Source organism: Trichoplusia ni, chromosome 6 (genome assembly GCF_003590095.1).
Source record: "Trichoplusia ni isolate ovarian cell line Hi5 chromosome 6, tn1, whole genome shotgun sequence".
Classification (NCBI taxonomy): Eukaryota; Metazoa; Arthropoda; class Insecta; order Lepidoptera; family Noctuidae; genus Trichoplusia; species Trichoplusia ni.
In genome coordinates this window covers 9,214,995-9,270,723 of record NC_039483.1, presented here as the reverse complement: position 1 = coordinate 9,270,723, position 55,729 = coordinate 9,214,995, and the positions used below count along the sequence as shown (strand labels likewise).

General features: G+C 35.1%; 3 protein-coding genes across 3 annotated transcripts; 1 reads left to right on the top strand and 2 right to left on the bottom strand.

Annotated features, from left to right (window-relative positions):
* The first annotated feature begins 3,639 nt into the window (after positions 1-3,639).
* Positions 3,640-8,508, top strand: LOC113495181 (pancreatic triacylglycerol lipase-like). Its single transcript, XM_026873790.1, has 2 exons — positions 3,640-3,806; positions 7,337-8,508. The coding sequence occupies exons 1-2, from the start codon at positions 3,710-3,712 to the stop codon at positions 8,242-8,244; spliced, it is 1,005 nt and encodes a 334-aa protein (XP_026729591.1). The 5' UTR covers positions 3,640-3,709; the 3' UTR covers positions 8,245-8,508.
* An 18,971-nt stretch (positions 8,509-27,479) lies between these two features.
* LOC113495377 (inactive pancreatic lipase-related protein 1-like) lies at positions 27,480-30,126 on the bottom strand. Its single transcript, XM_026874067.1, has 2 exons — positions 29,718-30,126; positions 27,480-28,979 (listed from the first exon to the last, which is right to left on the bottom strand). The coding sequence occupies exons 1-2, from the start codon at positions 29,827-29,829 to the stop codon at positions 28,069-28,071; spliced, it is 1,023 nt and encodes a 340-aa protein (XP_026729868.1). The 5' UTR covers positions 29,830-30,126; the 3' UTR covers positions 27,480-28,068.
* Positions 30,127-44,375: 14,249 nt separating this feature from the next.
* Positions 44,376-47,026, bottom strand: LOC113495225. The gene is made up of 3 exons (XM_026873847.1): positions 46,744-47,026; positions 45,784-45,933; positions 44,376-44,992 (listed from the first exon to the last, which is right to left on the bottom strand). The coding sequence occupies exons 1-3, from the start codon at positions 46,795-46,797 to the stop codon at positions 44,504-44,506; spliced, it is 693 nt and encodes a 230-aa protein (XP_026729648.1). The 5' UTR covers positions 46,798-47,026; the 3' UTR covers positions 44,376-44,503.
* Positions 47,027-55,729: the final 8,703 nt, after the last annotated feature.

Here is a 55,729-nt window from a genome sequence, read left to right as displayed (position 1 = left end):
AGAAACTGGCCATGTCCATGTCCATTTACAATACCAAGGCTGGAAATATCAGTCAACCAATTCTTATAGTTAGACAATAATAATTGCTTTTTGTGTACACTGAATTGTTACTTTCATAAAAATTTGAATAATAATACATAGAATAAAAGGGAATTGAGCTAAAAATACAATAGCATGCCCTTGTATAGCTGAGGCTCTCATTGTGAACATGTTAACTCAGTAATCCGTCACGTATAATATGCCACTGTCACTACAGAAGTGACATTCATATATTTGATTTTAAGCTTTAAATGCAGGTTATAAGAACCATTTTACACATTGTTAAAACAGTAACCTTAGGTTGACGGGCGAAATATATTATATGAAAAATGCCCTTTTTAAATAAATGGCTTGTTGTACTACTTTTCTGTGCCTAGAATTGCTGTCCCTGGTAAATTTGTCTTCCGGTAGAAAAATAAGTTATATATTATTATTCGTTCATTAAATGTGAAATTTGGACGTGAGTTAAACTTAGTTAAATATGGTAAGGTATGTCTTATGTATGGCATTAAGTTATACCTATCTGGAAATTGAGCGATGATGAGGATTTTGAGTGATTGAGGAGAAAACTTAATCCTGAATAAAGTTTCAGGAGACGTACGTATAAAATTCTATTAAAACCCTAGTTATTGGTACCTTAATAACATTCAAGAAATTCATGATGGCTGAAAGACTAAAAACGGAACTCTAATACTAAGGCTCTGCTGTCTGTCTGTCTGATGAACGATAATTAGACAGTTGATATTTTTTATTTTCCGTTCTGTTCCATTAACAAATAGTGAAAGTCAAGGTTAAGCAACGTTTAGTAGGTATGTACTAACTAGGGTGACTAATTTATTTTCGCTTATTTAATTTTATTTCGCCTAATTATACTGAATACTCAGTATCGCGGAAGTAACTCTCACCTGACCGGTTTAAGACCTCATTAAAATACATTTTACCTTAGTATATCAAAGTTATGTTCGCCCAACCTAATGTTCTCCCAAACGTCTCAAGAATGCACACCGTAACACGGTAATAATTACATTCATTACAGAAATCCGAATGGACAAATGTTCGGCCATTACACCCTAATGTCTTGCAGGAAATAAAGCGTGCGACATAATCTTCTGAAATATGACGTCACGGATTTAGCTGGCAATTAGTGTGGCGACATCAGAAAATGTACGAATGTTAGAAAAAACGGTGTAAGGGGAGAAGTGCCTGATGTGTCAAGATATGTGCTACAAAATAAGGTGGTAGAAAATATTTTTTTTAGACCACTTCTACTTACTGTACCTAAGCTTTCTTTTTTTCAAAAACCTGGAATAAAAAAAGCGGCTAAGATGAGATCGCATCTCTATACTCTTCATTATTAGAAAATATGCGCTGAAAGTGGGGGTTAATTAGGTACCTTATAAAAAGGAAGGAAATAACCAAGTAGACTGATACTCCTTTTGTTTAGGCACTTAAAATAAGGTAGATCGATATTTTCAATATTCATTTAATATTAGATGACTTATTCATATTCATTATGACATATTCCCCTTCTTCAAAACTATAATTTCATCAACATAGCACCTAATTAGGGGAAGGTGGGGTAAGACGGGGACCTTAAGGTATTTCATAAATAAAACCCATCTTTTTTAATTGCACAACGTAGGAACTTTTATTAATTAAATAATCAGTCTTTCTTCTTTTAATAACAATCAGTCAAAACAAAAAAAAATAAGTTCTTCTCATAAAAATATAAACTTTTAAAAAATAACTGAATCACCCCATCTTACCCCACCTATAGGGTAAGATGGGGTATACCCCTGGGGTAAGATGGGGTATAGACTATTTAAGCGCCGTCATCTTCACAAACCGGGCAGATATGTTCAGCTTCGTCATCGCTGTCTTCCACTCCTGCACAGACACAATGCGCTCACTTGCCTCAAGTACGATAAGTGATACAAGTATGATAATCGGAATACAAGCCGCGACAGTATAGACATTCTGTATCTTCTTCTTCTGTGCCTTTTCGCTTTTTCGGTTTTTCAAGTTCTCTTTATTGTTATTTTTGTCATTTACTTTTTGTTTGTTACATGTGGTTTTAGTTTCTACCTATTTTAGTTTTCCTCTCATTCTTTTTTATATAGAAAAGCAGTAATAATAGCTGCTTTTCCCCTTCTTCGAACTTGTCTTGGTCTTTTTTCGGCGAATCGCGAATAAGGCATTAACTTTTTCGGGCTAACCAGATGGAATGCATCATTATCTATATAATCATTTACTGTTGCCTGCTTGAGACATGAGGTTGAAGCAGTTGGTGGAGGTGGAGAGTTTGCTAAATGATTTACGGCGGTGTAGCCATTTAAGCATCAGGAAATGACAACATTACTGTTTTTGGAACTGTACTATAAAAAAATAGTTAATGTTGAATGCAATCTCAATACAAACTGAATAACAACTCAGCGGATAAGATCGGGTACCTACCCCGTCTTGCCCCACATAAGTGTCCCATCTTTCCCAAACTGGACTTAAAAGTTGTATTGAATTTTTAGAGGTTATAAATCAAAAGAAACCGGCATGAATTAATGAGTTTACAATAGTAAAATAAATACAAATTAACAAAAAAAATATGTCACACATTATGTTTATCATACATTATAACAGTCATGCACTTTATATGCTTCAATAATTAGATAAAACCACTTCAAATTTTAAAAATGTACTTACCATGAAGAATCGTGCGCTCCTTCGAACAAACTTTTTGCGACTCTAACAAGTACTGATAAATACGACTAGATGGCGTCAAAATAACTTTTCAATTAATACTGTATTATATATTTTTGGAGGGTCCCCATCTTACCTCGCTACCCCGTCTTACCCCACCTTCCCATACCTAACTTGGTGCATAAGCCTACATGCCGTAAGCATACATCCAACCAGCCAATTAAAAACTGAATAAAAACCTCAAATAAATAACCAAATTCCATTTAACACCAGCCTTACTCAATTCTTAAGTTAGAGATCGACAAGTCAATTAAACAGCGCTGGCCAGCCGAGGTAAGATAATTAATGCTTCACAAAGATTGGCGTCTTTTTGTTCAGAAAGCTGCGGTAATAGAATTCTCTCGCAGAAAAGTTTTCAAACCAATTTATTCCGAAGCTGTTGTTTAGGAATAATTTATTTGGTTTTGGCTTTGGTGTTAAAGAAAACTATTGGATAATTAAGACAAAGAAAACTAAGTAGATGAATCACAAAAAGTGTGTGCCCGGAATCGAATCTGGTGCATTTTGTGGTAGTTTTTTAAATCGATTTATGTTTTCACTTACTCTTTCTTGTTTTTTACTCTTGTTAATATTTATTTCACTTATATCATGTTCGTCATTAATAACGTAAACAAAAAAATAAATATCTACCATTCATATCATAACAAATTGATATTGACTCAAGCCAGCAAGATGCTAAAAATGTGTGAATCATAATTCACACTCACTTATCAGATATTACTAACACAACGATAACTGTAATGATAATCAGAATACCAGTTTTTCCCATTCATGACAAGTTTAGGTAAACTAATAGATCAATCATCTTCCCTTTAAAAAGGCCAGCGGCGCACGCGCATGTGTTTATTCCGTTTTGCGCACGTGTGTGTCATTTGACGTGCGACCGTGAACGGCGACGGACGTAAGGTTATCAGTCATGAATAAATATATATATTGTTTTGTTTTGAGTGCTGTGTTAGCAAGTGTGCGAGCTGGACCGTTCAAGACCATTTTGTATTCAGATTTGATCACATGTAAGTGACGTCACTTTGTTTTTTTTTAAGGTCTCGTGTGCCATTAAACAGAATAAGGTTGATAACCTTCGGTAGTTATCTATCAACAAGGCTTATAATATTTATTACTGATTTAATTACATCTAAAATTATACATAGTGCTTCATCTTAAATCATACATTATACTTAGTGCTTTTGGTCGTAGATTTTAAATAATTAATTGTCCATTTTTCAACTTATAAACAATGAGCAGAATAAATCTTATAGTAAGTACTCCTATTATTTCAAAAGAAGCGTATCAGATATTAAGGTCAAAGCAACACCCGTATTTACTGTCTGTTTAATAGAGGCCACAAACATAAGCATTACCTGATAAATGTTCTGTGTTTATTCACTCTAGATTTCATACTAATCAATGTATTTATTTTATCCTGCCTCAGAAGTAAGACAAGCCCTAAAAACGTCTTCTTTTTTCGTATCCTTGTATCCCGGGGGGGTTCCACAAACATTCTAAGTCAGATGTACAAAACACCCAGTCTTAATTATGTCTCATTGGGCAACCCTCATTAAACGAAGTCCTTTTTCGCCATAACTTTGATTAGCAGTTCCTATGAGTTAGATACTTGGAGTCTCAGAGTTACTGCCTTTTTCGCAGAGCCAACGCTGGCCACAACAAGACAGATTCAAGACAGGCAACTGTCTTTCAACTAATACGAAACCTTTTTTCGCTTGCTCTAACTTAACTTCGTTGCCCTATACGTGACAGGACATTATTTTTGTAACCTTACGAAAATAATCTATACTAATATATAAAGCTGAAGTGTTTGTTTGTTTGTTTGAACGCGCTAATCTCAGGAACTACTGGTCCAAATTGAAAAATTGTTTTTGTGTTGAATAGACCATTCATCGAGGAAGGCTTTAGGCTATAAACCATGACGCTGCGACTAATAGGAGCGAAGATAGGTACAATGGAAAATGTGAAAAAACAGGGCAGGGATAAATCATTACTTATAACTTCTACCCACGGGAACGCAGTCGCGGGCAACAGCTAGTGTACTATATTCACGGACAGCAGTATTCCGAAATACCATATTTAAGTTGCCATGCTGCTCCTACTAATATTAAAATGTGAAGGTTTGTACGTGTGGATGGATGCTTAGTACTTTTTGACACAAAAACCACTGAAAGGATTTGGATAAAATTTGGTAGACCGATAGTTGATAACAGGGACCCAATTCTGCTATTATACCATGGCAAATTCAATGAATTTTAAATTATTCCAAATCTCTTAAGCATTTTGCCAATACAATAATTGGAAGTTAATTGTATTGACCTTGAGTGTACCGTCCCTTACTGAATTTACAATTATTTTGTAGAAAAATGCTTAATAAAATACGAAAATTGACATTTTAAGCCGAATTTCATTCATTCAATGGCCATTGCAAATAGCAGAATTGGGGCCCTGGAGTAACGCATTACATTTTTATCCGATTTTATGTTCCCGCCTTCGAATCGTAGCTACCGGAGTCGCCGACAACAGCTAGTTAAATACATTAAATTTATAAATAAAAATTAATTCACTAAACAATGAATAGCATACCTAACAAGAGTTTCCTGTCTATTTAAAAAAACTACAATGACAATACTATGCTCATTGTATCGCACCGTACCAGACACAAATCAGCTGACTGCTTAGTCATTCGTATGTTTTGTTACATACCATCTAAATTACTTGTAATATTTATTGATTATGATCCATAAGAAAGTACGAGTACTGTACCTCCTCTCGTTTGTTTTCCGTTTTCGTATAAACTACTGTATCGAATGTGATGAATCGTCATTCTTCTTAATCACCTTAATTGAAATTTCCTGCTATTGGTTCCGTTTGGTTTTGTTGTAGTTGAGGTGGATTCTGGGTTTAATCTTAACACTTGTCAACTTTTTTTTTGTGATTTCTTGTGGAAGCAATTATTGTAATTTTGAACGTGAGACGGGGCACATCTCTCTTTCACGATACTTAGAAATGTTTTGTCGTCTTCTTGACGAAATATTATGTCCTTGAGGTATATTGAGTATCGTCACGTTTAGCAACGTATTTCAATTAGTTGCTTTCCTTGTCATAATCTAATTTGTAATCAATGAATGATTTTGAATGATTTTTAAAATAACATCTTAAGATCCTATTTTATTATCTTGTCTAGACCTAAATAGTTTAAACCGGAAATAAATACCTAAGTAAACGGTGTAATTTCTAATTGTTATTCATTAAATGACCTTGTTAGAAGATCGATCGTGATTTTATTTAAAACAGGACAGGTAATACAATGTCGATAATATAATTAACATTCAAGACTACAGTGAACACTACAAAATAAGTCTTAATAAATTTCAAATCAGTTCAAATTGAGTTTCTCCATTATCAAGTTATTGGAGATCCAAATTATAGGCAGAAAGGTTAAAAATCTTATCCTCATATTTGTAATTTCTAAGTTCCCTGTACCTCTTAAATATCTGCCATTTTTTTGTATGAGCAATTTATGGCAAAAGTATTATTTTTTATTTTTGTTTCATCAGTTACCCAAAATCACAGGAATCCAATTAACATACTCGATCGTTCTTTAATATTTACAACATGATAAAACGACATCGTTACGGAAAGGAACTTCATTAGGAAACAATGTATTTTTAATTATGTTGGTACATTGTTCTAATTACTCGTAATATGACAGGTGCATTAGACTGATTTACGTAATATTTTACTTATTAATGATGTTAAATTGTGTGCTATTTACCATTAACAAAATGTGAAGGAAAGCTTTGTGAGAAAACACGGATTCTAAATGTCGAATCTCCGATCGTCAATCTACAGGGAGAAAGTGTGCATTAATGCCTTCTAAAATCTTAAAATCCAACTTTTGATACAGGTACAGGAACCTATTAGAAATATCAAAAGTTTTATCTTAAAGACCTTATGAGACCTTAAAAGCCATTGCTCACCATATTTGCTTTCTGCCTATTGGCGACATGAAAAACATATTTAAAAAAAATTAATTATAAGTTATTTTAAATTTAATTTGGACCTTGTCCCGAATCCTATGTCTGCTTTCAGGTCATCAAAGCAGACATTATATGTAATTAAGTAATTTTAAAATTCGAAAAATTGTTCATACAAATTCTGTTACCTGTCCGTTTTTTGTATTGTTTAATTCAGCTACGGATATTGTAACTGATTATCTAGACAATTATTGTGCTTTAAATTACAGTAATTTCTTGTCTCAGATTTGCGTCTTATCTGGCTGAAGATTCTGACTAGTTACCTACGTGTCAAATTAACGCATCATGTCTATGTGACTAATTATCAGTTCCACTGGACTCTAGCATAGAATATATTCCTTTAAAGTTAGAACTGCGTTACGGCCTTGCGTATATTTTTGTTTTGGGCCTGCATTTCTCTTACTGCTTGGTGAAGGTTACCAAAACAAAAGGTTTCAGACCACATTATTTTTTTAAGTGATGAAAGTTTTTCTCATCAATCTCGTTTTGATTTCCAGGTGATCATGACAAAACCCTGGACCTCGGCGTCAGCGAAACGCAAATCTTCTTCTACGACTTCCAGAACAACTTCAACTTGAGTTTCCCCATCGACAGCGCCGCTGAAGGTATCACCACCCGGTACAACTTGGACGTGACAAGGAAACTTGTATTCTTTGTCCCTGGATATAAGTCTCATATTAGCAAAAACACCGAAGATCTATTCCGTCAAGCGTTTAGTACTCTTCCGAACATCTATTTAATCATCGTCGACCATTCAGCTTACACTTCCAGTCGGGGAGGAAAGATTGCCAGTTATGAACGTTCCGTCAAATTCGCGTATTACATCGGACAGGCTCTTGGAAAATTCTTAGCTGATCTCCACAAAAATGGATACCCCTCCAACAAAATTCACTGCATAGGACACAGTTTGGGAAGCCAGATCTTAGGGTTTGCTGGTACGGCTTACCACGATATTACAAACGAAAAGGTTTGGAGAGTCACTGGCTTAGACCCGGCTGGACCTTGCTTCTCAAACAGTCTTATTGACAATCAAATAAGGTCTGGAGTTGGACAGTACGTAGAAGTGTACCACTGTAACGCAGGAGGTTTGGGAACTACTGCGGTATTGGCCGATATAGATTTCTTCTTCAACAAAAAGGGGCACAAGCAGCCATCCTGCCACGAAGGCATCATCCCGGCGAAAGGAGAGAGTGACGCAGCTAAATGCAGTCACAAAGCATGTGTGAGGTACTACACGATGTCTGTTCATTTACCGAACGGGTATTTGGCTTGGGCTTGCGATACCTATGACCATTATTCTGGTGGAAAATGCGCGGGTAATGAGGTAACCATAGCAGGGTACAACAACCCTGGAAATGCTACTGGTGTGTTCTACGTATCAACAGAGTTGTACGGTATTGAGTGATCGATGTTTGGGGAAGTCTGTAACTAGTTAAAAAGTTACAGAGTGATGGACGTAGTGTTGTGGAAATAGTGGTGTGAAATTGTATAATGTGTTGCTGAGTTCGAATCGTAAGACGTAGAAAAATTGTACAATAGTTTTTTAGACGATTGAGGAAGATTTATTGATCTTTGTTTGCATCTGAGTTAATCCGTTTAGGGTTTATCCGCCTCTGCAAAGTAAATAAGAAAATAATGAACAATTAAAGTATTTTCTGAAATCATCAAATATTGTTTTATATTCATCTCTTTCTCAGATCTGACATCGCACATCACATGACATTTCGAGATTCGAATATTTATTAACGCCACGTGCAACGCACTACACACGACACTAACAGTTGTTGCTAAACGATAAAAAAAAAATAAAGAATCTTATTTATGGACTCATGAAATAACAAAGTAATGACTAGTTCTCATTATTAGAGCCTAGAATAAAAATCAAGATACTTTATAAAGAAAGCCTTCGCATTGTTTTGCGTTACAAGACAATCATTTCCGATGTTATTGTTTCGCATGACATCATATCACTTTGTATACACACTATGCATAGACTGCTAATATGTATGTTTATGTAATTCACTCCTCTGTGTGAACTATACTTATTTCTAGTTCATGCTCTATACTTAATTTCTTGTTTATAAAACAAGACAGTTTTACACATTATCGTGTCTTTGGAGCTATGCTTTATGTCTACTTATAGCATTGCAAAAACTGGACTTTTCGTAAATTCTGACAAAAAGGTTTTTTTTTTCGGTCAAATAGTTACCCTGAGCCAAGTTAGAGCAGCTATAGAACTCCTTAAACACTGCAATAATACTGTGTGTCTCGTTGGCATTATTTAGGCAACCTCAACAATTACGTAGCAAGTAGACAGTTGTCTTAAAATAACAACTTCTATTCCAAAGCACTAAGATTCGATTTCGTGATATTTTTCCCGTTGAGTTCATTTAACTTTGTAATTTTGTAATGTCATATTATCTTAGGAAACATATTAGCCCGAAAAGACAGGCGCAGAAGTTTGAGTAGACCCTTTCTTAAATATTGGCAAAAGGGTACAACTATGAAGAAGAAGAAGAGTATTGGAATTGTAATCTTTGCTGACTAATTTTCACGGTAACATGACATTAAAAAACCATTGGTTATCGGTTCATGTGGCTATGTGACGAACTGTAATTTGATGAGTTAAAACTAATTGGGATTGCAATAACATATTATAGATGAGTCATTCTGCCTTATTTAATTGTTATAGCAAATACCTGTAACAGCTTAAGGTACCTGCGCTAATATAGCTACGTAACCTAAAGGGTAAGTTAGAAACATATTTTTTTCTATAATTTCATTAATATGAGTTAATACTCATAGGAATTATTTAAAACAGTTATACTTTTAGTTAAGTATGAACAAAAAGAACTGTAAAACGAAAAGCTTTTTCACATGAGGCCTACTTACATAGTCGAACACAGTAGTTTATTAATTCTCATTATAAAAATAGACTTAATACCCGCAATTATCTATATTTAATTACTAATGGGTAATTACGTTTAAGGTAATTTGAGGGCTTATTACCTTATGTGTGACTATTATATAAGAATTAGTACTCACAACCTGTTTTTTGTACTTTTTCCTCAATACTTAAGAGACGCATGTTTATTACATTCAAGACACGGGTAAACTTGATCAATATTCTCATGTTTTTTAAAACGCAAGCGGGAATTTGACTGGCCTGTTGGTCTAGTGGCTAGTGACCCTGACTGCTATATCGGAGGTCGTAGGTTCGATTCCCACCCAGGGCAAATGTTTGTGTGATGAGCACGATCATTTGTTCTGTGTCTGGGTGTAATTTATCTATATTATGTATGTATTTAGAAATATATATGTATGTTTATCAGTTGTCTAGTACTCATAATACAAGCTACGCTTAGTTTGAGGCTAGATGGCGTTGTGTGTAAGTTGTGGAGTATTATTATAATATTTATGGAATATTATTATAATATTTAAAATCTATGAGTTTGTTTAAATTTTGTTTCTATTATGGAACCTTCTATAGGTTACAAAATGAAGATAATGGAATGGATGGTGATTTGAACGTAAGACCCGAATGGACCTTGACACTTGATAGTCCTAAAAATCTAGGTTTTTACCGTTATCGATACCTACTTCATTACCTATTTATTCTCCACTGCTTCACTAAGTAAATAAACGAGAATGACAATTTTGGCAATGGTACTTACTTTGATTTGGTTATTTTTATTGTTTTTTTTTGTCTTAATGGAGTGGTTAACATTGGTTTTTAGATTAGGTTATTCTTTCAGAACGCAAATAGTGTGCAATAGTGTGCATGTAATTAAAACCTCTCTAATAAGTTAAAAAACTTTTTTTAATTATTGCGGGCAATCTTGGACATCTGCTCTCTCGGGTTAGGAAGTTGTTCAGATGATGCCAAGAGATGTTTGTAATTCAAGAAACAGTCAAAAGACCTTTTGAGGCATTCAAAGTACAGTTAAGCCCAATTCCATCTCTTCATTAAGTCTTTCAACATCTTATAGGTATTACAAAACGTACTAACATACATATGTACGTACAATGCGCCCTTCGCTCCCTCAACTTTGACATATACCATGCAATTTATACATATCCATAAAGACATTTAGAAAGAAGAAATGATAGCGCCCATAACTCAAGGGGTCCTCATGGTGTGAGCGAAATATATGTTGCTATGGGACTCGCGTGTTATCCGCGTGAATAATGTTCATCACCCCTTATTTGTTTTCTGGAGACATTTTAGAAGGAATTGGATTTCTCAAGAGTTATGTCCCAAAAGGCATGTGTGCAAAGCCATATTGTTGCTGAAGTAGGTCTTTGATAGAGGCTCGTCCTTTGACTACTATTGGGACCCTAACAATGTGCGATTAAAATTTGTCCTTATATTTATGTCTTCTAAGGATAACATTCTTATATCCTAATTTGAAATCGTTGCCTTGTGTACAAATAACTGTGACTTATATAAGAGTTGTGTAGGTTCAGTATAGATGATATGTAGACCAGAAATAACTATTGGAACGCCTTAGGTTGGATGTCAATTATTGACATATTGACTACTGTATGCAAGGGAAGACGAAAAGGTATAAATGTAGACCCATTTTAAAATCATCTTCAAAATTTTGTGAGTAAATTTTTCAAACCAACTGGAACAGTAAATTTGTTCAAATACGTTACAAATGCCATGTTCTCTGGTCTTAATAATCTCAAAAATCCGTTGCCTTTTGAAGGTTTCCTTCACCAAAAGTAAAAGTTTGAAATTCGTGCCGTTCTGTAACACTAAAAACTACATCCGAAATTCAACGAAACGACGTCCCAATTACATAGTTTCTCTCTTAAACAGTCCGCACAATGTGCGCTTAAAACTGACGTCAAACAAAAAACGAGAACAAACATTTTTGATCTACTTTCAAGCGAAATTCTCTTCAAAAATAAACATTTAGTCGTTCAATTACGGGAGTTGGCGAGCTCGCTTGACCTACGACATCGCGTAATAGTACTGCTGTGTCTCATTGGATAATCACTTCCTGAGTTCTAAACTAGAATGATTGGAATTAATGTTACACGTGTTATAGGCAGGCGTATCTACGTATAAGCTGATGTTCTTGAATTAGGTTTTTCTTAAAGACTAAGACTTATATAGTGCCAAGTTTACTTCTTTTTCATTCCATTCCAAAAGAAGGAACGTGGGTGGGATTTAGTCAGTAAGAGTCTAATATCCCTTCGGTTTATCTCGTAGGTAGCGCGAGTCGTTTGATATGATGATATCCCATCCTGTAAGAGGAAGATTACGACACAAATATATTTCAACACTTTTAAAATCAAATTTGTGATAAAATTAATCTCAAAATGTTGTGTTCCTTAAAAAAAAAACCTTCTTCTAATCATATGGTTGATGTCTTATTTGATGTCGGAGTTTAAGCAATCCGTGGGCTTTTAACATGGTTTTAAAAACCCTTGAAGAATTCTTAAGATTGGTGGTAGTTCATGTTATGCACTTAATCGTTTTTCAAAGGAAATATTGCTATAAAGAATTCGGACCCACGAATTTAAATTACCAGTCCAACGATCATATCAATAGGCTATCAACACTTAATAAAGACCGTGATAAGTAAGAATATACCCGTATAAACGTTTTATTAAAATTGATAATTGCATATTTTATCACTAAGCCAAGTCACTGAACTCATGATTGTGAGTGATGTGTGCTTACGTCGCAGCATGAACTGTAGAGCTTATGACAGTAATTTATATATACATGGCTATATCCCCCCACTAGTAACGGGTGATAATAATGATTCGAAGGACAAATAGTAGAGGTCACAGTACAACCGCAAAACCGCGGAGTGAGCTCGTACGAGTTGATACAATTCCTGCTCGGTTACGAGTGTCGAAACTTCGTAAAAATACTATTTCCCATTTAAACTGTGACGAAAGTTTCGATTTAGCTGCGATTTTGTATGTTTTTTTCGTATTTTCTCATTTTTTCCAGATTTTGTTTCAAACATTCTGTACCTATGTGACAGAAATGGAACGAAACTGTTCGTCAATTATGCCGTATTGTTTATTTTTCATAGTTGTTTGTCGTTTGGCTTGCTGGCGAGCTAGGATGCCGTTCAGTTTTATTAGTTTGCCAACAATTGTCTAATTTAATATGGCAAAAGCCATTTTTGAAAAGTTTCAATTATTATATTATTTTAGTTGAAAAATAGCGTTAGAAAAGTAGTCAAAACCAGTAACCTTTCATTCTATCTATTGGTCATTACAGCATCGTGGTTTATCCTTCATCACCTATTAACTACACTAAACGTACAAAATAAACGAAGAAGATGTCAAAAAGCATTGTCTTTAATTTACTATGAGAAAAATGTGGTGTTAGTCAGCAAACATTTTAAATGATGTAAAATTAATATGAAGATGAACACAGCTATCTAACTGAAACACCTAGTTCACACCATTTTTTTAAACCCAAAGAATTTTTAAATATTTTTGATCTTCGTACTACAATCGATTACAAAGCCACTTCTCGACCCCTTGTGATTTAAACCGGAGCATAGCAACAAACTGTATGCTAGGCAACTGCACTCAATTATTTTCTAGAGCACATTAGCAGTAATGCATGTGCGCTACAATTTATGTGCTGTCTTCCTCAACGGGCGAGGTTGCACATTTAGGCTGTGTTCATACTTACTACGGGGAAAGATTTTGGAATAGCTAGTTTTGGCTGGATATTAGTTACACAACAAACATAAAAAAGGAACTGGGGAAAGGACCTAATTGCGCATAAGGGGACATAGCACACACATATGGGTTTAAAAAAAAGAGTTCTCCAAATCTGACACTTCTCTTCTTCACTTGAGAAGATAAATAACTATGGTTTAGATACTTAATTTAAATCAGTTTATAAGATCAGGGATTTGTGCTATTTTCAGGAATTAAAACGAACCAACGACTTTATTACGTCGATTTTCTACAATTCACATTTCAAGCTAGTAATATCGACATTGCAGTGGCTTGGAAATTTCTTATATGAAAGAAATGGTCAGTAAGATTGTAATGGCCTTCCATTGCCCGAGGCGCAGAAACTCACTCACTATTGGAAGGCGGAGCTCTGACGGAAATATTGCTATGACCATTGCCATAGGAGACATCGTTATATTAGTGCTTACTATAATAAATGTCATTGCTTGACCATAAGAAGCGGTTCTTTTTGTATGGTTTGGTGTTAGTTTTTTCATCTATTTTGTACCGCTAAATCTTTATGAACAAATATCACGTGATTTTTGATAGGTAGTGTACAATTAGATTTATAACTCGTATCTGATAAGAATACACAGTACAACATCACCTGATATATTTCTAAAGTCGCCTAATCAAGGAACGAATAAGTCCGCCCCCAGACTTAGGCCTCCCCCAAGTTGCACCACCAAACCCGGTCCTCCACCTTATACATCCAGTCCAAATTAGTAGTATTCGTCTAATTAGCCAAAGGCATGACGAAACAGCCTTGTTTTATACGTTTACAAAATGTAAAATTCTGCCTTATTTAAGGTGATTTGATTTTTCCTATGAGTAATACGTTTTTATTGAACCCTCTTCAATTCAAGCTGCAATCTTTTACTCCTCATAAAAAAACAACTTCAAAAATAAAATTTGCTTCAATATTTCATCCTCTCGACTACAACTCTAACAGTATAAAGGCACCCTAACCCAAATGCATTTCAATATCTAGTTCCATGTAAGTGCAGTGAGTTTGTTCGGTAATGACGGCAGCCGGTAATGAATCCGTTGTCGTTCCTATTCATTATAACTTATGTTCTGCTAATGCATGTAACATTAATGTCTATGATTTATATATTAGTTCGCGTTCCCTGACAATGATTTATGGTTCCATCATTTGTTAGGTTTGTTACATTTTAACTTGCTGTCTAGTAATGTATTTTGGGGTAACCGTCTTTTTGGTTGGTTGTTGAGGTTATGTTGTAATGGTAAAGGTAGATTATTTTATTGTTTAGTGTATTTTTAGAGTATTTTTAGTGTCTATTTTGAATTATTCTAGCTGACAGTAATGTAATACTACCAGCCTATATACGTAAGACTGCTGGACAGGGATCTCCTCATACAGGAAAGGCTTTTTTAGCACGGCATTCACAGCGACAAGTTTCAGAAGATTCATATGGATAATACATTTTATATCGAATCATACAGGACTGGACTTCTAAAACCATTTCATGTTATTATTCTTAGACTGATTGTCGAAATTGTAATTAAAGTACTGTTTAAAATCAAAGCATGAAGTACAAAATAACCGCACTGAGTCAGGTTCAAATTTGATTTCAGCCAGCCCATATTAACGCCAATCTTTAACCGTAAGCCCATTAATACTAGTTAACTTAAGTTTCAGTAGCATAATCACTAATAAATGAGTAAATAAACCCAAAAAGACAGACAAACAACCTCCCATTTCGGCAGTCGGTTAAAAAGGGTGAACACACCAGTTAATGTGCTCACTTCCGCGATGTTTACAGAACAACTGAATACAGTTTCATTAACGTCATTAGGCTAAACGATGGGTATTCCAGTTCGTTACTGTACATGTAATTAACTTAATTTGATTGTTACATTTTTGTGGATTCTCTTCAGAGTTCAGTACTGAAAGGGTAAAAATGGAACTTAGTTATCTGAACGTCTTCCAGTAAGTTGTATTTTAAGAACCGTGATAAAAAGACTGTTGAAAAATTATTTATTTCCCCATACTTCTATCCATATCCACAATTCCAAAATTTATACTTACAGTGAAATGATGAATAAATAAGAATAAGAAAGATATAAGAAGGGTCCATGATGGTTCTGTACTATTAGATTTTAAGACCTTGATATACATTATGGAACGCAATAAATAATTGAGTATCGAATATTGAAATAGCATACATTCGCGTAGCTTTTCCTTCGTTAATTCATCAGTCCGATCGTACAGGACCCAAAAAGAAATTTAAACATAACTAAATAATGAAACAAATATTTACTTACCAAACGAACCCGGGTAAACTCACCTACACCAGTAATTACCGGTTAGACAAAATAAATACCCGGTTTAAAATCAAACAAAGATAAACTACATACGGCCGGTCATTACCGGTACTCATTACCGCCCGGGTAATGATACCCGGTTCGAACCACAAAGCGATTAGGGGTTTCGACCCGTTGTTTATTGCTAAACAGTCTGCTAGGATAATTAGATTTTTATTCCTTCGCTTTTTTTTAAATTAAGGTGTATTTGAAGGACGGTTTCTGTTTACTTTGATTAATTTGGTTGTTTAGGATTTTTTTGGGATTATTCAAAGAAAAAAATATATAATTATTATTCGCTGTTGTATAATTATTGACTGTTTCTGTATTTTGCAAAATAAACATCGATATTTATTAAGGTTACTTGAAATCCTTCGATTGGTGTGATAGTTGACTATATGACCCACAGCCCCACGACATCATAACACTATATAATTGTTACAAAAACAACGTAAATACTAAAGGTACTGCAAAAAGTTTTTTTTATCGTTCATGTCGAATATGTTCTCAACAATACAAACACAATTCCCATGTCAATTGCTCTACGTTTGTCTCATTGAAACGTCACAATATTCCCACAAACATAGGTTACACAGCTGAAAAAAACCTCGATTCACGGTGGATTTAATTCAGTCAGCGTTGTGTGAAATTTTTACGTCGCGCAAGTGTGAGCGCGTAAAAATATCGGAAGGACCAAATCAAGAGTATAGGGCAGAAGGACTATAGTAATTTGCAGGTAATTTTTTCCTTTATTTCTATGTGCTCTGTACTAACTTGCAAAAAATCAAATACTTAATAAGTATATAGTTCTATACCTTCTGATCATGACAGCCATATCTTCATTCTTGATTGACTGTAACCTAAGTAGGTTGCTGTTTTGGACTGAATGCGGAACGCGGAATACTGGGTGTTGAGGTGCAACTTGGGGGAGGCCTATGTCCAGCAGAGGATCGAGATAGGCTGATCTCATTGGTTTTGAATTTTTTATTCAGCATGATTGATTTTTAAATTTGATCATGAGTAGAGCGTCGCATCAAAGCGATTCAGTGTTTCGAACTTAAAGCATTATTTTAGTATTTAACCAGAAAAAAAAACATTTATTCGCGAAAATATGACATTTGTTCTGTGTTGGTGCATTGAGTTGAATATAATTCTAAATTAAGACAATATTTTACAACGGCAAGATTCCTAATGATTTCTTACAGGTTTCAAAGATTTTATTCGAAGTAAACCTTCTCATGAATTCCTGTTAAGTACATCGGAGTGGAAAAACATCGGAGCGGCAAATTGAGCGCTAGCTGAGTGGTTGAGCATCGTGCACACCTGGATGAACGGGACGTACTCATCAGCTAACACGATGATCTGAGCATGAAAACTGAAAGTATTACGTGCGTATAATTAACTTATAGGGTACAAGGTTTATCTCAATTAAGGAGCATAATTATCGTTCTTTTAACGTTTTCTTCTAATAAAAGTACCTCATAGAAGTGCGTACCTGAATAATAAAGATCGCGGCAATCGATTTACGAACTGAGATTGCCAACTTAGCTTAAAAATATCTAAATACCCACGTTTTTTAATGGCACTATTCAAATTCTATTAAAATCGGTTACATTGTAACGTAAGTACACTAACACTCAATAATTATTAAAAATAAGGATTTATACATCATTCATGTCCTGTTTATGTAATCGATAGACTTGGTTAAAATATATTCTGATGTATTAAATCTCATAATAATCTCTTTAATGTTTCCTAAAAATAAATAAGTGCCGTCGCGTCATTACTTTGTCACTTTTTACTTCAACAAAACTTGTCGTTGCTTCGATTTTATAAAAATTTCCATCACGTTTTACCCAGAAATCTCCAACTCAGTGTCTAAAGAGCTTTCTGACGGCATTATACCTAGCTCATATTTCTTTTATGTGGGTCAAGTTAAAAGCGAAAGCGTTTTACATTTTTAAAACTGAAGAAGTAGACTTCTCTTTTCTGCAACCATGTTTTAAATAATAAAAAAGAAACTAGATAAAAATATCCATTTGGAACTTTCAACATCTATGAAATCTGAAAAGCTTCAATTTAATATTTAATTACTTAATTTTGACTTTAATTGCAATATCATTTAGTGAAGTTAGCAATATGAACACGAAGCATGACTGATCTTTATATCAACGCCATTTATGGTGTCAGAGCTATAAAATTTACTAATTTCAGCAACAAGTCAAATAAGCAAAAGTATTCACTGAAATTATTAGATACCTGAAGTATTTTTTTCAAGTTCCTAATTAATTTAAAAGAATCCTCCAAAACGTTTTACTTATTTATCTCAACTTATCGAGGTGCACTGTTGGACATAAACCTCCAACAACGTCTACGATTTTAAACAACATTTGAAAATGAACAAGTAAGTGTTCATCAGCCAGATACAAAAACCCGCTTATTTCTTATCCCTCGACGCAGGCTTTGACAGCAAACACATAATATCTGTTCGAGCAACAGACAGGGCGTGATCACGTAATGCAGCTTAAAACGAAACGTGGCTTGATTCGAACCTGTGCTTACACAGAATTTAGCCACGGCTGTGACTCCACGCCCCTGTGTACTTTGGCACGGAATATTTTTACCCTGTTATAATTCTGTTTAAAGTCTGGCGTGCTAGTAACTCAGTCTTGGCTTTGAGGTTGAGTATTTTATATGGACTTTTACTTGACTGGGTCTTAGATGTGACTGAAAACTGTTTATATGCGTGTGTTTTTTGCTTCAGCTGTCATTATCATCTTTGCCAGATGACGTCCATTGTAGGATAAAATTTCCTTCTCCATATTATCTACAAAAATCCATATTTTAGTTACATCTGACCAATCTGCTCACTTTTCAGTGGTCTTCAGTAGTATAGATTTAAGTAATACGGTGCTTTGAGACCATCTAAAGAGATTGCATTTATAAAAAAAAAAACAATGATATGTCAATTTCAACTATTTATTCTGTGAAGACTTATATCATTATACTTTTTCCTTTCGAGCATAAATGACACCCAAATAACGGGGACCAGGTTTATACTCATACATTTGTGAGACTAGACAGATATTAGGCCGTTATTATTCAGTCATTAGGAACGCGTATCACGTCACGATGCCCAGCCGTCGCATCAATACTTGCACCAGATTGTGGTTGCTGCAGTATGCAGACAAATTGCTTTCTGTACTGTATGTATCATGTATTTATTATCTTATGTCAACATGTATTGAGATATTTGCTAATTTAGCGTTAAATATATAGATATAATAATGTTTGTAAGATTACATTTGTTTTAATTTTTACAAATAACTATAAATCAAATATGTTTATACAGGGAAAAGATAACAAAATCCTACACCGGTCTTCCCTTAATCTGACACCTTTATACACAAATTCAACACTTACAACGAATACTAGGACCTATTACAATAAAACATTACTTTTTACATATCTCCTTACCATACAGTACATGGTAGATCAGCACATATTTTATGGAGCTACTTGAATAGTAAAACGTTAGTAAAACAGCTCGTTCATGCTCTGGCAAGCTGCCAGGTAAGTAAGGGGTTATGACGACAAGACATCGTTTTTCAACTGGTCTTTCGCTACAGAAATGTACGGTCTTTTTGGTGTTAGGGGGTGAGAGCGTAAGGCGGCAGGACTAATCGAGGTTGTAGATTTGTTGTATTAAGGTTTGAGCACTGAGGTTAGTGATCGGTGAGTATTAGTATCATAAGTATCGTCTTAATCTTAGTTTTGAATGTTTTATTGTGATATGTTGAGGTTGATGAGGTTGCAATTACCTACACAGGCAGACAAAACAAAAAAAACCGGCCAAGTGCGAGTCGGACTCGCGCACCGAGGGTTCCGTACAAACCTGCAAGGTTTACAAAGTTCGTTCATTACGACAATCGAGTCATATAAATATATATGACTCGATTGTAAAACGTTGCTTCATGCCAAATTTCAAGATTCTAGGTCGACTGGAAGTACCCTTTAGGTTTTGATTCCCTTGCGAGTACTCGCGCGTTTCAAAATATGCAGCTTAAATTGCTGTTTCTTTTGATTGCGTTGACATAGAAGTTTGATTTTGTTACAGCTTAAAGGTATTATAGACCTGAGTATTTGGTATGAATTTCAATTTAATACCTCTACGCGTTTATGAGGAAATAGGTAGTAAGTTTAAAATTATTAAAAAAAAAATTATTATGTGATGTAACTAAAAATTTAAGGTTTTCGGAATTTTTCCTTTATGTGTGCTATAAAACGTTGCTTCGTCGCAAATTTCAAGATTCTAGGTCGACTGGAAGTACCCTTTAGGTTTTGATTCCCTTGCGAGTATTTGCGAGTTTCAAAATATGCAGCTTAAATTGCTGTTTCTTTTGATTGCGTTGACATAGAAGTTTGATTTTGTTACAGCTTAAAGGTATTATAGACCTGAGTATTTGGTATGAATTTCAATTTAATACCTCTACGCGTTTATGAGGAAATAGGTAGTAAGTTTAAAATTATTAAAAAAAAAAAATATTATGTGATGTAACTAAAAATTTATGGTTTTTGTAATTTTTCCTTTATCTATGGTATAAGACGTTGCTTCGTACCAAATTTCAAGATTCTGAGTTCACGGGAAGCACCCTGTAGGTTTTGATTCCCTTGCAAGTGTCGAAAATTTGCGGCATAAACGGCTGTATCTTTTGACTGCGTTGGCTTAGAAGTTTGATTTTTTCACAGCTTCAAGGGACAGTAGACCTGAGTAATTGATATAAATTTCAGCTTCATACCTCCACGCGTTCCCGAGAAAAAGGGTCTTGACAGACGGACGGACGGACGGACGGACAGACGGACGGACGGCTAGACGGACAACAAAGTGATCCTATAAGGGTTCCGTTTTTTCCTTTTGAGGTACGGAACCCTAAAAAACGTCTTTCGTAAATGAAAAATGTGAAAAATATAGTTTTGTTTAGTTTTTACCTAACTTAATTTCCTAACATTATTTGTATATTTTATAGACAGATTTACCTCAGTTAAAATGCATTTCTTTATTACAATAATATTGTAAGTACTCACAGTGAACAGCGACGGGACAATTACGTAGTCTTAAGGCAAACGTAACATAATTACAACGAATGAGCACCTTAAAGCCAGCATAAGGACATTAAACGTTATTTATTAAGAAACACCCATTTACAAGGATACACGGAAACTAAAGTATGATTGTGGCAGGTGTGGGAGTTAGATAGCGCATATAAGTCGTAGAGTGCCATCTCTCTCACACAGCGTCAACGGTATTATTCTAAAAGGTGGTAATAGCCACCTTGTACTTTAACAGACTATTACGTAAAAATATTGTTTTCATAACACCGTGTTTAAGTCGTAAAGATTGACCTAAAAAAGTCATTAGAATTGGATTTTTTGGGCGATGTTTTTATGAAAGCTTTTTTAATTTCTTATAACCTTATTAATTATTTTGTAAAGAAAATCTTTGATGTTTTAATTGATGAAACGTAATTAACGACGGCCATTAGTCAAACTAACTCAAGTTTCGTTTTAAAAGAAACCACGTCGGTTGAGGTCACCACGGGTTTGATCCCCGAGTAGGGATGTATTTGTGCGTGTGAATTGAATGTTTTTGGAAACCTTTCTTATTCATTATTTTTTAATACTCCATTTTGGTTTCGAAACTAGTAGGGTTAACTAATCCGTCTCACCAAATTTCTTATTACGAATTTAATAAGGACAATTTGAAAGTTATAAACAGGTATCAATCAGCGATCATGTATGCATTTATTTTATTAAACTTCTTGAAAAAAAAGATTTTGTATACTACTTATATTTAATTGCCAATTTGCAATTGTCATCTACGTATTACCGCCCCCGGATATTTGATCAACTTTTATGTCATCTTAACACCGCACAACGCCTCCTTAATATCCAGCTCCATAGAACTGCCCCTTAATGATGATATTAATTAAGAAACCCACCTTAATTACGAGCAAAACAACGGAGCGTTAGTAAGACAGCCATAAAATTTTATTTTCCTTTTAGTTAATGAAAGAAATGCCTATTAAAAAGCGAATAGAGTGCTTTTAGAAGAAAAATATAATTAACCTTTATGTTTTACTTGAACCATTTAACGTTTCTGCTGCCTTTGTAGACCAGCATATTGAATTAAGAAATTAAGTAAATTGGGAAATACCTATTTATGGAACTGAAAAATAAATAAATGAATGATGAATTTTTGGGGTTTTGTTTCTCAGTGGCTAATAACATAATGTGACAATTCGTGTATCCGTTATGCATCTGTCACCAGGCTGTACCTCGAGAACGGTAATAGGTAGTCAAGTTTAACAACAAAAAGTAACATTCAAGTGAAGTTTGAGCAACGAAAGTTCATGATTTGGTTGTGGAAGTTCTTCACCCATCCTACAGCTTCATAATCATCATCAGTCTAATTGTTCGAAACTTTCCAAAACAGATTAGAAGACTCGCACTAAACCGGTTTCGCAGTTGGCACAAATGTAATACGTCGAACATCAACTATTTAAAATCGGATCTCTTATGACGTAAGTCTTTCCGAGCATATAATACCTGCAAAGGCGACGAAACTTCAATCAGAAACTCAAATCTATTTTATAAAATGTGGCAAACGTTAACATAAGCGAAGCATAGAAAACCCCGTGACGGTATCGTATGAGTCGAAACACTGCGGAGTCGCACAGTTCTAGTATTAAAAGTAATATATCTTCGTCGGCAATGTATTGCAACTTGTACAATATTTATATTTTATTATATTTATATTTTATTATATTTATATCTGGTCATTGCCTGGCAATGGCGTTGCAATTCATCACATAGTTCCAAAAGTCGGGAGACGTAACACGGCGGTTCAGATTTAGTCACTACGAGTCTCTACTCACTCCTTCCTTCGAGGAGATGGGTTCATAAGGATTCCGCCACCATACCAAAAATAAGTGTAAATCGGGAGTAGTATATTATATCTACACTTCAATACAAAACTCATCGATTTTTTTTAAGAGCTTATCTGGCTAGCAGAATGTTATGTAAAATACAATAAAGTGACATAGAAAAAATCGTTTCTGTCGTCTGGGCAAGGAAATCTAGAAATTATTATAAGTTATAGTTGTAATGTAGTATAGTGTAATAGCTTATAGCTATTGCAACAGACATAATAATGCTGTTATTATACTGAAACAACACTACTACCTACAAACGCACTTTAGCGGCTTTATTTAAATTAAATGAACTAATGAACTAAGAAATCAACATATAATTACCTAGTTCTAGCTTAAACCAAACTACAAGACAATTTATTTTTAGTACCAGTTACCTTATGATACAAGGAAAATATTCAAAGAAAATTTAGCAGTTTTGTGATACCTATAATGACTTGGCATTAATATTTTTATGGACAAGTCGTTCATTTTCCCTCCTTCATGTTTCTGAGAAAAGAGATGGAGGTAACAGGCTGGAATTATAATAATTTTGTAAGACAGTTGGGCAATCCCTAGTTATATTTGAAATCTCCTAAAAGTCAGTTTTGATCAGCCATTTATCTTGTATGGAAACGTAAAATTGTCTTGAGAGTAGACCTTTTTTTAAGGAAGTAATAAGTTTGACTACACAGAAGTGACTTTACACCTATCGAAACACGTAACATAATTCAACATGTTCATATATGAGACATCAGAAGAAAATTTTCTTAATAAAAATAATATAATGGCTCACAAACGTTCAAGTCTTATGCACAAGACACCCAGACTTAGGACACGTATTCATTAATCACACAGACATACGCTTGTACTGCGCGGGGTTCGAACTGATGGTTTTTCTGTGGTGACCAATAGCACTCTTCTGGTGTTCACTTAGTGGAAGCATGACGTCACTAACTGAAGCAGAGCTCACTATCTCTTTCAAAACAATAACTATTCTGTTCATAGTACAGAAACTGTTCTCATGCACACGAGGCTTTGTATTGGATACTTGTAAACTATTCCGTGAATCCTTGTACACTTCATTTTCAAGTCTTAAACTTACATCTTCTGTTTACTAAAATGGTTTCCTCATTCTTCTACAGTTCTGGGGATAAAGTTTAGGCATTTCCTTGCATCATGAGCCCTGATTACTTAACCGGTGTTCACACTCTTATCATTTCTATAGTTTAAAGTCCAAAGGGTCCAAAACCCTATCGCTAAGGATCCGTTATCTCCACTGTCGTGTTAATTTTTATCTTTCTTATACACGTAGAAAATGCTTCAATTTGGATAGTATTTGAATTAAATACAAACACACGATGAAAAATTTCAAACCTCAGACAGGACGCGAACCTGCGACTTCTAGCTGCATTTGCCATTCGCTTTACCAACAAACTTTTCACTGAAGATGTATTTGTATTGATGCTGTAACAACCACGAAGGTCAATACTCGTAATTCTCTTGATGGGATGTGATGTGACAGACGGATAGACGTTTTTATCCTATTTGCAGAATAAATCATTTCATCGTTTCACTTGACCGGATTATTTGAAAGTGTACATTGATTTTGTGAGTACCAAAGATGTATCAAAGATCTGTAAGGACGACCCCTTACCCGGCTTCCAGTTATTCCATTAAATTCCCCACATAGTTCCTACCTCCAGTGAGTACGCATGTATAAGCTCCAGATATTGGCTACACTTGAATATTTGTTGTTTGCTTTGTGCCGGAGTTCAGACAATTTAAATAGTTTCGGACGTCCAGTTTACTTTCTTGTGCTTAAAAATAGATTCCCTTTGAACAGGGATTTGATTGAAATTTGTTGTTGAACGATCTTTCGTACAGGAAATTAGATTATTAATTCGTTGAGTTTGATAAAATATTAAGTGTAGCTTTTATGAGAGTTTGACTTTTTCTTCTTCATAATAATTTAATCAAACCGGTTTGTAAATTGTCTTTAGCCGGACTTTTTGGAAAGGGTTCTTTACATTGTTACGTTACCAGTGGTGATTTCCCATTAACTAGGATATAATTATACACGAATACCTTTTGCCTTTGGCCTGCAGTGAGACTAATAGAATAAGCAATTAAAAAAAAATACATGTCTTTAGTCTTCCCAACACAAAACTGTTAGGTATTATGAAGACTTATTCGACTTTCTTCACACCTTCTCATATTTGTTTACACAAGACAAATCAACCATCACCCAGATCATTTTACCTTGTACTTTTCCTTCCTGTAACGGGGATACCTATTTCCTGTTGTAGGTGTAAACTGTCGCGTGATACTCTCAATTGCAGGGAGCAGGATTTCCCCGGCCGATAAGGAAAGTGGGCATGATTCACTAAAGCGGTTTATACCAATTAAACGGGACTTTTTTGTAGATAAGTCTTCAAGATTTTGTATGTAATCCGTCATGTAGTTTGTTTCAGGTCTTTACTAATGAATAAAGAGGTTAAGTTGGTATATTTGTGATGATGTAAGAGTTAATCTTATGAACTACTGAACCAATTTTGAAAAGAATTTTAGAAGTTGTAATAGCAATATTTTAAGTTTCATGAGTTATGTTAATCCGTAAAATAACGTCGACCTTACAAAGAGTAGTTAATTTAAAATGCAAATAAACGATTTGCTTGCTCATAGGCACCGTGATAGCTGGTAAAGTAAAAATTTCTCATATATTTCGGTTACTATTACAACAACAACAATTATAAAACGCAAATAAAGATTGACGAAAGCAACGGTAGTAACTTTCATAATTTTGAGATACAAACAGCCTTAAATTTAATTTTACTTACTTGTCATCAAACCTATTTGTCCTTCTTTAGCCTACTTGTGTAGTGTTGCGGGTCCTACTTGCACTACACCGGCTTTACCATAATACTTCAAAGTACCAGATGCTAGCATATTTTCATAGCAGTATAAAATATTCTTGTCAGCATCACACGGAGTGCAATCTGTCCATTCCCGGCGCGAAAGAGAAATAATGTCATTTTTTAAACAAAAGCTTTTCCTTTAAGAAAAGTGTAGTGTGTAGCTGTCGCGTCTAGGCGCTAAGTGCATGTTAGTGCTGCTCACACGATAGGGAAGCTGCGATACGAAATTACAAACTTTATGTATATAGAACTAGCTGTTGTCCGCGACTTCATCCCCGTGGGTAGAAGATATAAGTTATGATTTGTACCTGCCCTGTTTTTTTTTCACATTTTCCATTGAATTTTCGCTATTATAAGTCGCAGCGTGATGGTTTATAGCCTAAAGCCTTCCTCGATGAATGGTCTATTCAACATAAAAATAATTTTTCAATTTGGTCCAGTAGTTCCTGAGATTAGCGCGTACAAACAAACAAACAAACAAACAAACAAACTCTTCAGCTTTATATATTAGTATATTAGTATATAGAGTATATAGATTACAGTTGTTTTTTTTCGTTTTTTCGTTATATTGTGTGGGTTATTTTTGCGCGATAATTGTGGAAAGATTACAGCATTACTTTGTATCTGTAGCTTGCTATAATTTATGTCGAAGGCGCTATTGATACTAGCCATGTAACTTTTCAAGTTTAATAATAATGATACTTAGAAGTGATTTTCATTCTGTATCTTTTTGTAATTTTCATTCTCGGGAGGGAAGATGAGAAAATACGTGGCACTTTTTAAAGGTGTACACGGGGACACAGAATGAATATGTACCTTGTTGAGAATTTCATTTATTTATGTGTACAAAGTATGCTTATTTTGGGGCTAGGTGGCCTAGGCTTGAGAGAAATTAAAAAAAGTTTAATATATTCGGTGCTATTTGGTTCTACGTGCTAGTTAGATCATTGCCAATAACTAAAAATACAACAATGATCTCATATTTATGCATAACGTAATAAAAATCCAAGTGAAATCAGTGTTGTGTAACTGTAAGTGCTAACTGTGTCAAATCTGATTGCTATGGCTTCAATTAGTCACCATTTCGTTTCTTGGAAATGTAAGAAATTGTTTCACAACATCTAAAGCAACCAAAGTAAGTTATTTTTAAGATTTAACAACAACTCCGTGTTTTTTAATTATAAAAGTATCATACATTCTACTATTGTTTCAAAAAGTAAAGCTAAATTGCAATAGGATATTTCACAAAAAAGAACTGTTTAGTCCCCGAGTATTTCTTATTTATTTTATCTCATGAACGAAAAAACTGAAAAGGATACCTACAGTGATTTAAAATCTCGTTTGACATCACTTGCCTGTACTCTTTTTATAAGCAAGTGATGTTAATAGCCACTCATCATCTTCCATCATCTCAATAAATTAAATATTTTAGAAAGTCGTTGCGTTTATAACACGTTCGTGTGAAACGCTCTTACCATCAGAAGCACGTCGTCGCGGTCTCTCGTGACGTCTTTGTGAAACAGATGTTACATCGTGAAACAGATTTCTATTGTTTTATTTGTATTTCAGAATTCCTTCTAGGAATCATGATGGTGTTTCACGCTTAACCTGAGACTTACAAACATTTATAGTTATATTACAATGGTATTATAGTTGACAAAGGCGTGTTATCAAAGGAATGCTAATGATAAAACAATGAAAATAACACTAAAACTCATGACATTTTGTTCGATTTATTTATTTTTAAGTCCAAAGTAAAATAACTTATAATATTTGGAGGTAGATCATAATTTACAATAATACAACACAGAAATATACTGAGGGTCTACCATCACGCCTTAAAGTAATATTATAAAAGAATATTACATACATACAAGATACGCGCTAAACACATAACCCTCCTGGCAGTCGGGTAAAACGTTGTTGAAGTGTGACAGTGCAATAAACGGCGAAAAGCGGCATTTCTCTTCGCATAAAGGGCTCCTGAACAGTATATTATCACGTACCCAATAAACAAACTAGATTCTAAATATAATCAAATTTAAGGTGTCTAAAGTCAGTTCAAAGAAATGACTCGAATGCTTAAATTAAACTAAAAAGGAAAAAAATACTATTCCATTAAATGTACTAAGTAGTGAAGTAAGCATTAAGCGAACTAGATTCAAACCATTGAGATCGCGTCTATTAAATAATTACTATGGAAGCACATGTTTAATATCACAAAGTATTGTTTCTCAAAAATAGTCCAAATTCTTATAGAGCTAAAGACTAGTATTCAGTACACAAATAATACTAATTTTCAAAATTATATCCTTCTGTTGAAAAGTAATAAACACCAGTCGCGTTACCAGGGTTCCAGAAGCCGGCAGTAGTCCTATCATTCCTAGAACACTTGCCTACCTTAAAGTTCTTGTACTTATCGCATTTGTACGCGGGGTACCAGTCGGGGTTGGCCACCGACGCGAGCCACATCATCACACAAGTCCTATGGTTGCATTTAGCAGAGAAGGAAGATTCCAGGATGCCCGGGACCAAAGTTTTTCCACAGTTAGGTTGCGTCTGCCCTTTGTTCACGAAAAAGTCTACGTCGCCTAAAACGCTAGATGTGCCCAAGCCTCCAGCATTGCAATGATAAACTTCCACATAGTCAGCTACTCCAGCACGAATTTGTTCTTCAATCAAACTGTTGGAGAAACATGGGCCAGCTGGATCCAATGCTGTTATCCTTGAGATTTTCTGCCCTGTTGCCTTGATGAAGTTTTCTCCAACATGGCCCAATATTTGGCTTCCTAAGCTGTGGCCAATGCAGTGTATAGTTTTTGGGGAGATGCCTCCTTGATACAGTCCGACCAACATTTGGGCCAACTGCTTTCCAATGTAGTAGACGTATTTGACGGACCTTTCGTAGCTTTTCTTCTTGCCATCATTGTCGTTAGTGTAGGGTGAGTGATCTACGATCATTAGGTAGCTGTTGGGAAAGTTTTTGAAGGTTTCCCTGACACGGTTCTCCGTATTCTTGTTGATGTTGGACTTAAATCCTCCGACAAACATGAAGATTTTCTTGACTTTATCCAAGTTTGGTAATGACAGGATGCCATGTGCTGCTTCGTTAATAGGGAAGGAATGGACGTCGCCATTTTTATAGTCGTAGAAGTACACTTCGATACCGCTAACGTCGAGATCAAGGTCCCTGTTGTGATCACCTGAAAACACATGTAATATTTGTTTGTGAACTGCAAGTAATAAATCAATATGAGTCGATTGGACTTTGGGGCGTAGTCGAAAGATGATCTAGGGATCGATAATTCCCCTAATATTCCAGAATTGGACAACTCATTCACTAGTCATTAAAATTAAAAACTCATTAAATGGCTTTAAAGCATGTGATGTGATTGTGATAGTCATTAATTAAAACGACGACATCTGTAATTAATAAATACTTTAGAAATATTTTATCATTTTAACAATGGTGTAGGCTGGTTTGATTTGTTCCACATGACAGTATAACTATGTCATTAACATTGAAATGCACAGATGTTTCTCAATTTTGTGTAAATAATACTAACTATACGACTTTATAACAGAAGTTAAAAACATTGTGAAAATTCATAAAAGTAAAAGAAATAAATTAGTGTAAAAAGTTTGCCGACCACAGAAAATACTCTTGAATTAAGTTACTTCATTGAAAAATATTGAAAGTTTAAATAAAATAAGTTGGCGAAAATTAAAACAAGTAACATGATGATAATGAACTCCTAGCCGATTTCGGATACAATCACTACTTAATGCTTAGATAGACGATTAACAACATCATGAAACACTACATCGAACAGTTAATTTTATCATGATTACCGTAACTAATAACATACATAACTATAATATTTTTGGCTAATCACAACACGTTTTTTGTTTAATGTCAACAACAAAAATCAAATACTCACATTTAACCATTTTCAAAGCAATACTGAGAGGTCCATATTTCTCAAAATCACCTTTACTCCACGACCCTATCCACTGCATATAATATAAAATAAATAACAATAACAATTTCATTTTATTATGTTATTATTTTTGAAGACACGAGCGAAACAGGCACTTAATAATGCAAGTAAATAGTCACTGGTTCCAATGATGTGGTAGGCGGTCATGCAGCGCGTCCACATAAATTAGTGTCAAGTGACATTGTACACAGCTTATATTGGAAGACAAGTTAGTCACTGTTCTTATCTCGAGTCATTTGTTTTGTTTTCTAAAAGCATTTTCCACATTTGCTTCCGTCGGGTAAATACTTAGATTCAATATATTCGTGACGTGCGCTGTCAATGGGGATAAAACTGACGCAACTGGTAATTGTTGTAGTGTGTTAAAGTGTTAAGGAAATTGTTTGCCTATTTTATTATTATCATAATGACTTCATATTAAAAAAAACGTTACAGTTTTTATTGCGGCACCATTGTCTGTCACCATGCTTTAAAAATAGAAACGAAACTGATCACAAAAAATTGCCTTTTTTTTGCCTTTATAAGGAAGGTTGACTACTGGCTAACATTTACAAAAAAAAAAATGATAATAATTTATGTTAAGATTTTGTCCTTCATTTTTTTTTATATTTATCTTGTCAAGATTTAGTACGCTATTAGTAAATTTGGATGTCAACATTTTTGTATTTCACAAACTTTGTGTCATGTAATGGTATTTGCCTCACCCTCCACATAACTCTTAAGAATGAGTGTACAAGTCACAAATCTATACTTTGCTTTGAATTTGAAAAGCCAACGGTGACAAAGGGGAGCGGTAACAAAGTGTCTAAACAGGTGCTTTGCTTTTTTAATTTTTCTACGCACTACTAAAAGTATCCAACGTCATTGTCAGTCTCGCAGAGAGCGAATCAGAGCTATTTACGGTGAAGCGCCGACCAATCGCTGATAAGTCCTTATCTCGTCGTGTTAGCGCTAATGTCTATATAAACTGCGTCCAAGATAAACGACCTACACTCTGATCTACTTTACCAAGTGAAAGGAAACTACTCACGTTAATTAATTCAAGAAGGTTTATATTTGAATTGTATTTTGTACGATACGTGCCATCTTTGCATGTAGAGAAATTATCGAATACGTTTCGTCGTTAGTTTGTTTTCGAAGGTTGTTTTCATTTAAATTTAAATAGTGACGACGTTTACAAATCGAGACTAATTTTTCTTTCAGTGGCATTCGCAATTAAAAAAAAGCAAATATAATTAATAATGTACCTACTATACGGGTACTGCTAATGTACAATTTGGGCCAATTTTCGGGCAAAAAGAGTATAGTTTTTTAATAATATTTCACTTTTTTCTACTGTCTTGCTTATTACTTGATTCATTACTTATGTAGGTGGTCTATATCATTGAGAACTACAAAGAATGCTATTAGACGAGTTTGGAGGACAAACTCTTAATTAAATAAAAGTACATTGCTCTGCAGATGGTTTTATTGTGTCGTGTGGTGGGCCGTCTGGTAGACTACGAAAAATACATTAAAATACTTATTTTCAAACATTTTGGTAACCAATCAAATTACATTTAAAATTTGTAATGCTAAAAGAATTAGGTACATCTTATCTTTACATAAAAAAAGCCAAGAACACTATATTTTTTAAGACTTTTTGGTTAAGAGATATTTCCTCTTTAAATATCTATTTTAAAGGACAAATTACAATATCCCATCGCTTGGCACTGGTATGACTGCAGGTGAAAAAAGCCGTTACCTCAAAAAAATACCGTTAGTACATTATGCTCTTGTGTGTTCACTATATGAAGGTGTGTTTCGAGTATTTATATTTCATTCGTATTTTACGCTCTATAAGCAAGTAATCGTCGAAAATAGTGTAAATAGTGTCTTCATGCGGGTTGATAAAACTGTTTTTACATTTTCAATTTACTGTAAACAGTGTTATATTTCGATGTACGAAAATGATCCTTTTTTTTTTTTTTTTGTCCAGTGGAAATCCTCATGGACATCCTTCGCCCTGGGGAAGGCGAAGGGGTGTGCCGGACTCCTACCGGCTAAAACCACTGGAATGCTTCCCGCTTCCTTTTGTCGGGGGCCAAGCGGGAACGCTTTCGCAGTCTACCGCGAACCCCGACATGGGAGCTCCTAAAAGAGCTGCATCATCATTGAGAGGAAGAGCAGTGTCTTCCTCATCGCTTTAAGAGGCGCGCTGAAGCATCGCGCGCGCCGTCCTTGCCTAGGTACAGTACAGCAGTCGTCCCCAAGACTGCTGTCCGAGGCTAATCATGGTGGCTGGAGAAGGGCAAATTGTGCCCTTCTTCTGCCCCTTGCTCGTCGTGCGCGTAGAGGATTGTCACTTCTCTCTCGTGTTCTCTCTGCGCTCTCTTTGAGCGCCATCACTTCTTCGCAAAAATCCATGACGGCGCGCCAAGAATCTTCGCTCGAACTCATAGAGGCAACTACGGCTGAGAGCGACATATCCCGACCAATGGCAACAGCAAGTGCCCGACGCTGCTCAGCCCAAGCAGGACATTCCTCGAGGGTGTGCTGCGCCGTGTCCTCGCTGCTGCTACAGTGGTGACAACCGGGGGTTGGCTCTTTTTGTGGTATGCGAAACAGGTACCTTCCAAAGCATCCATGCCCGGTCAGTACCTGTGTCATCCGAAACGTCAGGGACCCGTGTTGTCTGTAGTACCACTCCCGGAGTGCAGGTCGAATAGCTTCTACGGTCCTAAGACCAGCTCCGGGACATGTTAGCCTAGCCGACCACACGTCCAAAAAGGCATCGTGGAGTTCCCTCATTAAGACCTTGATAGCCTGCTGAGAAGGTCTTTCACCATAGCTAAGGTGCTCCTGACGCCACTCATAGGCGCTAGAAAGGACCCTAGCCTCCAGGTCCCACGGGAGGGTTCCTGCCAAAAGGCACGCGGCGTCGCAAGATACTGTGCGGTATCCACGAATGAGACGGATAGCTAACGCTCTCTGCGGTCGACTGAGCAAAGCCGCACCCCGCGAAGTAATACATTCCGCCCAAATGGGAGCCCCGTATAGTGCCATAGAACGCACCACACCCAAGAAAAGCCTACGACAACTTGTTCCTGGGCCTCCCAAGTTGGGTAGAAGCCGTCCAAGAGCAGCCGCTGTCTTCATAACCCGGGGTCCCGACTGCTGAAAGTGGGAGTCGAAAGTCCACCTGCTATCGAGCACTAGCCCCAGGTGTCGCATAGTGCGACCTATTTCTATTCTGACCCCACTCACAAGGATGTGAGACCCTGCTGGAGGAGCCTTTCGGGGTCCATGAAAGACCAAGGCTTCTGACTTCTCTAAAGCCACGTCGAGACCCAGCATTTTAATGCGACTTACAATCTGTGCTACTCCTGCCGTTGCAAGATGTACCACCTCACGGAATGATACTCCCTGGGACGAAAATGATCCTACGGGAACATAAAATCGGGATGAAAACTATCCTATTTGTTAATCCTGGTTATAAACTACCTGTGTAAAAAGTTTCTTCTAAACCTGTTTAGTCGTTTTTGCTTGAAAGACAAACATCGATCGATAGTAGGATAATGCTGTAGGATGGCCTACTCGTATAACAGAATGGATACTCTGGCTTTTGTAAAAACAAAGATTTTCAGCATAGTACGCTATACAAAACTACCCTGCTGTTTTCAGTGTATATGTGACTATAATTCGTAAACTGAAGCTCTGTATGGAAGACTGGGGTATGCTTTTAAACGAAGCCAGGGGATACTGCAGCATAAATGTATTTATGATGGACCATGATTGTCAAGTTAGGTGTACTCAGTTGAGGTGGTTTTAACATAACAACGTTCCGAGCCTGCAGAGAGCCCTCCACGTGACGAGGCCATTTCTAGTATTAGTGATGTGTTTTCCAGTTATCGATAGAAAATCTTGAGGCACGTGTTTCTAAGACAACATTTTATCCGGTTTTTTTGTGGTTTGCAGCTATTGGATGTGAGACGTTAAAGGATTTCATTATTTTAACTCGTAACGCTGGAATATTTTTGCTAGAATGTAAATCCATTTTTGCGACACCACCCCAAAATATTACCGCGACAATGACTTGACATTATTGTTTATTGCCTTAAGTTTCTGGATAATGAAAGTGGTTGGATATAAATCGACTAGATCTCTTACTTAAAAGAATCCTTATGGAGATCTTCATAAATGAGCAAGAGGTAGCTGCGTGATCAAGGGAGTAATCACTTTTGTCAGAAACCAAGCGAGATCACATATAAGCACAAATAGAGGCTAACAGTGACATATCTTAAAGTTTTACCTACTAATAAAAGAATATCGACATTCGTCTTCCATCGTACGACCATCCCTAAACCTAAAATGATGAGCATCAGGGAACCGTAGTGATTGCTGGGTTACGTTGGCTCGCTTCCAAAGCATATGAACTAAACAAGCAATGTAAGTGTAATTCGAGTGGAGCGGATCTAGACGAAAAGTTTTAATGAGTATCATGTTACGTGATCACTCTTTTTGATGCTTTGGGATCGTCTTATGTTGTGTACGATTATATTTGTTACTTGATTGTGTAACTTGGTTTGCAACAACATTTGGTGTGACGTTTTTGTAAAGTTTTTTAGATTTGATGGAATTTGTGTAGGCAATTGGATTGATTAATGAATACTTTATGCGTTTGTGTTTGACTTAAGATAAAGCTAAGTAAACACAATATTAGATTTTTAATCTAGTAATAAATGTATCAATAATATTTTCTAAGATTTTCCTATTTCGTTTTAAATAAATTTTCTTTCACTTGCCTGAAACAGAATTAAATATCCTTCTTCTTTAAAATGGCTTCTATAGCCATAACAGAGTGACCTAGCAGTTACGTAGTATACGAGTACCAATAGCTAGGACTAGCACCGTCCGTATATTGCAGCCGGGCAAACAAACTGGAACAAAGGCTCGTGACAATACCCTAATATTTACTCCCATCTGAAACTTATTGAGTTTCAATCGTTATTATTTATTTTGGAACGGAAAAGTTTAATATCTCTGTCTTTATCTATATCCATTGTCTTATAAAATAAGGAACGGCTATATTGTATTTGTAAATGTCAGGACAAAAAGCGAAAAGGCTCGCTGATTAATATTTTCTAATAATATATAACTAAATAATTCAGCGCACCTTCACTTATGACATCTACACAAGCTTCAGCGCTTGCAATGCCTTCAGAGGCCCTCTAGAACACAAACACGTGTTTTGTTGATTGTAATGAATGGATTAAAATTGTCAATCATATTTTTCCTAACAATTTACTAAAATCACACTTCAAAAAGTTTTAAAGACCTTTGACGGATTTTTTATTCCCGTGTAAACACAGTAACAGTTGCAGCACAATGTGTATCTATCTTCAGACGTAATATTGACACAGTTTTGTTTTCAACGTTCTGTTTTGTAAAAGCGAACTGTGCCACTGTAGCCATAGACTGATGCAGGTACTACAGGCGGCATAATTTGTTCGTTATTGAGAACTGGCAATCCTGTTCTGTGTAATATGTAAAGAATAGCATTCTGCTTATGTTTTACCGAATGAAAACTATAATACCACAGAAAAGAAAGTTGAGGTTGCAAAATTATTTATTAGTGTATGGTCAATTTTAAACTTGTGACAACATTTTTTTGAGATAAATAAATAGTTGGTTTTTTAAGTAAAAATCAAAACACACTATTCTTTTTGTATAACTACTTTACAATTGGTGTACAGTGGTTACTATATTTGTCTTTCTGGTCATTAAAAGCGTCCAGTTCAAAACCTGTTGTAGGTTCATGTTAGTCACGAGACCAATAGAAGAAAACAATCGAAATGTAATAATTAGTAGCCAATTAAGGCACGTCTATTTGTATGCACTCTGCGTAATGCTCACTGTCACAATGTGTCGAGGCTTCGACAACTCGTCACGGCCGCCATTTTGGATCGCGGGGTGAGGGGTTCCTACCGGCCAATATAGATGGTGCCATTGTGCACCCTGCTTTAACTACATGCACTTTGTTCTCGTCCAGCCTAGCGATTCCGCTGACGTGTGATGTGTTGCTGCCAACATCCATCCCTACTTGACCCTCATTCAAACTTCAAACTCCACCCACGATAGACCTTTTGAAGCTGGACGGTTTGTGTCACTATACAAGCTTTGTCGTGCATTTGGTTTTATTCTTATTGCGATGGATTAAGGGTGAATTTTGAATGTTTCGTTTTTATAAAAGTTTGTACAGCTATTATTTCGTGACTATTGAGAATGAGCTGTCGATGGTGACGTATTGTAGGCTTTTCACTGTTCAATTGCAATGTGATGGCGGGTATCGCACTGAGATTTTACTAGAATCTCCAATTATTGCTAGATATTTGATTTCGTATTGCGTTCTTGGTTCAGTTACTATTACTTGAATAGTCTGAGTAATTGCTAGTCTCTTTTTTTTATATGAACTAGAGACTTTTCCAACATTGAATTAATGATCAGAGAAGAAAATCTTTATAACAACACAAAGATGTAGAATAAAAAGCTTATAAGAATAGAGTTGTTTGTTTTTGTGTCTAGTTACAAAACAAAAACATTTAATGCTATGAGATTTATGTCAGGCGTAACATTATTACTTAAGTCATAATTTTATTTAAGTAGTATTTGTTTACGTTAAAAGTGTTCTTAACTCTGCAACTAATTACTGTTTCCATCCTTCAAGCTGCATCTTTTGAGGGTAGAGTATACTCCGTAGGTATATTTCATTTCAGTGTTATTTTTATTAAACACCGTGGAGATTGGGGTTGTTTTGTAAGCGTTCAGTAGTAGATCCGTGAAATAATAAAAGCAAGCAGTCTCAAGAAAATAAGTAACTCACTATAACGGTATCTTTGGTAAGTTACTCGATTGTAGGGTTCCGCACCCAAAGGCTAAAAACGGAACGATAATTACTGAGGCTCCGGTGTCTGTCCGTCTGTCTCCCATCACCACAGACAGCTAGACAGCTGAAAGTCTCAAAGATGATGTATTTTCTGTTCGAGGCTAAGCAACGGAATGAACTGCTTATCCGTCATCCAGCCGATTTGTTTTCTTTGATTAATAATACGTAGGTACTCGTAAAAGAATGATAATTTTAAGAGCACTTATTTTACTAATTATATTTATTTCCACAGACAAGTCAAGTATGGTATTGCTTTTTCGAGACAGGAATTTAATGAATTATTTTAATAATTTATTTTATGCCGATGAATAATTATTTATGTAGGTTTAATCTCGCGTATCTATCGTGATAGTCCGACTAGTTTCAGATCCGATTCGAATGTTACATCATAAGTTGACGCTGTGGGTCGCCAGTTGAACGACACTATCCCCTTGACAAAGAGTGCATTTTCGTTACCCGCTCACACTAAAACCCTACCTCACCATAGTACCCGCGAACCTTTCTGTGTAAACGATAATTTTCTTTCTTTTTATTACTATTTGCTTTTAGGCACAATTTTATAGTCCGTCGGGAGCACAATTATGCCCGGAGCCTGCAACCAAGCATCCAAGTTATAAAATCAAATTGTTTCTCTTCCGTACAACATTGATGATGGGAAAAGCCTCTTTGTTTTTCGTTGCTATGGTAACTGTTTATGGTTCACTAATGGGAAGAAGTGTGGTCTGTGTGGTATATTAAATAGCTGTGTGTGTTAGCTAGCACATTAATATTGACACCAGGTGATATATGTATACCATCACGCTATAATTAAAGAAGCAAAGCAGTAATAAAATATTATGTTACTAAAGTGGGAAGTAGTTGTGTGGAATCTAAAACAATAAATCCGATTTAAAAAATTAAATTTCTTGTTTAATTAATCACTTAATGTGAAAGAGATTTATCGTGAATAGTTCATCATTTGGGTCTTTATTAACAACTAGTTGTTGCCCGCGACTTCGTCCGCGTGGTTAGAAGATATAAGTTAGGAATTTTTAAACGCCCTCAAAGATAAATATTTTCCCTGTTTTTGCCACATTTTCCGTTGTATCTACGCACTATTAGTCGCAGCGTGATGGTATATAGCCTAAAACTAAAACCTTCCTCGATTTATCGTCTATTTAACACAAAAATAACTTTTCAATTTAAACAAACTCTTCAGCTTTATATATTAGTAAATATTAATTTAATAAATAATAATGATTACGTTTAATAAATGACACTGTCTGTCTCTGAGTACCTCAGAAGAGGGATTAGCGTGAATGAAGAGACTTCTTCTCATCCAATTTCCTTTGACTTAATTACCTTTATTGAGCGAATTAATTTTAATAAATCATGATTAATTAGAGTAGATCTCAAAATAAAGCTGTTCACACAATAGGAAGGTATGGAAATGTGAGATGTGCTTAAATATAACGAGTTTGTTATATTAGAAAATAATATTCAATTTAGTTATCATTTATATTTTCAATTAAATTGTTTCAATATTCACATCAAATATTTGATTGCCCTTAATGAAATAATGACCAATTTGTTGCAATTATTAACGAATACTATTTAATGTTTCGCGGAATCAGAATAATTATTTTGTTTTATTACAATTACTTAGCACAATAATGCTCTAAGTTGGTAATTCTATCAAATAATATAGTAATGTTTTTTAGAACAATATTAAGGCCAGTCGTTAAAGTGTTTACTTACAAGTTTGTAATATCAGCACAGAACTATAGATTCTTGAAACATTAACTTGTAGAAAATCTCAATCGTCTAGAGAACACGGGACGCCATATCAGTAAGTCACTTGAGAAGGCTTCGTCTTAAATATCACCATAGAAATACATATAATCCCTAAAGCTTTAGGACAAAACTAAGAGATTATTGATCTCAGTATGAGTCATAGTAAAAGTCAGACGTGGTGTCGTAGCACCGCTACGGTTGTAGCAACTTCGTAACCTTTCGTAGCAAAAGTGAAAATGAAACAAGTATAAATTGAACATTCGGTACAAAATCAATTGTTTTTACATTTATTCGCCGTGGGCTATAACTTTTTAAATGTAGTGGGATATTTACTTTTCAATGTCAAAGCCTTTGTGGTTTTGATATCTCGAAAATACGGTCTAACAAATATTAAATATCAAAAACTAGGTTTTATTAGTGTAAAACCAAAATGAAGCTCAGTACATTGAAACCTTTTTAGACGTATTGGACTGATTTCAGTGTGCTACCGTCTTTAAATCCGAGGGATCCGGCTAAGAGTCCAATTATAAAACTTTGGTAGGACCCTAATTAAGGCGTCGCTCTTGGAGTTTTCACGTGCACTTAGACCGGTAATGAAGAACGGTTTATCCGAAACGGTCCGGTCATTGTTGGCTGTCAAGTGGAGACCACACTACGTCAAATATAATTGGACATGTGTTTAAGACATAATTATGTACTCCATACAGGTAAAAGCCTCATTGAGTGATGTCTGAGTATGGTGAATTGTATTGCCATTCATGTTGAACTGGACTGCTTGAGTTTTGTGTCTCGTAATTTCCCTGCAGTATCTTTTAAAGTCATATGCGCAAGACCTTTAGACTTAAAGCAAGCATACATAGATCACACAAATGCCTGTCCTACGAGGGTATCAAACGCGCGAAACGTCGTGCATTTGGTTATGGTGTTCTATACTGGTTGAATATCCTGAGAACGCACAGAAGGCTAGACGGATAGACGATCTCACACAGCAGAGACTTAGTAATAGTTTTGCAATTTTTACGTATTTCTTATTCCGTTTACAAAATTCTAAAAATCATCCCGTCTATAGGCAAGACTCATATAATTATTCACTAAATATGTGGTTTGGTTCACTCCTTTCATTCTTGGTTGCCATTTTACTAGAATACGTTTTTAATATTTATATTATTTTATCTCTGTACTATAAATCAAATTCATACCATAGTATACAAATGAAATAAAAACGAAACTCATATTCTTTATATATTATGTATTTACTTTATTTTAATCTGTAATCGATAGGTATGTATCGTAAAGTTGCCTTTGTGACAATGTACAGTGGGGCGAATAAGCTGAAAATATCGTTAAGTAAAAACTGCCGCTTAATGAAACTCGATATTTAAAGTCTGCTTGTTTTTAATTAATGCAGTTTTATTCAATTTACAAAATCCATAAATATTTACTGAACTTGCACATTTTCGATTAAAGCCGTTGGTTTAATATTAAATGAAAAAGAATTTCAATGTACAGATACTTACCTTATTTTGAACTATTCTCGAATTACACTCTTGTGAATCTGTAAATTTCTTAAGAATGTATCACTCAGCTGTCCTTGCAGTCAAAATATCTAAAGGACCAACATTTTCGCAACAGCATTAAACCAAGCGAACAAACAACAGCATAAAGCTCGCAAGATTAAGACGTTTCAGGGCCTAAAAGGACCATTAAATGTAATTTAAAGATATCAAGGCGCACGTCATGACGTCACAATACAAAGAACACAATGCTGACAATAATGAAATCATGGTTCCTTTGTTACATTCAAAGTGTTAAAAGCTGTGCTTGCGGCCTGCGGAACCCTAATCGAGTAATGGACGCGGCTCTATTGTTGCTTTGTGGACAAACGAATAACTAGTTTTTCTTCTGGCTTTATTAGTATTTGCTTTCTATTTTTGACTGCGATTTGTTGAAAGGTTTTTGTGGGCATAATTGTATTATGTTTATTTGAGTGGTCTCTGTCAGGTTGTACAACATTCATTATAATGTAAGTATTATTCATTCTTTGTTCAAAGTGATTTGACAAGTGCTAATGTCAAACATTATAATCTTGTCACCAGCTTTTGTAGGCAAGATCTATCGAGATCGATTTCCAAAACTGGAACTTTTTAATGTTTAAGCTATAATAATATAACACTATACATCTCTAAGGTTGGCAACCGAATTTTCAAGAACGGTTTAGTGCTTCACAAAATGACACTTAAAATTGCCACTATAACTGCGCTACGAAATTAGACCTCATGGAAAACAAACGTAAAGGTTTAATAAACAAATACACACACCTTTTAGAAAAACTATTCAATTTTTCGTTCAATATCCGTAGCACCACTTCACTATTGACCAAATGGAAAAACAACATGCATCACTTGAAATTCCTAACTCGAATAAAAAAAAATAGGCTATATTCAACCAAGTTGTTGACTGTATGGAATTGTGGTCTTGCCATCACTATATTGACGAAATACTTTCTTCTGTGGCATTAGCTACCAGTAACATTAATATAAATTTAAAGTTACATAAACAATCATGTGTGTACCAAAAACTTTGAAACGTTGGTATCTCGACCAAATCAGTCCTAAGGTCCACATCACGTCAAGTTTCAGTTTGTGTTTAAGTCCTTCCCTATCTATTTATTTTGGTCCTTCGAAACTTTTCTTACTTTCTCTTCATTATTTATTTATTACAGATTTGGGTTACGCTTCCAGAAGTTTATTTAGTTTATTGGACGTAATCATCCTTATATTTATATCGAAGGAAGTTCCGAACTACTGGATTTAATGGATTAGGCGTGTTAGGAACTCATTGTTGAAGTAATAATTGGATCGAAGGACCGGCCAGCTATAACTTTGTGCTTCACTATTACGTCACAAAAATGTATGATTTATGATCGGGGTCGGTCGACTATTTGTCAAAGTTTAATTATATACCGGACGTTATAGTAATATTTAGTGCTGAGTGCTTTGAGATTAGATTTATGATAGAACTTCTATGTGTAGGTTTATTTTATAAGTCCAGACATTTTTACTAGCACCAAGTACATTTAGAATCCTGCGAGCAAAAACAGGCCCTCTAAATAATTTATTGTGAGTAACAAAAATTTTAATCAAGTTAAAATATGACTATGCTAAAGTGGAACATCTCTAAAAGAATAAGCGTACACAATTTTATGCACGACAACACCAGGTAATGTGAGGCGTTTCATTCGTGAAAAGAGCATAAAGTAAAAAAGACTTATTACCTAAAAATTCAGTAGCTATAAAACTTGAGTGCCAAAAAGGAGAGCATCTGAATTATTTTAATTCAAATTTTCATATCATTATGCTTTACACGGCAGAAAAATTCGTTCGCGAAAAAAAATATTTTACCCCTAAATGTAGCGTATTTTAAAACAGGGAACCAGACACAATTTCGCATTTAGAGCAATTTTCGAAGCGGTCTTTTGGAGCGGAGTCGCAATTTAAAATAACAGGGCAGGACCATTAGTTAGAGCACTCTTCTCGACGATTGTACTGCATAAACGTTAGACGAGGTAATTATGTAAACACCTTACATGTGAACTTAGTGCTGTTGTGCTCCTCTGTACTTTATGAGTAATAAGCAGTACTTTTGAACCCACTAGTGTAAGGCGTAATGTTCAACATATTTATTTACAAAAGAACAAATTTAGGTCAATTATGTCAAGTATAATTGTGTTAAAAAATCCTCTCATTACTTGAAGGAGGCGTGTTATGAAGAACGTGAAATAATGTAAAATGTGTAGCAGGTGTTTTGAATGTTATTCATAGGAATTCGAGTTTTCATATAATTATTATGTGAGTACTTTTATTTATATTTACATTTATTATACATACGAAAATACAACTCTTATACAATACAATACAAAAGATAATCGGTTGAAAAACTGTCAATACTGGCATGATGGCAAATGTCTGATGCTTATGTATATGACCTTTGCGCTAAACAGATCGCAAGGAAACAAACTCAAATAATAAGTAAGCACCATCATATATAAATACAGTCTTTCTTAATGCAAACGACGTCAACAAAATATATTTTAGTATAGTGTACAAGCAAATAGTACAATATTTTACCAGCATACACCCACTAGATTTTCCTCGTTCCGTCGCACGGGCAGTTGAACATCCTTTTGGCTTTGTGCCCATAAGGACCGTCAAGGTCACCGGAGGTCAATATCCTGGGATTTTTTATTACTAGATGCTATACACATCAGGACTTAATTTTTCTATAATTAATGTTATCTTGTTCTTAAAATACAAAAGACAATTTATTGCCCTTTTAAATTATGCCTTGCCGATTTGTCACAAGCTACATGAAACATGTAATATAAATGTTCGTCTGATACACTGAATCTTTGTTCACAGCGATATATAATTGTATTAAATGCACGTATCGATTACAAAACTTAATCGGATATCCAGTATTAAACAGATTTTAATCAAAGATTTTTTTTTGAGGAAAATTTCAAAAAATGTTTATTCAACGAGCTTTACGAAATCTCTAGAAAATACGGCCGCAAGCTGGATCCACGCGGAATCCCCAAACAAAGCGAACTAAAACAAAAGAACGAAATCCCGACTATAGAACCGCAATGGCTTTATACATTTCATTCAGTATTCGCTCCCCATAATCCTATTACAGCTAATGCGATTACACTAGTTATATTTTCATTGGTACGCACTGCAAAGGATAGGTAAGATCAAGGATTTGAAAAGGAGAGGATGTGGTTTCGTAATGTTAATGTTTCTGACAATGCTGCTTTGTATGATGTAATAGTGCGGCAATAACGGCAAAAAGTCTTTGAATAACAAACGGAAAATAAAAATCTTTTATTTTAATAAAGTTGATAAGGATTGCTTTCGTATATCAAGATTGAACAAGACACACTAAGACTCACACCCTACACCGCTTCCAGAAATATGCACTCTTGCGATGTTCTTTAAAACTAAAAAACAAAAATGATTATATGAAAATTATTAGGCGATGTTTTTGGATCCTACGATTGATTTCAATCAAAGTCTAAATTATACCGCATCCTATCATTTATAAATCCATGTATAAGGTTTCGGACCTTCGGGTCAAAGTCAAACACTCTGGTCAGATAACGACAGTTTGCGATTACACAAAATTTCGGCATCGGACCTTTGTGGAGGTACCCTGGATTTGGGATATAAATTAGTCTGGTAACGTAACTTGGGCTATTGAAAGGGATTAGATCCACGAAAATTAATTCCGAGAACTTAGGGCAATATTTATCTTGTCACTGAATATTTTTGAATATTGCTGGAATGTGGATGTGGATTTTCATCAATCAAAATGTATGGGATTCCTAACCAACGGCGATCCCCGTTAAATTAAGATTCTTTTATTACTTGGGAATTTTATTTTGTATTGTGAATAGTTTATCCTTTATTATTGCATTTTTTATTCTCATCATGTTAATATTTTATTTTTATGTATTGTTACTGTTCCTAGGTAGATTAAATGTGTCAGGATTACTAGTAGCTATTAATCGCCGTTGCCTTATTGTCGAAGTGAACAATACTGTGGCTTCATTCAAGAACCTTCGGAGAATTCAAATAATGATACATTTATTATATCCCTAGATAATGTACCTATAAAAAACGAGAGAAACGATATCAATGTCGGAATGTTTGTACCACATAAAAAGAGTTTTTATATGGTTGCCAATACCACTTGACGAAAAAAATAAATGTGTCAGTATTACATAAAGAAATCTATGAAACGATTTTGTTGTTTTTTTTTGATAGCTGACCATTATCTGAGATAAAATATTCTTTATTCTATAGTCTGATTTTTTAATTAAACCTCTTTGACGTCCCAAAATAAAATGTCAATTTCGAATTGACGAGTTAGCTAAGTTGTATTTTTAAGCTTTGATATTCAAAGAACAATGTCTACTTTTTATTAAACAAAATTTAATAACAAAAATATTGCATATGTTAGGAAATAATTAGCCAACAATCTTAGCTAAGTTTGAGAAATCAGGCCACGTGTCTTCCGTGTCATTCGCAGGTGTAAACTTTTTATCCAACTTCATTTCCTTTAGCGTCGGCATCGTGTTCGACACGTTCCTGTCGTCCATTTTCGGGATTTCACCCCGATTCAGCCTCTGGTATCTCACTATGAGTTCCAGAACATCATGTTGCATTTTGAGTTTAATATCGGCAGTTAGATTCCTCATGGCATTTCCAACGTATTGTCCAAAAACGAAGTCTTCGCTCACTTGCCTCGATAGGAACTCTCTGCCAAGTTGCGTTAAGACGTCCTTAACGATGTTGCTTGCGGTGCCATTCGAGACATTGTGCTGCACCGGTTTGGGAGGGTGCTTCCAATGTACTTTGTCGTACTTCGGACGTATTGGAGGCGGGCCAATGGCGACGGATATAACTTCGTCATTGTCGATGTCGTCCTCCTCGAGCGGCGTCAGGTGACCTGATGGCTGGAAATATACGATTTTATACTAAAAAAACGTTTGCATTTGAACAATGAATTCTAGAATATTTTTGGTATGAAACATGATGATTTGGAAGTACTTTAAATGAGAAAGAGGCTGAAAGCATCAGCCGCCTAAAAGTCTTTAAATTTTTTTATCAAAAGATACTAACTTTTATTTTACCAGTTACACTGGTACAGCCACACTACGAGTATTTCGGGCGATAGTTAATAAAGAAATGAACTCGAAACGAAAATAGCTATTTCTATTCCGTTAAAGCTTTACCAACCCAACTTTAGAAGTGCAAAATTTATTGAGGAACGATTTGAAATTTACTAGTCTGTCGCAAACGTCGGTACACCTGCACTCGAGGAGATCTTAACTAAACCGCAGACGACGCAAATGGTGTCGCCACCTGACGCTCTCGACGCTAAATATTTATTATTCAGAAATAACAAGGTTCGTACAATCTTTTAAAGTTAATTAATCAGTTCACTGCTTCTTTTTCAATAAGCTAGCATCATATTTTGGTCGTCAATTTGAAACATCTTTTTTATGGACTTTTTGTGAAAGCTAAGTCTTTTATATCTAAAATTGGAACCTTATTTTTTTTTAATTTCAGGTTTATGAATTATATGACACATCGAAGCCAAATCAAAACTTGTTCGATATTTGATATTACCCTAATTTGTGCACTTTTCACTGTTGTATACTTCTATCTCTATGCTTCAATGATTTAATTACTTTGGACTTTTCCCTCCCCCCATTTTCAATCCTAACCAGTTGCATTAACATACCTTTTTCCTAAACTCCCTAGGCCTCTGCGTGGTCACTCGTCGCTTGGAGTCCGGTTCTGGCAGCATGTGTCGCTTCGAGTGATAGTGGACCGCTCGCCGTGGCTCCCGCACCTCACGCCTGTCCTCCCGTGATGCCGACTTCCAGGCAGCCTGCATAGGAATTCAGACCTTAGGGACTTAGAAACTAGGATTATTTTTAGTTTGTGCTTAGGTGATTTGCTTATATTACATTATTATAATACAGCAGAGACTATAACGTCCATTAAAATAATACAAGTACATACGTGAAATCATCCGGTCTGTCGAATATAACGTAACATAGCTTAATAAAAGCAATTAAAAGCAACATTATTAAAAAAGTTTATTACATTTAGAAACACAAGTAACAAGAAACGCAGAATAGCCTAAGTTGCGAAGTTTCACGGTCTAAACTATTAGTTAATGCAAACAGTCCACATTTATAAGAGCTCAAAACTATTTTGAACCCAAAATGACCAACAAATATTTACGTTAAATGTTACGTAGGCTTACACTTTCTAGGTGATCATTAGGCTAAGAGCTTTAGAACGATTACATTTTCATACTTAGTTTGTGCGAAAACTAAAATGAATTTATTAGTGCTTGATAAGGATTACAGGTAAGTACAGTTACTAAAAACTACAGCTGTTAAAAACTATCAATTTTTCATTTGAACGGATTCTGATCAAAATAGTTTTCAATGTATATTAGAGGGTTTATTACTTTTTATCTTGATAAGACATTGGTAAGGAATAGGTACTTGTTGAAGAAGTCCCAAAGGGGTGTTATACTGCAAGGCAATATCCTTTGCCTTGACGGACATTATAGGCTAAAAAGAAACGGAAATCAGAACTAGAAAGACATTATCACATATTTTTACTTAGTTAAGTCACTGGGATACGGAAAAGTCCAAATAATTCAACAAATGAAAATAGTACTTACAGTAAACACAGGCGAAAGAACTAAAAACAATATCGTCAATTTCTTCCCGTCCATATCTATCAGCGACTAGCCATTGACTGTGGTCAACTCATATTAGTAATAACAATAGCTTTGTTTATTTACAAAATAAGAGTTGTTCCAGTGACTCAATACAATGAGTGGGTCATTCAGGTAAACACGATTAGCTGTGAGAATTCTTTTATGAACAATCAGATGGAAATGATCTGAGGTGTCTGGTTCGCGGATCAGATTCTGTTGTACTTCATTTGTTTCTGGTGGTTTCCCTCCCGTATGTTTACTGTTAGGGGCCCCCTCCTAACAGTAGGCAAAAAGAGAGACGTAAGTCGTGGATGGAAATTGTCCGCGTCTCGCCCGCGCCTTATCTTTTTGTTTTGTGACGTCATGCTTGTATGTTTGTATGGTAATTTTGTGAAGGACTCTTAGTCTTTCCACCTCTTAGTTTTAGCGATATATTAAATACGAGTAATCAAAAAAGAATGTTCGTATGTCAATTTATTAGCAAGTTTAGTGTTTCAGATAATTGTTGCAGAGAAATCGACTAACCATTTTTTGCATAAATTTACTTTGTTTAAATCATTTAAAAAATATATACAATTTCTTCTACAAAGTATTTAACAAGCTGTGGGGTTAAAATTTTGAAAAATCCGGTGAAGCATGAGGTCAAGCTTACTGAGTAGACTTGACACAAACAAAACGCTGTGCGCTGTTTGATTACCATTTTCTTTACAAAATTCAATATAACTGGCATCATTTACCTGATGTTAAGAATCGTAAGAAGGTCGTAAGCTGAAGCCGAACGCTGAGTTCGAAATTATTAACAAGCCCATCTTAAACTTACATTTACATAAGTACCTACATGATGTGCCGCGAATTTTGTTCCGAACATCTGTTTAAAATGTAAAACCATAAAACGTTAATGGAATTTATACGGATACCATAAAACTTTTAAGTGGGATCGTTTGTATTCCTACCAAATCGTAATAAGGCCAGCTATGTTGACCCCTAAATCGTCATCAATTCACCCTTTTAGGTCCCGTTAACGGCTGGCGAAGGGGAGAGGGGAAGCTCAGCTAAAGCTGGTCTCATCATATGTGTTGCCACGCGCCGACGAAGTTGTACAAGTCGAAAACAACCTCTTTTCGCGATTTAATTAGATCCCCGGTTTAATTGAAAATATGTTCTAGCATCAAATACGCGAATAAATGGTTTGAACATGAGTACGGTTAGAAGGTAAATTGTTAGCAAAACAAGGATTAAAAAATACAAAAAAAATATTTCGTTTTTCTCTTCTTTAATGACCCCATAAATCACTAGGAATTTTCCGTCTCTCTTACACAACTGCTACAGTACTCCTTCGCGAAGTAATGGTACCCAAATGAAATAAATCTTGGTTTTATTTGACATGACATTGTTTTTAATAAAAGCAACAATCACCAGTAATGAACTTAAACACCTGAATATCCAATATCACCGCACTCATTAACGAATATAGCGCCGATTAAACGTGAACCAGTCAAATAATAATTACGTTTAATTCATCATAAAACATTATTTTAATTATGTACTCAAATGCTACGGAACTCAGATGTAATGAAACAACACTTTGATATCTCATCCAGAATTATTTAACTCATTCATACAGTTAATTATCGTTTGTATTAATGAGGTAAACATTTTGGGACAATTCGAATGATAGGTAAGTAATGAAGACAGGTCAATTGTTTTCATGGCATGTGTCTTTTTCTATCATCTACTGTAGCAGGGATACTTTATCTCTATAAGTATATATTAGCAATTTTATGTTTCATCGCGTAAAAAAAAATAAGATGACGTATGACGTCACTTATCAGTACACTTCTTTACAGAAGCAAAAACCACATTTTATAATAAATAAATAACTTAATTTACTATTTTACTTTGTAATGCTTAATACCTTTCATAACAACAAAGTCTAGTCTTAAACTAAGCAAAACTTGAATTATGAGTGTTATTAGACAACATGTTAAAGATAAATTACACCCGGACACCGAACAAATCATTGCCACACGCTCATCACACAAACATTTATCCTGGTTGGGAAACAAACTCACAATTTCCGGCATAGCATACAGGGCCACTAACCACTAGACAAACAGGTCGGTCTACCCAAAATTGACTTTTTTTTAAATATATATATTTTTTTTTTGCCTACCGTACAGGCGTAGCTCTCACGTATCGTAAATAAGTCGTCGTTTAAGTTAACTGAAAATTTACATCAGTGTAAGTAACTTGTAGACTTCTTCAATTTAATAAAATTATTTACGCCTTTTACTAAGAAACTTTGTTTAATCCCTAACTTGATTGCCGTTACAATAGGCACTTTAATGTATAAATATTGTTAATTGTTGGTAGTTTAGGATAGGATGAAACTTGTTTGAATTCTGTTGGAGCATTGCGTATATCGAGTTTTCGGTTTTAAACTGGAGTTTAATAAGTTCCAGGCGTTTTAGAACAGTGCTACTTTGATATATTACAATCGATCGACTTGTATGAAATCGAGACAATAAGACAAATAGCCGGTCACGATTATTTCGTACACATACACTATAGCAAAACAAATCGGTTAGGTCACATACATTTGAGGATAGGTAGTAGGGTTTGGGAATTCTCGACAATTTCAACGTCCCGGGACACGAGACAGGCTACGATCAAAGTCCCGGGACTTCCCGGGACTTCGAGACTTTTTTTAATTATAAAATTTGAACTTTGATTTCTGGTGAAACGTATTAATAAAAAGGGATTTTTTTTAAAATCAACATTAATTATCGGTTAAATCAACATTTATTAAACATAAAATATAATCACAATAGTTTTAACTTTAATATGTCAAATAATTGGTATGTTTATTCCTATAATCACAGATTAACTTTTAATTTAAAACAATTATTAAATATTATTATAATAAAAGAAACTTAGTAACAATCATACTAAAAGTTAGTATGATTGTTACTAAGTTTCTTTAATTATTTAATTAATATCATGTCATAATCATATTAATCATAATTTGGTAATATTTATAATCACAGATTTGTTTCCTTATCTGTAAAACAGACTTTTGAATCAGTCTTTCAAATTATTAATCAGTTAAAAAAATAAAATTACTTTGATTTTATAAAATAGGCTTTTAAAAAAATCAGAGCATTAACAGCTTTGTCCGACAATCTGCTTCTGATTTTTGTAATAACGCCACCGGACAAGGAAAACACTCTCTCATTTTCAACAGAAGTCGGTTTAATTGAGTTTAAGGCTTTATAAAGTAGTTCTAAATTTTCTGTACGTTTTCCGGTTGCTTCGAACAACTGAAACTCCTTTTTCAATGTTGCTCTTGTTGTTGTTTTTTGAACCTCGGGTACATTTTCTTTGATTTTTTTATTGCTTGTTCCATTTGATTTACAAACGACTCATCCGGCTCGTTGTGTACTTGAGAGCTACTAGTACTAGGTTCAGCGCTTATTATTTCCATATCTGGTGTCGGGATGTGAGGTATATTTTCAAAAAGCCTGCAATACAGTTCTTCCGCAAAGCCAATTAGGGCAGTTTTACTTAAATTTGAAGTAAAAAAGTCCGTGTTTTGAGACTGTGAGGTGTGATGACCAGTGTGTAAATATTTTAATAAACAGATAACTCGTTGTGGTCTTCTCTCTTCTAGACGAGCTTTTAAAGTTTCTAAGAACTGACTCGATAAATCATCATTTGTCGTTGTCGATTGAATTTTTTTCAGTAATACATCAATTATTGCTTCAGCTGTTAGTAACGTAGCGTTTTGTCTCCCTAAGGCTTCTACAGCTATCTTGACTGGCTGCAACAAATCAACAATCGACTGCAAAAGAAGAAGATTGTCTTCATTCCACTAGTCTAACATGTTTAAATCAATCAAAGCTTTCTTCACGCAATTTTTGAGCTTCAGAAACCGTTCTGCCATCACAATGATGGAATTCCACCTTGTTTTGACATCCAGTAGTAAACTCAATTCTTTCCCAAATTCAGCTTTCACATAATTCTGTAATTGGTTATTTTTCAGTGGACTCTTTCTAAATAATTTCACTAAGGACCTTGTTTCGTCGAGCACTCGTTTAATTTCATCAATGGGTTGTAATCGGAAGTTTGTGTCGTAGCTGGCATTGTCGTCCGCTTCGTCATCAGAAGAGTTTTTGTTCTCCATTATTTCATCGTCACTATCATCGGTATCTTCGGAGCTCGAAACTGCGGATGTAGCCTGTCTCTTTTTATAAAATGTATCTACAACTCCTAGATGGATTGCGTGGTTCAAGCATAGGATCATCTCGCTGGGGCTTTCCCTGCCAAACTTTTTCATTACATTTGGGCCATCGCTGGTGGTGGCTACAATATGTTTTTCAAAATCCAATTGAAATCTTTTTAATGTATCTTCAACCATTTTTTTGGTCTCTTCAGCACCGCATTTACCTGGTATATAGATTAATCCCAAATTGAAAACTTCTCCGTCCTCAACATACAAACACAAATTAAAGTACCTTCGGTTTCGGACGCTGGTCCACTCGTCTACTGAAAGGCTGAAACGTGTACCAGAAGCGACCAAGTTTTTAAATTTCTGAATCATTTCTGCTTTTTTTTCTTCATAATAATTTAATATAATTTTCATAATTTCAGTTTCGTTTTTAGGCATTTTATAACCTCGCTGGGTAATACTCTCACGAATAAATTTACTCTTTGTGATTGCTCTTATAGTAAGGCCATCCTCTGCCGCCAAACGAGAAATTATTTCAGACAAAGACTTTCTAGCAACGTATCGTGTAATTTCAGACTGATTTTCACGTTTAATTTTTTTTGATTCCGGTTCGCAAGATGTCCCAGGTTGTACAACTGATTTTGATTCATCCGGTGGCGGTTGATTCACAGAAATATTGTGGACTCTTTGGAGGTGTCTGTCAAGGCCCGTAGTATTCGACCCTTTGCATGAAATTTGTTTTGGACATAACGAACACTGTGCTGTTGATTCATTTATCTTTTTAAAATGTTTCCATACTTTTGCTGTACGCTCCATATTAAAAGATCTATTTTTGTTTAAAGTATCTGTAAAAATAATAATAATCGAAAATTAATTTCATAAGTTTATACACTGAGTGAGTACTTATCACTTTATTATGTATTTTATAAAAAAAACCATAACAGACATAACTTAAACATAATTAATACATGATAACAGATATGAAGATTATTTGTCAAGTCACTATCATGAAACCTATGTAAACGTCTTACCTACTTAATTTACCATTGAAGTAAACAAAATTAAGAACTTACATGAGATCGATGGCCGTCGTTGAATTTTTATAATCGCTACTGCAACAAAAGCACCCCACCACACTCAATGAAATTTGCGACTGAGCTTGTGTCAGGCAGGATAAACAAAATGGCGGCGCGGCAAACTCAGTATGTAGACCAAGTAATTATTCATTACAGTAACAGATGGCGCTAGCTAGGCTCATGCAATGCTTTGAAAATAAAAATTAATACAATACATACGACTATCGTGTCTCGTCTCGAGTCTCGACCCAAAAGTCCCGGGACACGAGACAACGAAATTTACAAAAAGTCCCGGGACTTCGAGACACGAGACGTCCCGGGACCCAAACCCTAATAGGTAGTCACAAATTCATTCTCACAAAACAATTTTCTGATGTTACATAATTTATTGTAACTAAATTTAATTTGTGTAGCTATCACATGAGTAACTAGTTCATAAGGTACAGCCTGGTGGCAGAAGGCGTACCTTCAGTACACTTTTAACTCTCGGTTACGAAACCCTAAAAATGTCCAGTATTTCTATACCTTGTTAAAGGAACTCTTTTAGAAATCCACCAACCTCTACCAACTCACTCATACACCATAACGAAGCAGCGAAGCCTGACAAAATGCAAGTAAAACAATAAACTGCAGACTTAAATGAAAAGCCTTAGAAATACTTTCATTACTGCACATAGCTCAGTGCTCAGGAATTTGAGCGTTCTCGAGAGAGCAAAAACTCGACGTCTAAGAGCTGTAAAGACTAAATAAACAACTGCATTCGACTGAAAAACGTGCTGCTTGGAGAAGAGAATTTCGCGAAGGAATGTCTTGAACCTTTTAAGTGCTCGCTTTTACTATGTAAGGAAAAATCGTGATATTACTACCGAGCTTATGAACCAGTTATGACATGTTGGTGAGAATAGTAATATTGTAATAAGCCTATCAAGTACGAATCGGACTCACGAAAATTAATGTTCTCTAGGAGTAGGTTAAAACGACAGGACCGATGTCGATGCAATTTGGTATGCTAGTACCTTGGATTGTACATGTTCTGCTTTTATCGGCCGTTGTTGAAGAAAGTACTGATTTCAAGCTATAACTGACGTCTAGACGGAATAAGTCGCGAGCAGTAACTAGTATAATATAATGTTGCTAGCTACGGCATTTTACTAGATACTAAGACCTTTGAATATTACATTTAGACGAAAATTCAGGCCAAAATCCCAGATGATTGATTACATACATGTTTGAATGTATTATTTATAGCAGGGTCTTAATGAAGCTTAAGCAATTGTTATGTAAAGCTAGAGAACTAGTTTCGTATTACTCTTTAATTATTCTGATAATGGATGGAATTAATTAACGAAATATATGTATCTGGGAATTTAGGTAGGTATGATATGCATGATTTAAGTTCATGATGTATAAATAGTACAGTTTTGATGTCATTAATGTTATTACAACTGCGCTACGTGTATTGCGACTTAGCATAGAACAAATTTGGGGTTATTGTTGTTTCTGAGCCAGTAGGTTGAAATTTTCAACTCACAACTCATTCAATTAACCGTGAATAAATACATCTTTCTTAAGTTACCTCACAATCGTTCGGTATAACGAAAAAAAAGGTTTATTACATAAAAGAAAAGCTATCAAACTAAAAAACACAACACACAAAAGGCACAACGTTGTTTACTGCTTCGGGGAAAAGCGAATAATTCTATTCCCAGAAAAATTAATAAAGAATACATAGTTCTAGAACTCAATCTATTTGACTTCCCCCACAGGTACTCAAGCTACAAAAAATCTCGTACACAACTCACATTCATGACTGACCCGAAAGCCTACATGAGCCACCAGTGTAACTTGCCCTACCTCTCCCCTCTTGGGATTGGCGGAAATGAAGGAATCGGAGTGCTTTAAAGTAATGTTAGAGCTCTTGATAAAGTGGTACATTTTTGTAGTCGTCACAATGAGGTTGGATACTATGTTGTGTTCAGATTTATTGTATACCTGGTTCTTAAAACCCAGTAAGCAAAACCGGATACACAATGAAATGAAAATAATAATTATCAAGGAAAGATAAATATTGAAAGTGTGTTAAACAAATGTGTTTACATAATCTCCTATTTCCGAATGAACAAAACTATTCTGCTCGTACTTATACAAAGAGATTCAATTGTCAGTCATACATTAAGACAGTGTACAAATATTACTATCACAATTTCCTCTTGTTTGCATGAAGTCAACTGACGTAAACTAACTAAAATTTATCGTTACATTTTAGTTGCGTTTTATTTTTAACAGAGTTTTTTGCTAAAAGAAGATTGAGCCACCAAGATTGTTTAAGTTTTTCAAGTACCTAAACAAATGGAGTATTATAGTTAGGCGAAGTCCAGTTAAATGACTAATTTGTCTCTATTTTCCTTTAACAACCTCAATTCGACGCAAATTGTACCAAAATTAAATCTGACATAAAAATTGCATTGTTCAAAAAAGCATACCTTGTATCACAGAGGTATGACCTCATAACATTCTCCAACATCCACGCCCGACCCCGTCGTGTCATGAATAAGTGAGTCTTCAGTGATTGTGTTGAAACATTAACGCGTTGGCCGGCGGATTTCGTGTTTTTCGCTTTTTATATTATTCACTTTACGACGTATCGCTACATTTGATGTATCAGTTTAATACGTTACGCGTATAATCTTGGGAATATTTCTCCCGGTCAGTTTTATTACGATTGTAAAGCGGATTGTTTCGGTCGTATTGGATGAAATACTTTCATATTTAGGTAGGTGTTTGTCTCTGTATGATGTTGTTACATTTGATAATAGATCTATTTCGTCATATATTTATGTAATTGAATTGGTTAAGATTATCTCCTTTGTAGGACGTACTTACGTGTGTACAAAATTCAATTTCATTTAATGATTGTGTCTGGTTTAGATTAATTTATTTGTTCGGTCAATGCTCATGGCAATGGCGATGATAATTGTATATTTAGTTTATATCAGGATCTCTCTTAATATCTACATAAAAAAATGTACCGAAATAAAGTACTAATATTTGCTGCAAGTCACAATTAGACGTAGAAGATTATATTTACGATGAGATGATAATCACCGCTATCACAAACATCTTTGTTTACATTTTAATTTGTAAACGGTGTGCAAGTAGTAATAATTGATGACAATATACATGACTACATTTGTATTGAAGTAAACATAAACATATATCAATAAATTAGAACATTGTGTAATGTGTGTAAATGTAATGGTTACCTTACATTAAAGACCGGACCATCAGTTGCTCAACCGCATTTTTTAGATCAATTTCGATTTTTACTTCTTGTTTTAGTGGCTCCAAAAACTTGGTGACAGACGGCTGGACAGACGACAGGAGGTCGTGGCTGTGCTATAACCGCATAAGTGATTCGATCACAGGTTAAGCTATGCTTGACGCGGTTGGTCCGTAGATGGGTGACCATCTTTGTCATAGCCGTCACCAAGGGGTGTCGTGTTGCCCAGGTAACTGCGTTGAGGAGATCAGATAGGCAGTCGCTCCATGTAAAACACTGGTACTCAGCTGAAACCGGTTGGACTGGTAGCCGACCCCAACATAGTTGGGAAAAGGCTAGGCCAATGAATGAGACGGCTGGACA

What these genes read in the sequence shown, in the direction of transcription:
- LOC113495377 (XM_026874067.1), bottom strand. Translation starts at nt 29,829, where the DNA reads ATGAAATTGTTATTGTTATTTATTTTATATTATATGCAGTGGATAGGG. An exon ending in TGCTTTGAAAATGGTTAAAT is followed by an intron (nt 28,980 to 29,717) that starts GTGAGTATTTGA and finishes ATGTGTTTTCAG; the next exon opens with GTGATCACAACAGGGACCTT.
- LOC113495181 (XM_026873790.1), top strand. Translation starts at nt 3,710, where the DNA reads ATGAATAAATATATATATTGTTTTGTTTTGAGTGCTGTGTTAGCAAGT. An exon ending in GTATTCAGATTTGATCACAT is followed by an intron (nt 3,807 to 7,336) that starts GTAAGTGACGTC and finishes TTTGATTTCCAG; the next exon opens with GTGATCATGACAAAACCCTG.
- LOC113495225 (XM_026873847.1), bottom strand. Translation starts at nt 46,797, where the DNA reads ATGGACGGGAAGAAATTGACGATATTGTTTTTAGTTCTTTCGCCTGTG. An exon ending in TTCTTTCGCCTGTGTTTACT is followed by an intron (nt 45,934 to 46,743) that starts GTAAGTACTATT and finishes ATTCCTATGCAG; the next exon opens with GCTGCCTGGAAGTCGGCATC. An exon ending in CTAGGGAGTTTAGGAAAAAG is followed by an intron (nt 44,993 to 45,783) that starts GTATGTTAATGC and finishes GTATATTTCCAG; the next exon opens with CCATCAGGTCACCTGACGCC.